At 40.8% G+C, this 59,423-nt stretch overlaps 2 protein-coding genes across 5 annotated transcripts; one reads left to right on the forward strand and one right to left on the reverse strand.

Moving 5' to 3' along the window:
• Nucleotides 1–12,672: 12,672 nt before the first annotated feature.
• EAF1 (ELL associated factor 1) lies at nucleotides 12,673–31,578 on the reverse strand. Its single transcript, XM_027659471.1, has 6 exons — nucleotides 31,400–31,578; nucleotides 28,242–28,336; nucleotides 24,742–24,878; nucleotides 22,052–22,218; nucleotides 15,250–15,480; nucleotides 12,673–13,260 (listed from the first exon to the last, which is right to left on the reverse strand). Exons 1-6 carry the CDS (start codon nucleotides 31,500–31,502, stop codon nucleotides 13,214–13,216), a joined length of 780 nt encoding a protein of 259 aa, XP_027515272.1. The 5' UTR covers nucleotides 31,503–31,578; the 3' UTR covers nucleotides 12,673–13,213.
• Nucleotides 31,579–31,597: 19 nt separating this feature from the next.
• On the forward strand, nucleotides 31,598–40,649 carry METTL6 (methyltransferase like 6). Of its 4 annotated transcripts, none has more exons than XM_027659468.1 (7): nucleotides 31,603–31,629; nucleotides 32,399–32,582; nucleotides 33,253–33,631; nucleotides 34,340–34,474; nucleotides 35,694–35,864; nucleotides 37,317–37,458; nucleotides 40,132–40,649. In XM_027659468.1, the coding sequence occupies exons 3-7, from the start codon at nucleotides 33,350–33,352 to the stop codon at nucleotides 40,278–40,280; spliced, it is 879 nt and encodes a 292-aa protein (XP_027515269.1). In that variant the 5' UTR covers nucleotides 31,603–31,629; nucleotides 32,399–32,582; nucleotides 33,253–33,349; the 3' UTR covers nucleotides 40,281–40,649. The 4 variants fall into 4 exon arrangements, with proteins under 4 accessions (XP_027515271.1, XP_027515269.1, XP_027515270.1 ...); XM_027659469.1 differs by lacking the exon at nucleotides 31,603–31,629 and adding an exon at nucleotides 31,670–31,693; XM_027659470.1 differs by lacking the exon at nucleotides 32,399–32,582 and having other exon boundaries at nucleotides 31,598–31,629.
• Nucleotides 40,650–59,423: the final 18,774 nt, after the last annotated feature.

The following is a 59,423-nucleotide window of genomic DNA, read 5'->3' on the forward strand; positions in this document are numbered from 1 at the left end:
GGCATCTCGGCAGAACCCACTGTGCTAAACTCACTGGTGGGTCCCCCTTGCACTGGATTCGTGGGAGCCACCCAAGTGTGAGCTGTTGGGCTGTCCAAATGTGGACAGATTCCACCCCATGACACTGGAAAGCTTTACGGAGGTTGCTCCCAGCCCCCTATCCTGTCACTGGGGACTGGTGGGTTTGCAGTGAGGTTCACATTACTCTCCCAAGTGATTATGTATATATCCAGCAAGGCACAGGAGGAAAGTGCTGGTCTGCATTTGTAAAGGGCCTTAGATTTGCATCAGTGTCCACTGTACCACAAAGGAAAACAAATCCCCACAGGCCTGGGTGGATTTTCAGCTGGAAGCCTGGGAATTCATAGAGGGGAACAGGAAGCACAGAGCCCATACGTGGCAGTGGGCAGAAAAGTTTGCAAGGACAAAGACAACACTGGCCTCTAACACAGCCCAGAGGCTGTTGCTTGTCTCCTGAATGGTGTTTAACTGTATTTCCACAGCAGGTACCAAATGCCCAGCTAATACAGTCTGTGTCACACATCATACACTCCCATCGTACATATTAGTTGGTACATAAATCATTCGACCACTCCAAAGTAATCAGTGAGGTCACTCAGTGATCTTAGAGGTCTTTTCCAACCTGTATAACCCTGAGATTAGCTCAGTTGGTTAGAGTATGGTGGTAATAATGTTTCTATGATTCCAAGTTGCAGAGGTAATGAGGCCAAGCACAGCAGTGCTGGCAAGGCTGAGGCAAGGATGCAGCCCCACTGCCTCTGGCTGGCCCAGGGCATGCTCTGAGCACCCATGCTGCTGTGCTCAGCCTGTGGTCATTGTCTCCTGCCCCTGGCTTGTCCCAGGTGTGCCCATGGATACAGCAAAACTTGGTACTAATGACACCACAGAGAAAAACCTCCTCTGGCATTGCAGCCTGAGGTATAAGGAAATGCCAACAATATGAGTGCTTGTGCAACTGTAACTCAGTCCCTTTCTGCATGTGGGTTGTGAATGACTGCTGGTTTTCCCACAAAAGGATGTTTTCATCTATTCTTCACAGACAGTCTGGATAATGCCCTCATTCCTGGGTTGCTATTAGAGTGGCAAGTGCTGAGCGCCCTTCATTACACTTGGAGCTGTGCTCTGAATGTGCAAAGCATTGTAAAAATTGCTAATGTTCCAAAGCTCCTGATCTAGGTCCCTCAAATCCCAGAATCCGGGTGTGCCTTTGTAGGTAATTACCCTGGTCCTGCTGCATGTCTCTTCACCAGGGGTTGATGAGGCAACATCAGTCTCCTACCTACGGCACAGACCTGGGGAGATGAGTGTAGTAATACCTGCAAAGCCTTGCTGTGTAGGGCATTTAAAGACCTATGGCTTTGCAGGAAGCCTGGGGCTGGAGCAGTGTGTCCTGAACAGCTGGAAAGGAAATCCTAAACCTCTTGCCATTTCCTGAAGGAGGCAGGGGTCCTGCAGAACCCCAAACATGATTGCAGGTTGTTGGACCTCCAGGGGCTGGCAAGGCTGTGAGTCCTGTGCAGGACTTTGCAACTTCAACACTCTTTCATTGTTGGGTATTTGGTGTTTTCTTTTCCAAGTGTATTTAAGTAATTAGCATGAAAATTGGACATGAAAAAATACAGCCTTTTCTCCTAAAATGTGACAGTGACTGCTTTCCAGCAACCAGTGGGCAGGATGCTACCACCAGGGTAGACATGTCCCGCACCACAGTGCTCAGCCACCAAGGTCAACCTCAATCCCACTGTCTCTTTGTGCTTCCCCAAGGTGGGCAGCCAGGCAGCCATATCCTCCTGCCTGACAGCGCCCTGGCACATAGCAGCAAGGGGAGGTCAGGGCTGCATTGCAAACAAACACAACTTCAAATAAACGAGATCTCAGTGTTAACACCTGTGATTTATATGCATTTTCAAAGCCCCATGTGAACGTGTTTTTAGTCCTTAAAATGTCTCTTTGAAGTATGTGCTGTTCACTATCTCCCTTCTGTGGAGTAGGGAAGTTGACAGGCTTCGAATGAGATTTAAAATATCTTATTGCAGCATGTGCTGCAAAATCCTTTGTCACGTCTGACAGCACAGCCATTCAAATCAGAAAGATGTGATTATTTGTTTATTTACATGTGATGAGTCTCTTTGCCCCAACACCTGTACGCCAAGAGCAAATTATAAAAACAACCTGGTAAAGGCTGGTGATTTTGGCAATGCTAGAAAACAACCCGCGGAAGTGCTGTTTGCAGAGCAAGCCAGGCTCAGTGGCTCTGGCCATCGTGCTGATGTCAGAGGCTGAGGGATGGCAACATGGACGTGAGGCAGATGCAATGTTCATGACACCCTTATGCCTCTCTGCAAGTCAAAATCTGAAGCACCTGCTGCTCGTTTGAGGAGATGAGTAGATGGCCAACAGTGCTGTACAATGCCTCAGCTTTTCTGAAATACCGTATACCGAAACCACACACATGGTTTTTCTTCCTACTTACTCCAAATACCATTCATGCCCCAAAGCATGGGCATATAAGGGGGGAGTAACTGTCTTCCTGGGAGAGGAGAGGGGAGGTCAAGAAGCTGTCTGCTGTGGCAAGGATGGCTTGCAGATGGAAAACTGCACCAGAGGGATGGTAGTTTCTCCTGTCCTGTAGGGATGCATTTCCATTTCCATCTTCTTCTGGGACACAGCAGCTCTGGTTCTTTCCACTGACCTGATCCAGGCCATAGAGAGGGCTGGGAAATGTTGCTAGATCATTTCAGAGGGATGCCACTAGCCAGTAACTATCATCTACTGGAAAACACACTTCAATTCGAAGAACATATGGAGAGTATTAGGAAGAGAGAGTACGTGCCATACCACAGTCATACTAGTTGGAACAAAAATATAAATATCCGCACTTTACAGGTGACTTCTGGTTTTATGCAGGTTCTTGACATTCACAGAAATTAAATAGTCAGGTGAAAAGGGAATGACAGCATGAGGATTGAGTGGATAAACCAATTTTCTGCCATTTGCATGGACTGGAGGAGGTGTGGAGGGGAAGGTTTTTAAAGTACCTGGCTCCCAGGAGTTATCTTTACAAAAGATCTTGCCTCTGCAATGCCTGCTGATGAGCATGGTCTTGAAGGCTGAAAACTCTACAGCCCTGTGCTCAAGTGAAGAAAGGGAGAGCACCTTGCTAGGTGTTCACTATTCCCCTACTCCTCCAGGACACAGCGACACTAAAGGACATGGGGAAAAAGCATGCAGGGGAGGGGGGAGCAAGAAACTGCAGAGGGTGGTGGAGCAGAAGGGTTTTTGAAATGTGTCAGACAAAGGCAACTTGCCCATGGCTGTGGTGCCTCTCTGAAACACTGAACCACTGTTCTACTCTACAGCAGGTTAGAAATCTGAAAAATCTTACCCATGGACTGACCACCTTAAAGACTTTTTTTTTTTTCCCTTATGAAGAGCCCTCATTGGTCTGCTTTTGGTGAACTGCCAAGCAATTCACGCTAATTCGCCTGACCAGCTGTAAGAACCCGATTGCCCTCTTGCAGCCCTCATTATGCACCCTTCCTGCTGATCTAAATACAGAAAGGTCAGGAGGGTGAGCTCCAGTAAATTATTAGAGATACACCCTTAACTGCTGTTCTGTGTCAGCTTATTCTCTAGCATCTCTGTGCTGTCTCCACAGTTTGGTTTCCTACAGAAACCTTGCTCCAGAAGACAAAAGCATCAAGAAATCCTAGGAGGAATTAAATAGGTGAGGGAGATTGATCCCCTCATGGCCAATCCCTCATAAACCTTCTTTACACCATGGACCTTTAAAAAGAAAATATTACTTATTGTCATCAGTACTGGCTCATTCACAACACGCTTTTCACCTGTCCAGAGCCTTGACATTTGTGCTTGCTTGAGAGAGGTGCTGAAACAGTTGTGCCTGCAAAAGCCTGGTCTATTCAGGGCTTCCAATGGTGCTTGCACCCTCACAGCTCTACATGCATTTCCACCGAGCCTGTAACAGCATTAAATGTGTCCTGCTGCAGCAAAGCAGCAGTGGGTTCTTCCAGGGACTCAAGCTGAGTGACTGTTGACCAACAGATCCATTTTTAACTGCCAAGTATCTACCCTGAGGCTACTAAAAGGTAAAAAAATTCCTGGCTGCTATATTTCCAACCTGCCCATCAGCTGCTGCATCCTCCCTGAGCACACAGCCACATCGTCCCCTGAGGCTGGAGTCCAGGAGTCAGCATGCTGGTATCTTGCAAATTGTTCCCCACCTGACTTCCCTGCTTCTGAGCTTTCCAGAGCTTCTAGACAGTCTGTGTTTTTCTTGTCTTTAATGAGGAACACAGCTGTGGCTGTTTGCTTTGCTTTGGGTTGCCTTTCTTTTTTTTTTTCCCCCATTTCTATGGTAAATGGAGTTGAGAAAGGAGCAAGAAAACTGTGAAGAATGATCCAAGCCAAGAAGATGTAGGGGGAAAGTGAATTAGAAATGCACAGTTTCTCAATTCAATTAAAATGTTAGTTAAAAATCTATATAGAATGAAGATCCTGCTGCTCCCTCAAATCCTCCTTTTGAAGTCAGTGGTTGAATATCCTATTGCTTTGGCAGTAAGAAATTAAACACATAAATAGTGATGAAGATCTGGGCTGTGAAAATCCACTTGCTAATTAGAAGCTTTCTCTGGTGGCATTACCTGGTCCAAAATATAAACTTAAATTTTAAGAAGTTATCAAGCAACCCCTGAATAAGTTGTCCTCATAGTCCCTGCTTTTTAGGAATAGGAAGATCATGTGCTTAATATGAAGGAGAATATACTGATGCCTGTCATCTTCCTGGTCCTGCCAGCAGACAGTTTTGAAGTCTGTATTGCTCTTGACACCCAGACCATCAGTATCACACCACATTGCCGGGTCCTGTGCAAGAACAGCACAGTGTTTCCTCTGATTTGATAGTGCTATGCATTTATTAAGGCAATGGCACATTACATTTGTGAGCAGTGTACTGAAATACGATGGAAATATTAGATGACTCAGCAAACTGAGGGTGACATAAGAGGCTGGATTAACTGTGGATTCCTTTATCTGAAACTTTTCTTTCATCTTCCCTTTATTCTCACCCTCAAAGCCCAGTACAAAGCCTTCATCCTACCACGTGCAGATAAAACCAACACCAACTGATTTTGAAAGAAGATGATTTTCCTTGAAGCTTTCTGAAGCAAAGGCTGAGTACACGTTTAATATTCAGTGTTGTTTTGGAAACAGTACGTCTCATCTCAGACACAGACGCAATGGTAGGAATGAAGAGTTGTGAACTTTGTTTAGGGCTGGCCAGCTGAGGGTCAGCAAGTAGCCAGTCAGCATGGCCAGAGATGACACTTAGCGAGTCCAGACTGGATACAGGAATGGAAGAAACTGGGAGGAGAGCACTACACAGCTTCTGCCCTTGCATCTTCTTTGGATACAGAAGTTGGTACAACACAGTTTATGTCTTTTTCACCAGGAAGTATCTGCCAGCACTCTTATTTATCGATGTATCTGTGTAGCCATGAGCAGATTGTGTGGCCAGGCAAGCCAGGTGTAGGGTATGTTATAAATTGACTTATTAAGGGCTGAAAGGTGGTTTCAGCAAAGACCTGAATGTCGTAAGGCACCGTAATCTCATCAGGCAAACAAAGAGGAGTTTTTGTCTATTTGTGATCCTTTATGATATTGAGAGGGCACAGAGCTGCAGACTGTCCCTGATTTTCAGATGAATTGCTCCACTAATATAAAAGATATTCTCATAATGGTCCCAAATTAGTTGATTGCTTGAAGTGCCAGAATCCTTAATGCTCTGCTATTTTAAATATATGAAAATTGATTCAACACTTATCATCTATTTAGAGATGTAAATTTATTGAAAAAGATGCCACTTCTTCCTAAGCTTAAGGCAAGCTCTGATACTTAGCTTTCTGGGAACAAGCAGGTTTTTACTAGGACTTGTGATTTTAACTGCAGTGATTTACTTTCCTTCTAAAAGAGGAGAGAAGCAGAGGAAAATTGACTGTATTGTCTAAAGGAAAGAAAAAAAACCCACACTGGTACCAGCACTAGTGTGAACTGACACAGATAGGGCAATATCTGGCACATCGTACCCTGAGGGTCTTTTCCCAAGCAGGATACTGGCCTTGCCCTAAATTCAGTTGCCATTGCTCTGTAAGTCCACACTGATGTTGGAAGCATCCCGTAACTCTGATACAGTCACTTGCTGTTGGGGAAGAGCTATGAAAGATCAAGCACAGGCAGTGACAGCAATGACATTGGCCAGGTCAACACCCCACGGCAAAGAAAGCTCCCCTCCTTCCCAAGTTTAGCCTAAGCTTCCAAAAGCAAACAGAATTGATCATTGATCTGCAATTAAAAGCTATTCTCTGGAAATCAGACTAGTTCCCAGCTTCAGTCTTTTGGGATACCTTCCTGCATGGGCAAGCACTGTGCTGATGTCAAGGGCATGAGGCTGCTATTAGGATGAGATGAGAAAGTCTGCAGCCTGGTCCTGGCTGTGCTGCTGACAGCCTTCTTTTTTATTTGGCATAGTCACTTAGCACCTTATAAGATGGAGATTTGGATGTATTAGTTAGTAATGCTGTTCGTGCCTTAAAGCTTGTGAAATATGAGTTTCTGCTGAGGAAAATTGTTTTTTTAAAAAAACCAAACGGTTGTCTTAGGTATTTGATCATGTGTTATTATTCAGTATGATTCATGTATTAATTCCACACTGAGAATGTCTCCATAAAGCCTAATATTATGCTTCTGGGATTAAGCAATATTTCTTAATGTGTTTCTTATCCCAGTATTTTTTCAGAGAAGCTGGAATGGAGCCAATTCATGCAAGGTGCCTACAGATTAGTGGTCAGCTTGGGTCAGGAGAGCACTTACAAAGTGAATGCCCAATCATCCCCACTTGCCCTGCTGTGGTTTGCATCATGAAGAGGGCACAAGAGGTGGATTCCTCTCAGATGAAAGGTGGACAATGCGCACACTGCAATCTCAGCACTCTTTTGCGTTATGGATCTGCTCCCGGGCTCCACTACTTGCTAGCATAGACACGGCTGCAGCACATTAATGCACCTTAAAATCTCTGGATGGCATTTAGGAGGTGAGTTCACTGGCTGGATTAATTAACCACCAAGCCTGGTATCTTAACTGGCTAATGGTTAATCAGAGGCTTTATTTTCTTGTTTACACATCTTGTTTATGATATTGAGTCCAGCCTCAGTAGCACGTTAGAAAAATCTGGCTCTATTTGTGAGGTAAAGCACCTTAGTGTCTTGCATAAGCCTGAAAAATTAATTTGGAGTAAGACAACAGAGATGGTTTACAACAGAGATGGTTTTGGAAATTACTTCTAGGGGAGTGGTTCAATCAGTATCTATTCCCAGTGGGAACTACTGATCTCCCTTAAGACCCATTAGCTCCACTTTGAAAAGAGCAAGAAACCATGAGAACTTGCTGCTGAGTGGTCCCTATCCCTAAATTTCCCTTCTGCCCTTGCTCTCCACCATTCCAACCCAGGTGACTCTCTTTCCTAATTACATAATAACTACATACCTAAATATAATATTTCTTACATCATGAATGAGAGAGTGACAACCGCCAGCATCTCTCTGAGCATATGAAGCTGCTCCACCATACTGGTGACCTCTCATGTTGGTTGTGCTGGGCTGCTCTGGGGCTACAGTGTGACCCAGATGACAGGACCTTTTGGCTGGCATCACTGGATAGACACTCACCTTCATATCCCCTCCATCTCAGTCCCATCAATGGCCCTGATGTCATCTCCTCTCACTCAGAAACATCTCTTCCCCTTCAGCTTCCCAGTGCACACAGGGCACAGCCTGTGGCTCTGGCATGACTGAAAATTTTGGTACATGTCCCATATGGTTAAAGAGTTTTTTGCCATCTTTGTTACATGTGATGAGCATGCCGGTCTCATATCACAGGCTGTGTGTTCCAAACAGACTGTCACAGTCCTGAGACTTACCTGAAGCATTGGAGTGAAACGCATGCTGCTCACTGAAGTATTTGATAGCTGTTTTCCTGAGCAGGTGCTTGTTTATTTTTGTTAGTGATTATAACATCTGGCATTCGGAAAATGTTAAGGAGGTGTCAGAGCTATGGAGGAAAAAGGCAACTCCCAAGTTACAAAGGGGTGATGGCAGAATTTATGGGCTGACTGGTGTTGCAAAGAAGTGGACAATTATATCTTACTTGCAATGCGGAGGGAACATTTTCCTTCTTTGTCCCTGGCGCTGTATATGTGTGCCTCAGTTTTCACACAAGATCCTACAACAAAGCTAGCTGGTCTGGGCAGAAACATAGGTCAAAATTTCAAAACCTTCAGGATGGTATTTAGTGCATTTTTACACTCTGCCCTTCAGAAAGCCCTGTTTTTACAAAAGTTTGTGACAATTAAAATTGCTGTCAGAGGTACCAGAACCTACAGATTCAGTGGGATTTCAAGTCAGATTCATATGATTCTTTCCAAGATATCCCATCAGTTGTCTCATTCAGCTTGTCAATGCCATTTTAAAACCACACAGTTCAACTAAATCCAGCAGCACATAGAAAAAACCTGTCAGCTTTGCTCCAGCCTCTGCTTCCATCAGCATCTATCAAAAAAGTTAGGGAAATGTGGGTACCCTCACTACACAGGGCACACAAAAACTCATCAAAACTCTTGCACAAATCCATTTAACAAGATATTTTCAACCTACTTTTTCTCCAACTTCCACCCCTTTCTGCCCAGCCACAGGGCAATGGTAACAATGAATTTTGTGTTCAATTTACAGTGATGCTGTGAGAATTGGACTAGTTCAGACCATGGCTCTGTGAGAGAACACCCCCGACATACACAGAGACATCAATGCAACATGATGACTCAACATCAGCTTGAGGTGTTTCACCCTCTGTCATCTGGCCCTTTCTTTCTCTTGTCCAAAGGAATACTGTTTAGCCCTAAGAAAGGCGAAGACAAGGAGGGGGAGGAAGATGAGTCCATTCACAATGTCTTTGCCATTTACAATTAAGTTTAGAGCAAGGGTGAATACAGCCAATGGATTTGTAACATTTCAACACCCACCCCCTTTCCTGTAAATTCCTGCAGGACTTTGGCAGCAGAAAGCATAACTATGCTGGAAGTAATGGAATTACAAAAGAAAGAAAGGAAGGGAGTGTAAGCAGTGGGAATAGGAAGAAATAGCTCAACAGATACTTTTCAGTTTATATACACACCCTTCTCACATAAACCAGAGGTAGTTATCAGCTAACTATTAGGTCGTTAATCAGCTTATCTTCTGAGAACAGTGTTTGGGCATACAATCAACTACTTCTAGACCACATGTCTGTCCCAAAGACTCTTCAACACTGCAGCTTTTGTTTTTAAGGCAAGCATTAGCAATGCTCTTTTTCCTTTGATAGTACATGTATTTGTGTGGCTATAACAAACTCTAAATAACCAGATAGATTCAAGATGTCATCATTCATCGTCAGTAGCTGAATCCACAGAGTTGCCATCAGAAGCCTTCATCCCAACAAGATGCCCATTGCTGGGCAGCTGTGTTTTCTGTAGGATCTCTGACTCAGCAGCTAGCACACTGAATAATGAAGCATGGGCAATTACTGAAAATAAGTGTTCTCCATCACAGGCTACAGTTCTCTTAGTTTCCAAATTTAAAAAAAAAAAAAAAAAAGACATGCATGGATTGTTGAACTTTTTTTTCTTTTGGATAATTCAAATAAACGGACTTTGAAGGAGAAAAAAAAGACTATAAAGCTTGGCACAGCAAAACATTTCCATACATATCTATAAACAGGCCTATAGCTAGTCTCTAATAAAGGAAACTGTGCAAATCAACTTCGGCACAGTATCTTCAAAATAGATGTACTACCCACAGTCAAACGTGGAGCTATTCCGAGAAATGCTGAAGAAAAACCTTCTCCCATCAGTCTGCCTTCTCCACAAAATCAGTTCAGCCAAGAATTGTGAGAGGAGGAGGACCCTTCAGTGGAAGAAGAAAGGGCAGCGCCTCCCGCTCTTACACAGGTGTGACTCCCATCAGGGGACTGGGACAACTTTTGCTCAGAGGTGACCGTGCCTGTGGTTTAGCTGGAGTGACTCAAACCGTGCCTGCTGGCAGGGCTGGTCAACCCTTGCTGTTGGGATTTCCGCACATGACTAGAATAATTTGAAACATGAGCTTGGGCATTGCTGAAATTATATTTTAGGACGTCCCACATGGACAAGCAGATGACCGAATATTGTAACAATCTACTTGAATTAAATTAAATCATTATTATTGCTCCTAAAGCAATTCTATTTATGGTAAGTTACAAGCAGGCCATGTTTGCTGGTGAAGTTTAGGGAGAGCCAAACCATTGAAATGGATGAAGTCACTGAGCAGAAGAAACCATCAGAAACCAAGGCTGCCTTGACCCGCTCACCCTGCCATGGCCAGCAGGTAGCTCTCTATGAATGCAAAAAAATCCTTAGTTTCAGTTCATTCTGATAATTGCATTCCACAAGCATTGTTAATCTGCATTTAAACTAACTGGCATATAAAATACATTCCTACTTTATGTAGAAAAATTAGTGTAAGATGGTAACAGGTGCTACTGCTAAAATCCTGCAGGATTATAACCTGCCAGGAATATTTTCATTAACAGGTTTAATCAAAACATTTTAGTCAACTTATTTCTCCAGCTGGGGACAGTGGCAGGGAGGGATGGGCTGGTCACACACATGTAGGGACTGCCTGGTTCATGCCCAGGAGCGGGCTGTGTGTCCCTGTGTTACTCACCTGGGTGTGGAGATGGGCAGCTAAACAGCTCACAAACAACACCCTTGATATGATGCATCTGAGTGGGATGCAAAGAATGGCTGAAAGTGGTGTAGTTGTGTGAAAATATGTTAACTGGGTTACCAACAAAGAGGGAGGGGAAAAGTAATCTTTCAGGGAGGGACAGCAGGGAAATGTGACCTAGAGTACAAATACAAACATGGCAGAAATCGATTATCTGAATGAAGCTTTCCCATTTGCTGATCTAAACCATAATTAAACTGCAAATTCAAATCAATATAGCCTGGTGCTATCTTATCCTCTCAAGTTTTGTATATTTTATTTACACATAATTAATAAACTTCCTTTGACATGTCCTGGATTTTGGAGTGCATGAGCAGGCGGTGAATGGTAAGCAATGAAAATGCTGCACTGCTGCTTTTCCATTTGAGCGCAAATAACATCAACAGAACTCAGGAATTCACTCCAGTAATGGGGAAATGGCATCAGAGAAATGTCTCCCTGCTTATTCAGACCTTCAGCTGGGGAAGAATCAGGAGCAGTATCAACGTTAATTAGATCACCAACTGCACCATGCAGATCTCCTGCACCAAAGTGTAAAATCCCAAATTGGTACAAGCGAAGCATTTTTACTGTCCGGGGAGGAACAGGGAAAGAGAAAAGAAAAAAAAAAGGGAGAGCAATTGTGGCTTTCATCAATTATATTTCATAATTGTCCATTAAAATATGTACCCACATCACAAAACACTTTAAAAAAACCAAGTATTTTTAATTGTATGTACAATAATGCAAAAATATGCCTAAATATGTATCTAATGCAAAAAAATAAACCATTTAATAAAATCTCCCTTCAAATGTCCCCTTGCTCTTCAACACATTAAAAAAAAGGACAGAGCTCAGTAAACAAACAGGAGTTAAAACACAAACTAAAAGATGAGAGCAGTGCAAAGCAGACTCTGAGGAATGAGAATGGAGAGGCATCTGATTCAGCTTCCCACTCCCCTGGATTACACCACAACTACGGTGCAGCTTTGTCCTATGCCAGTTGAATTTGGTTTTAAAAAGTCACCCTGGTGTTCAAGCTATAAGAGGCTGCCTATGGCACTCATTTCCCATGTGAGCAAAAAAAGTTAATGATAATCCAACTAAGTGCCCTTTAAACCCCCTTAAACAGAGATGAATTTCACCCTAGGCAAATATTTCAAGTTCTGTGTACTACTGCTAAGCACAAAGAGATCTCGTTCAACCAACAGCATGGACTAAAGTATACCTGGACAACTGTGGTGGGAGAGAGACTTCTGCTGTTTCATGGTGTGGTGGGTTGCCCTTGGCTGGACGCTGGGCTGCTATGGAGAAATGAACTCCATCTCAGCCAGACCCAATACACACGGCTACTTGTTTAGTCGTTGATTCTTTCTGCATTCTCTAGGAAACTGCAAAGAGGGCTCTGGTCTTAGAATTTCAGTAACACAAATATTTTGTATCTGCGACTTTGCAATTTCACTGGTAGTTGGGCTTCTAAATATTTCTGAAGACTAGGTCCGAGTTAAATGAGGTCTGAGTTATATGAGACACTTCAGTTGCAAACAAAAATGCTGATCTGATTCTTACTTAGATGAGTTCAGGTGACTGATGTATATCCTTTATCTTGCTAGAGTTACTGCCCTCAGAGTACAGCAGGCTGCATGTGACACAGCTCTTGTCTGCAAAAGCAATCAGAGGAGGTTCCAGTACTGCTCCCTCAGGAAAGGTGGCAGGAACTGAAGTGCTGTTTAAAAAACCTGCTCATAAGGCACTGGTGCAGCAAGGTTTGGGACAAACATGGTTTTACAATTCCTGTTTCTCAACTGCTTAAAAGTCAGTCCATTAAATCAAGCATAAATAGCAATAAAAAGGCATTAGAAAAGTCCGAAACCAAAGAAATCAACTTAATACTGAACGTTAATTTACGACAGTCTCTCTTCAGTGCATACACAAGATCCTGCATGTTATTTTGAACTCATTGTTGGCTCATGCTCACCCAATATACAAAAATCCCCCGACAAAGTCACGATGCGCTGAACATCTTCTACGAACAAGAAACTTTCAGATGACATAGTTACACATTAAACTTACAGACCGTGGACAGGAACATACATTGGCTCACCCACTGTACATATCTATTCAAAGCTTTAACAGCATAAGAATATACACAATATATACACTGAATTCACACAGTAAAACAGCCCTCAACGTCTGCTATTTTGTAGGGCTATGCATTTCTTCTATTAAAATTCCACACATGGAATTATCTCTGTGCCAGCTCCTCTTCATAAGCAATAGGATCACTTCAAGGTAAATTAGCTCTTCGTGTATATGTAAGAGAAACAGCGAAAGTTCAGCCTCTAGTCATCACTGTCACTCCCAGACTCACTCAACTGCAAGTCATTTCCTATGGAAAACAAAAAACAACAAAACACAACAAGTGAGTAGGTGTTAATTCACATTTCATGGCAATCAAACCAAAAAACGGTCACATTTACACTGGGAGATTTAAATAAGAATAACATATGAAATTAATGCCAACATCATCTGTCATTTAATGGAACTGCTCTCCATGCCCAAGAACATCAAGAACTGCCAATACACAGTTGGATCCAGGCCAAACCAAGCGTCCTTGGCTCCACAGCCACCAAAGTCACTCCCTGGTGGGACAACATGCCCTCTCCATGCTAGCAGCTGTGGAAGGCATTCCACAGCCTCCACGCAGCCAAGCTCCCGTATATGGCTCTGGGACAAGGCATTGGGGAATTCCTTGGCTTCCTCAGCCCTTTTTAAAAAAATTTTTTTTGTTTAAGGCCATTTGGGTAGCCAAGACAAGGCCTCCACATGTCAATAAACCAAAAGGAATGTTAAAGCCATCACAGCTCAAGGCTACTGGCTGAACTAAGCTGACACGTGTTGTGACTGCAAAAGCTCCCCTCCAAAGTGCAAAGAGAGATTGGACTAAAGGCCAGGATATGGATCAAACTTACTGTCTCAGATCCTGTTCTGCAGAGCACTTGTGATTTGGTGAGGTGGAGGGGATAAAAAGGGGCAAGAATCATGCTTGTGTTCTGGTAACTCAACCTAGCTCTTCCAGCATTCTCCCATGGCCCTGCCCCAAAACAGCTGCAGAGCAACTATGCAACAACTATGCCCTGGATTTCTTCATCTCCTCTACCCTTTTACAAGGCAAGAACTTGGGTTAGCTGTGATTCTTCCCATAGCAAAAGGATTTTAAACCAAAAGGCAAAAAACACTGCCTGAGTAGAGGAGCTACCCTACCAGTTCCCAGATTCTCCTGCAGTCAGAAGCTTCTTATCATTCAGTGGCCTGTGCAGTATTGTTTTCATGGCCCAGGAGAAGCAGGAAGGAGGCTGCTCACAACCAGACACAGGGAAATGTACAGAGTCCTAATGACTTTGCTGAACTTTGGATTTCACTTAGACATTCACTACTGGCAGGAAGACTGACAGGGCTCTACAGTTTTCCAGCAGGCCTTTTCGGTATGGTCTGTATATTATACGTGTCTTCTCAAAGCTGGAAACCCTACATACATCTGTATTCAAACTCTACTGGTTCCCTATGTATGAGTGCCAAGAGATGCACACAAACATGCCTCAGGAGGAATTAAGGACAATTTATGATAATTGTAAATGCAATATTTTAACTCCACTGAGTTAGAATATACCTGATCTAGCATAAGGAAAGAGCAACCATAGATGTACAGCATATCCCCAGAGAGATCCTCATGGGACAGAACTATGCTCTAAAAATGTTTCTTACAATTCTTAAAGGGTGAAGTGAGCTTGTACTGATTCAATGCTTGCAAACCCGTAGCTGCAACATTTTAACCAAACACATGGCACTTTAAATATCCCTTCAAAATGTGGTATTTGTGAAAATACAGCTGAGACCAACACAATAAATACTCTGACAAAGCAATAGCGGAGATCACAGAGATTGTGCATTTATAACACAGAACAGCTTTATGCCATTCACAATTCTTTACAGACCTTTAAATGACAGCCCCCCTATTTCCATCTAATCTGTGTTTTCACATTAAAGTAATTCCCATCCTTCAGTGCCCCAGATCCTCCCGCACCAGTGGGTAAGTTCTTTTCTACACACTCATTCCACCTGGAGGCCTGAATCAAGGCTCACCAGAGCCAATGGGGGCCCACTGCCCTGATGGCCCACAGGCTCTCCACACCTTCAGAAAGGTCTCAGCCCTCTGTTCACAAAATCTGCCCATGTATTGAAATTGTGCTGCATGCCAGTGCAACTCCCTGGGACTACTATTTGGCAAAAGGCACTTCATGGAGTTAGCCTAACGTGCTAAGTAAATGAGTGGTCTTAATCAGCTTTCAACAGTGATAAGACACAAGCATTTACTTACGGAGCGTGTTCATGAGCTGATTGCTTCCTTGCGGCCTGCTGGTGCCGTTAGCGACAGCATTCCTGTTGTTATACTGCTGGTGTGGTGGTTGGGAAGGGGAAACATGTGCTGCCTCTTCCCCCTCACTGCTGGAGCTTTCATCTTCACTCCCAGATGAGCTTTCTGAATCCGATGAGCTGCTCCCACTGCTGCTGCTCATCTGCTCAATAATTTCAACCTCTGCTCTCAGCTCTGAAATAAAAAGACATTCATCTGGTTGAAACCATAAACAGGGCCCCATGGAATTTTGGAAAAGAATGTGAAAATGCAATAGTTTTGTCAAGTATCATTTGTCACACTAAAATATCTCACATGAAAGAGAGACACAGGAAGGGAAACAAAAAAAATTCTGAACACTTTTTTACTTATTTCTGTAGCTAAATTTAAAGAGGCAACAGCATAGGTTAGTATCAGAAAACCTTCCCTTCCACTATTATTCTTTATGTACTTTACACTCCTGAAAGCACTTCCACCTTCTTTATTTTCGACAGGCTATATGCTTTACATACAAAGTAAGTATCTTTCCTGATCAAGGAAATCTAAACCTAAATTGTTAGATGCCAGTGACATTTAGGCTTTTGGAAAACACAAAAAATGGGGAGAGGGATGTGTGTGTGGGGAACATGGACACAGGCAAATGATCACAACAGAAAATGCCTCAGCTTCAGCTAATATGTGAAACTGTTCCAGAGCAGTACCAGAGCCCATTTTAAACAAACTTAAGAAGCAGATGGGTGACATCAAATAATCTTGCAGCGGAGCAGATGAGAATAGCTGAGAATTTTCACATGCTGGAGAGTGGTAAAAATACCATAACCTGCTACAGAGCATACAAGTAGCCAGGAAAATATGGAAACTACTCTGAAACTTGAAAGTTATTCAAGTCAGACACTCCCCACTTCAGGGTTTCCAGTGCAAAGAAACACTGGAGTACCATGACAGCACCACAACAGCCTCATCACCAACAGCTAGTGTTGGCTGAATGACTGGTTACTAAAGAGCTATTAAGGTAGGTCACCCCAAATCATATAATTATGACACATTTAACAATATTGTAAGTGGCCTAAACACTACTAGACAACAATTCTTTTGTATCCACTGACAAAGCTGAGTATGTAATGACTCAGTTCACTTAGGCAGGTCTCCATGAGAGCAACATTCACACATATTTTAAGCACAGGATGCAAAACCCTCAAAATTTAGGCTTTTGTTGTGCTAGCAGTTTTATACCCACAAAGTGAGAACTCCATGCTTGCCCTGGAGAAGTCACAGACTAAAGGGACATGAATGAAGGAAGGGAGAGATGAGGTATTATCACCTCTACTTGACAAATGGAGAACTCATGCCAGGAGTAATTCACTTAGGCAACACGTGTGTCAGAGTGAGATGAACCCCAGCTACATAGATCATGACACCTTTCTTGTGTATGGCATAGACAGATCATGTACAATTACTATTTCCTTTATGTAAAAATGGCACAATTTAAATATATCTTATCTTCATCCCTTGCAGAAGTCTGAGCAACTGGAAGTCTTCCCTTCTTTAATAAGATCCTTGGGCTGCCTAACTTTATAGAATAACAGCTAAGTTTTCAGCGTCCACAGTATTTACTGGAGAGAATTCCTCTAGCTCAGCACGTATTAGTTTGGGAAATTATGTTTTCTTTTGCCAGTTTTAAAACCACTATTTTTCAATTTCAAAGTTCTCAATTTCAAGTGCTGTAGTTATACTAGAGCTGGGCATTTAAGGATAGCGGTGTTGTTCCTCCAACTTACTTCCTAAATCTAGATCCCTGCCTAGACCATCTATGCTCTCTGTACTTTATTAGTGTGCCAGGTAAAACCTACTCTCATCCCAAAGACATAGCATACGAGACCATTGAAGAGGGAGGAAGAATACATGATTAGGCCAACAGAAGATACTACTTTGTACTGTAATGTCTTTCTCCCTTATGTCCTCCCAACATGGTCTTGCAGGCTTTAAAAATCCATTTCAGGCCTGGAGTCTGATACAAAGACAAATGAGCACTTTTAAGTCACTGTCCTCAGCCTTTTCATATAGAGGATTTCAAATTGTAAATGTTCCTTGTATTCAAGACTAAGAAATTAATAGGGGAAAGCTATAGGAAAGATAAGCAATAAGGGTTCTTTCCTTATTTCCTTAAGGGTTTAAAATGCTCAGGTTTAAACTTTTTTTCCACAGCTTAATGATGTAAAATTTCCACATACCTCTATTGATAGAGTTGTTAGTTGCAAATTAAAGTGATGATAATAACACATTGTTAAAATATCCTGCATTGCAGCAAGCACAACTCCCTATCACAGTCCGTGTTGCAAAAAGATACAATAAACAAGTCTAACACAAGACAGGTGCCTGAGAATTACACATGTATGCTTACATAGCTAGAGCCTGTGGCTGAAAAGGAGCAGTGTTGGCACACAGGCTAAGAACAACAGAGCCCAGAAAGCAGCATTTAAAATAGTATGAATAAGGTGAAGAGATCTAAGGCACTGGTGGTGAGAGGGAAAAGGTGAAACAAAAATGCAAGCCAGGGAACTAGGAAAAAAAAAAATCTAAGCAAGAAGTTTGAACACTATACAGTAGGCAAAGAGATAACTGAAGGAAGTGATGCTGTCTGACCAATGGGAAAGAAAATTAGCCAGGCCAATTTTAAAGAATTACAGATTAATGTCAGAATGAAAACTGGGGGTTTTCTCCTGGGGAAGCAGAAAACTAAGAGACCATAAAAGAGGTTTGGTTATGAGAAGGGAACAGTAGAATGCCTTGGAAGAAGTGGTAAGGCCCACTACACTGAATACAGGCAAATACAGCAAAACAGCACCAGCATCACAAGCTTCAAGGACTGGGAAGTTATCAGTGACAGTTGTCACTGGTGGAAACTTGGTCAGAGTCCATCTTCTAGTGAATTTTTGCCTCACAGGCTGACAGCTTCCCCTGAGGAATGGGTTGCCTCTTAATTTCTTGAGTCCAGAATTCTAAACATCTCATCTGCACAGATGAGAAAAAAGCAATTGTTTTCACTAATATTATGGTGGCTGATGCACCACTAGAAACCTGTCAGGCAGAACTCCAGCAGGACCACTAAGAAAGTCTGTTCAAAATAGTCTTGTGTCACACCATTAAAGACAGTGGCTAAGCCAGTGATGACACCAAGGCCTTGGAGGAAAAACATACCTACTTTAGAATTGTCCAGTTTTGCATTTTGCCATTTGACTGCTATGCTTAGTGCAGTTATAGGTACTGAAGCCATGGCTACACATTTCCTTGCAGTGCCTCCAATTAAAACAGTTGTGTGTGTATATGTGTACATATATTCTAATCTGAACAACAACAGCGTCTGACCTTTCCTAGATCTTTTTGCGTCATAAGATCAAACACCTCATGTTGATGTGCCTTTAAGTTTTAGAAGATGAGAGGAGTCAGGCTGTGCAGCAGTTACTTTTAAAAAAGCTTTCCATACAGTACAGTTCTGAACACTTGCCTTAATTGAGTCTACATCACCTGAAAAGGCTGATACTGCTGTGGGAACCTTAACTTTTCTACATTTCATGTTACAGCTGTAGGATTTCTTTCAAGAAAACAAAACGGCTTACTGTTTTACACTATGTAGTTTGTAGAGTAAAAAACCCCTCAAGATAAGAAACCACTATCCAAACAGAAGACTCTTTCTCAACAGGGCTGCCTTCTGTATATACTCAGTATCAAATACCTTACTTTCTTTCTATAGTCATGTTTAAATGTTCTCACTTCTTCTCTCAATTCCAGTAGGCTATGCAGGATTTTTAACTGAAGCCCTAACCTTGGGCTCCAAGAATACCAAGGACTTTTAGAAAAAAGTCATTCAGCTTTAGGTAGGGTAAGATTGTTTGCCTATAGCAGAACACCTACTGTTAATAATAGTATGCAAGGTGGAGAGAAATCAATTTGATACTGGAACTTTGAGCATGTGGAGATGGCACATAAAAGAGGCAGTATTTTATACTGAAGTGCAAAAAATTTCATTGAGGTGTTCTTGAAAGACAAACAGTGCTATGGCACAATCCTCAAACACTACAGTTGCATTTTAAGTGAATAAGAGCTCACATTTTTAAGCACTGAGTTTAGAGTCTCCAAACCATAAATATGTTTCTGCAGGTTTTTTATCAAATGTTGCAATTACGTCAATGTTATTGACATATGTCAATATGTTGCATGCTGTAATTATGTCAATGTTCTTGAAAACATTTCTGTTGTGGTCAAATATGTCTGATAAACACCAATTACTTCATGCACATAAATGGCCATATTGTGGTATATGTCTATAAATGTCTGCTGCTTAATGAAACATTATCAGATGTAGCTGAGTACTCAAAAGAACAAGCTCTTACCCCCTCCTATGCTCCCTTCAGGCAGGAGGATAACATAAAAGTTCTCAGGGGAAAAGATTCCTCTGGTGCAAAACCCTACACACAGCCTCCCAAAGGCCTCTCTCTGTGAAGGAAAGGAGTGGTCCAACTCCCATATGCTCTGACTCTGTCCTCAGACAATGTTGCTTGGACAGCGAACTGACCTACCTGAAAGTTCATTTTCCAGCTCATCTGTAAGTGGAGCTGTGGAAATATACAGCTGAGGCTACCAGGGGAAAGCAGAAATCTGCACTGAGGTTACCTTAAAACTACTGTTAAACATCGTGAGGACTGTGTGTCTTACCACACCCTTAAGTAGGGCACACTGGTAGCAAAAGAGTGTTATAGCGCCAGAGATCCTTTCAAGCACCTCCTTTGGGGATTTTAAGTTCTGTGCTGTGTTCATTAAAGAAAAACCACGGAATTTCAGCTTTATGTTTATCTATCTTTTGTACAGAGAAGGCACTTCAACCGAAAGGAGAGCTACTACTTGAATGGAAAGAACACAGTCTCTTCAGAACTTACAAGTCTGTGTTCATAAAAAGACACACTAAGGGACGATAGCAAGACTTAGAGCTTTTACAGGTAAGTTTCATTAACTACTTTCATTGTAGAATGGTGCCATTTTAGTTCTACCTTTCCCAAGTAGATTCTTATCATATAAATGGTTTAGTAATGCTGATGCTCTAGATCCTCAATGCTGGAAAAAGTTCTATACTGTAAGCAAAAAACACCCTTGCCCAGGCATTTGACTCTTTCTGGGCCTTGAACAAGTCTCCCTATAAAACACCAACTTGAACTCCTTTTATTTGTACAAGTCAGGTGCTCTTCTGCTTGATTTTAGAAACAAAGCTCTACAGGTTACTTATTTAGAGGTACTTTCCAACAAAAGATGAACAGGTGGCAAAAAAAAAAATACTAGGACAGTTCTGAAAAATGTGACTTATACTTCAGACCACTAGAAAATGGTCTTGTAGAATAGATTTCACCCCAGATAATTATTTTACTATAACATGACCTTTACAGATTGCTGCATGTATACAGAAGAGTGCCCGAAAGGTTAAGTGACTTATTACACCCTACATGAAAAGACATTTAAAATCCACTACTGATTCAAATAAAAAAATCGTGTTATCTTTCTCCTTACCTATTACAGAAAATAAAAATGACAATGCAGCTAAGGGAACTGTAGCTAACAGAAACTCTCAGACGTTGATTCTGTCTGCTGACCAGCATCCAGGTATTGAAAATACTACTGCTGCAGAAGAGTCAGACCAGTCAGCACCTATGCAAACACACAGATAGCTTAGCAGTAAAAATGTCACCTAGTGATTACCATAAATTGAAAAAATACCCTGAGTAATTAACACCATCTAGGCAATTAACACAGGCTAAGTCTACAGACAAAAATAGCTATGTGGGACAGAATAAAAAAAAGAGAAAGAAAATGAAACCCAGAAAAAAAAACCAGACAGAAAGAACAAGCTTACAGGCTTAAAATAAAATAAATACATCTGGTGCCAGAGAAGAAACACAAGAAAACCAAATAAAAATTTAAATTTAAAGTCTTCCTCATTCAGACTGTATTATCCACAGCAAAAACAGATATCACACCAGTACAAGGAGAAGGGCATGGGCAAGAAAGTGCATCCTGCCCACAGAGAAAACACTGAGACAAAACCTTGCTGGAGCAGAAGAGTGAGTTGAGCCAATCATCCCTTCAAGATACTTTAATATAAGTTTAGCAACTGTATGGCAGACGTGATCAAAGCTGCAAGGGAGTGGTTGTAGGAAAGGGGAAGTTGCAGGGTTGTTCTCTCTCTCTCTCATTCCTCCCCTACTAGCACTGTTTGGCATGGTGCAAGCTTGTGTTGTGCTGGGAACTCAGCCACCTACCGCTTCGATCACACCGACAAATTCCAGTGTTATTCAGTGCCGGAACAACTTTTATCCAAGTGACTTGATTGCCTAACTAGACCTTGGACCATTAACTTTTGTTATTGTTGTTGCCTAAGACACCCACGCAATTTGTATAGCGCTCAGCTATAGGTTTCTGAATTCAGGCCTATTTTTTTTTCTTCTTTTCAGAATGGAGAAATAATTTGGAAGACAGAGAATTATCCAGAAAGAGGAAGTTCTCTCGTGCCAGGAGACTGCAGTATAAATATCTATTCTAGCAAAGGACAATAAATAATTCACTAAGATGCCTTAAAACAAGATATAAAGATGACAAAACAGCTGTCAAGTACCATCTTTTAATTCCTGAATGTTTTTAAAAATTGTGAAGTCATAGTTTTTATTAGTATGAAGAAAAACAGAACCAACCAAAACTCAGGAAACTACAAACCCTTCTTTACCTCTCTTAATGTCATCCAGCTGAGGCTCAGGTGAAGGGTTATCCTTCAAAGGAGAAGTTTTAGGTCCAACTGCTGGCTTGGTTGGGGCTCTGAACTGTGAAGGAGGCTGAGATGCTCGGGCAGACTGTTGTTCTATTCGGGCTTGGATCTTACTGCTGCCCTCTGCTCTGAAAAAACAACCAGAGATATTCAGCGATACTGTGCAACCCTGTTCAGCTTTTTCAATATCCCTGTACTAATGCATCATCTGTGACTTCTTTTTGTACAGAACTCTACTTTGTTATATAATGATAAAAGTGAAGTACAGCTTTCTGGATGCAACACTTGCTTCCAATAACAAAGAAACATATAGAACTACACTGCAACAGCCTTACGAAATCTATTTTCAAATCCAGATGTGGTTTAGTGATGCCAAACAATGAAGGCTTTAATTTAGTAGTTAATATTTGTATTTTTAAAAAAGAAAAATCAATAACAGTAACTTAAAGTAACTACAAATCCTCTCATAACAAAATCCTGCTTAAAACAATCACAGCAAAAGAAACAATTTTCTCACTTGCAATTAAATCATCTCAAACTGAACTCTCTTAGAGGTCAACCTGCCAAGAGTAATCATTCCTACTGCTAAATACAGCATGCAAGCATTTAATTCCTGTTTTTCATTTGTTTGCTGTTAGTCCTTAAAAATAGTTTAAGCTGTTTCCTTAGCGGAAAATAGTCTCCACAATAACAGTATGCCTAACTGTTCAATTCAAACCAGGTATTTCTTCCTTTTACTGAATCAATTATGTGATTGAGACTGTAGGACAGTCAATAACCCTGGCAGAAAAAAACCCCCAAACAACAACTATGAAACCAAAATAGGTTCCTTTACAGTACACCATAATAAGGTTAAAGGGTGCAGGGTATTTATCACCTAACACCAAAGCCCTTGGGGGTATGGCTTTATGTACTGTAGCACAGAAGCAATCTACGTGGACATTAGAGTTCAGTTTCAGTTCTAGGAGGGTCGTTCCTCAGAAGTGTTACACTTAGTGTCTGTAAACTAATCCCACTGAGAGATAAATTAAATTAGCCCATGTCAAACTTCCTGGGACTTCACCTAAACCACTTGTGGTACTTGAGCTAGTACATTCAGCATTTACTTGGGTATCTCTGTACCTCACTGAACTCTACATTCAGCCTCACAGAGAACCACCCCTTCATTTATCAGTGACATGCAGCTACTAGATACCACAGTGATGCAGTTTACACAGCCTATCTGCAACAGAAGTGAGGATTTGGGAATATACGCACTGTATCAAGTGAAACATAAAAGCCAAAGGCTGTTTCTGGTAGTAATTATGCTCTTGGAACTACAGAAGGTTTTATGTAGAGTAAGTTCACCACTTACTCCCCTGTGAATGCCATCAAGGTGTTAAACACTAGTTCCCGCAGTGTCAACAGGTCATTAAAGATCAGAATAGCCATGAAAAAAAACAAGGCACTTCTGATCTAGAAAATTAATGACTTTGCAAAGCACTAGTCTTGGAAACAGGGATCCCCAATTTCTTACTACCCTGCCTCTGCTTGAGAAAAATTGAAATATTTCTCACCACACCAGAGCCAAAACTCAGTGTATCCAAACACCTCCCTAAACTCAGGCTGTCGTGCACTTAATTAATTCCTCTGACTTCACCTGGATAAAGTTCAGCAGAACTTAAATTGGGAATTCAAGTCTCATCTATGATATGCTCATGTCTGCTGGAAAAGATGAATGCCACATGGATGAGTTTTCACATCAGTGATTCAGAGTAGTATTACATAGTCCATTTACCTTGAACTCAAGGTGTTCTTGGCCAACTACTCAGCCAAACACCCAGCCAACTACTGATGAGCTGCAGACCATGTTTCTAGTAGTTTTAGCAGCTGAGAGTTCTACACTGCAGTTATGTGGGTTTTTTTTACATAAACTTGTAAGGAGTTTCTTCTCCACGAGACATTTGAATAACTGCTTTCTCTTTACATCTATAATAACCTGTGGTCCAGTGATGCTGAAAGCACACAATCCAGAGACTTCAGGTATTTGCTGAGCAGTAAGACTGCTAAGAAATGTTCCAACTGCATACTTTGTAGCATTTTGCGGCAAATTAAGAATATTGGGTTGGAAAGGACTTCTGGCTTCAGCAATTTTTCTAGGCAAAAACCTCATAACCATTTTTTCTACAGTTTTCCCCACCCCTCCACCAGCTGGAGGCTTTCGTACTTGCCTTTCACTTTATATATCACTAATCCAATACAGGGATGAGTGCTCCTTGTTCCCTAAGATAATGTTATTAAAACATCATGACTCCCACAGGAACCTGTAAGGAACAAACCTAGAAAGTCCAAAGGTCTAATATCTCCATGGTCTTTTGCAGCTAAATCAGAGATTCCTGAAACACATCCTATCCTTCAGCCAGCTTCTAAAGCCTCGAGTCATCAGAGGTGTTTCACCACAAACTATAATTACGTCATTTCAGCAGTGGAGAATTTACAAATTCTTTACTCTTGGATTCATACTTGGGACATGATAATTGGCCATGTAAAGGCCACAAGGCTTAGTAATTAAACATCACTACAAAATAAAAAGAGTTCTGTTTCAAAAAACAGTCTGAAGAACAAACTTCAGCAAGAATTAATCCTGTCAACAACCCTGTCTCCAGCTTTACCTTGTTTTCTTGACTTGAATGCTGCTACTAAGTTTTTCCAGCACATATTCCCCAGTGTCATGATTGATAATAAGCACACAGTCCTTCTGATATGGCCTTTTATTTCCTTTAAAGACAGTCATTGGTGGAGTTGAACCCTGGTACAAAGAAAGCACACATATTTGTTTGGTTATATTCCCCTACCAAAAAGTTTTTAAACATTAAGAGAAAAGAATATATGCATTGTTCTGAACAAGAGGCTAAGCACTTAATGTTTAGTTCCTAAGAAAACATTCATTAATGAGAAGAGAAAAATGCAAAGAAAATGTGCAGTAGATTAGACATTTCCTCACAGCAATATTATGCCTTTCATCATTTTAAGTGTCTCTGCAGTGACAAAACATCTTCTCCACGGTTGCCATTATTTACAGTTCTCATTTCTAAAATGGCAGCATAACTATATTTGTATAGCTGGCCCTGACAAGTGTTAGAAATCTTCTTATCGTTTCTCTATGGAAATCATGGGTTTGGATAAGAAATAAAATTCTAATTATTTGTGTAGCACAACTATTGCCTAAATAAATATGTGGTCAATTGAAAAATAATTTAAACTGCTTTGTATATTTTACATAGATATATATATATATGGCAGTATTTTCATGGTGGATTACAAGCAACTGTCACAAACTATGCAAGACTAGCTGCCCTCTTCAAAGTTAGATTAGCACATACATGCCTGTGCAATTATACTGAAACATCTTCTCAAAAGCAAACAGTGTATTGTGATGCCTTCCAGAGAGTCCCCAAGTCCTCACAAGGCTGCATAGAGCCATAAAAGTCTAAAGGCTTAGACTGAGAAGCAATAAAGGCAACAAACTCCTGTGGCGGTGTGCACTGGTTGACTGATAATGCCAAGATCATGCTCAGCTGTGCTGCATCCGTGCACAGGCTGGTTCATACACCCGGTTTTGGGGTTACAGCGGGCGGAATTTATGGTCTGTCTGCACATAACAGGATGGATGCACATCTGGCCATGTCACAAAGACCTTAGTGGACATATGTGACATGTTCTCAGCTATGAAACATTCTCAGACTTCTCTGTAACGTATAGCTACTGTAAAAAAGAATTTTTTTAAAAATTATATGTTTATTCATATTCACCTTTGCACATGTTGTAGGAAAGCAACTAAAATCAGGGAGAAAAGGAAAAAACTGCATTCTCCTACATTTTATTCTGAATAGCAAAAATGAACAACCATATTTTAACCATTTGGAAAGCAATTCCTATTCTCCATATTCCCAAGAGGTAGAATATATTTGAATTTAAAATGGGTTCTGAACAATAAAGGTGAAAAATCCAAATTCCCTACAAAGACACAGTAAGAAATACAAACACAATTCAGAAAGGATGTCTCAAGGAAGTCTAGTCTTCAAAGGCATGTTACATTTTTATCATTTCTACATTTAAGAGAGGAAAGCAAAATTTAAGACAATAAAAAGCAAGCTGAAAGTCAAATCCTGCTTATTGCTGACAACTAAGTCAGGAAACGTAGAATGCACAAATTTAATGAAAATTGATCAAAGTTTGTTCGCTACCCAGAAGCTCCTAACTCAGCAAAGACTGTGATCTTGGCTAAAAAAATACGTAGAAATGTAACTGCTTAAGCAAATTAAGAGTCCCACTCATTGACATAAAATTAAATGAATAGGGTTTATGTTAGTGGCTAAATAACATTGGCTTGCAGATTGTGCTGGTTACAGAATAGAAGAAGGAGGAAGGTGAAACAAGTAACATCTAATCGATTTGTTTTCACTCGTGAGGGTTTTTTGCCTGCCAGAGTTCAAGAAGTGTTTGGACAATGCTCCCAGGCACGTGGTGTGATTCTTGGGGTTGTTCTGTGCAGGGCCAGGAGCTGGACTTCAACGATCCCTGTGGGTCCCTTCCAACTCAGGATATTCTATAATCTTCTATAATCTTCTTCTGTACTAATCTAACAAACAGAAATTTTTCACTTCCCCAACCCAGATTGTTTATCAAATATTAAAGTCACTAAATCCACATGTAGAAATAGTACTTCAAGCAGCAAGGGACACCAAAATATCTCTGCTGAACAAATTATCAGAGATATCCTCAGGGAGCAGGAAATTTTAAAAAAACCCAAAACACTCAGAAACTGAATCCTATCCAGTGGTTGGACAACTGGGAAGAAAAATAGGATCCAAGAAATTCAGTAAAACTTGTCAGGACAAAATGATCTCAAAACTTCTCACTCTTTTCCAGCATGCCTAGTGTCTTCCAACTCTCTGTCCATAACAGAGGCAGCACTGCCCTGGAACAACACACACATAGTGGCTTGTCTGCTTCAGCTTCTGAAGAACACTATAAGCTTAAAGCTGTTCATACTTGGGGGAAGAGAATCAAATTAAGCTCATCAGTACAGAGATCTGGAAAGGAACATTACAAGTGATGCTGCCGAACACAAAAGATGAAGGAGCATCAATCCAAGATGAATGCTGCTATTAACTGCATTGTTACCTGCTCTCAAATAGCACTACCATGCTCATCATTTTTATAGACCTGTATGTGACCTCTTGCAGCACTAAAGGTGACCAAAGCCATATAAAAACCAGGAGCAGGGCACAGCAGGCTAAAGCCTCATTGGGTGAGAATTATCACAGTACCAATCAAAGCCACCGAGGCGCTAGAATAAACACTACCAAAAGGATCTGACACACAGCTTCCAAACTGACTGGTGCCCCCCTGCAGCCACCAAACCCATTGATATCTGTGAATTCTGGTTTATTGGCTTGACACATAACATGAAGTTCAGCTAATAAAACAAATCCAGTTCCAGCGTGTGAGCACTTTCTTTTGTTTTGGTAAGGAAATGACTGAATTCTCTGTTACAAAACAGCTGCACCTATAAATGGTTTGATCACTTGTTTTACTGCTGTTTGACCATCATCCTCACACAGTTGATCTTTATGGCATAATTAGAGAAGGAAGTGGATGGCAAACCACTTCATTGCTGCTCACCAGAACCAACCCCCTTGCTCCCACTAATAAATGTAAAGACAGGGAACCCTCTACGTCCTATCTGTACATGTTTTAGTAATGGTAGGAATACGCTTACAGGTCTACCTGTGGCTCCTGAACATCAAACTTTGACTAAAGCCCAAGTTACACTGCCTTGCTTCATTAAGCCATAGCACTAAAAAACAGATGGGAACCAGGCATACAGCTTCAGCTAACAGTATGTGTTATTCTTCCTTGTTATTCAAGGAAGAACAGGAAAGAAGGAACCAAAAATAAAGAACAAACTGTAACCTTACAAATATAACCCTTCACTAAGATCCAATTGTTCAGTCCTTTCCTAAGGTAACACACTATAAGTCTGGCCACTCAAATATTGAACCCACTAATGTTAGCAAAGACAAAAGTGAAAATAGCCTTTACATGAGACTGAAACTACACTGCAAATTTGCTGGAGAGTAAACAAGGACATACATAACAGACTTACTGGAATATGTGGCAAAGTGATTGTAACGTCATCTCCTTTACCCACTTGGAGGTCCCCCTCACAAGATGTATCAATTGATGCTGGCTTAAAATCATCTGAAGAGGAAAACAATTGTGATTACATTTCTTAGAGTCTTCAGAAGCGTCATCTTGCCCTGCAGAGAGCCACCATACACTCAACTGTGATTATAGGGAACGCTATAATACACATTAGTGTTTACAGCGGGGGTGGAATAACACACCACTACACTGTGTCTACATGTAGTGCCCCAGTCATATGATGGTCCCATATTCTGAACTTCCCTTTTAAAATGGAAAAAAGGTTTTAGACCTTGTGTTTGAAGACTAAAAGTAGACTTCTCCAAACCTCAGGCTTTGAGTAGCACTTAGTTTTGCAGGCAAGTGTAAAACAGTACCATGCATCTCAAGAGTATCAACTTCCCAGACCTGGGCTCTGCATGGCTCTTGCCAGTTCCAAACCTGAGGGCTCTCTCTGTGACAAACACTACTTTAGTGACACCAATTCATTTAGCCTCACTGATATTTCCGGCTATTTAACAGCCTCCACAATAGCAGCAAAAGTTCCACAAGGGTGGAGGCGACCTCAGATCTCACTTAAGGGGGGAAAAAAGAGGTGCTGATTTAATTCAGCAGTCTCCATGTTAGTCCAAAGCCACTGTGGATAAAAAGCATGACAAAAGGGAGGCATGACAAAAGGCTTTAAACTAACACTCATTTCAAGTATTTTTGCTCCATCGTATAGAATGCTTTGTCTCCCCATCAAGGGACTTCTGTTTAATATATTCATTTCAACTAAGAACATGTTAAGTTAAAAGTATTTTCCCCTCATTATTCTGTTGTGCTAATGAGCCATAAAAAAAGGAAAAAAACTATCAGAACCTCTAATATTCTGGCAGAGGATTTAGACAAAGTGAAATAATTTCAGACAGATATAGGTTGGTTTGTTTTGTTTGTTTTTAAAAGAATCCTCCATTCAATTATAGCATCCTTGGATATGAAGAGGTGCAATTATATTCATGATCAAGGCTTTTAATTACTGCGTTGGTTACGAAATTATTACCTCAGAACAAATTTAAAATATAATTCCACTATGAAAAACACATTTGCAGAAAAAAACCCCAATCCTGGCTCGTAATAAATTCTCATTAAGAGGATGTTAATGTTTAATTGAGTTTTACTTTGACAGCACAACAAGCAGAATCAGACACACTTGACTTAATCCTCATGCCTTAACTGCCAGATCAAATCACAGCCTTCATTTTCATCTGAGCAATCTGTTTCTAGCTATTGTTTCCCACCTACTTTATGTGCAAGCTTGCTAAATAAAACAAACCAGCTGCACAAGAGCTAGTGTCTTTGCCAAAACCGGACCAAGAATTTCAACAGCACAGTTACTAACTTAAAAGGAATATCGCTATCACACTTCTTTCTTAGGTACAGCAAAACAAAGTTACTTTAAACACTCAACAAATTGTTTTCATTTTGTTAGCTTACTAGGGCCATATCCTTGGTTAACCTTGGTGCAGATTGAATGCACATACTTCCCTCCAAATGTACTCGCAGTCCTTTCTCCAAAAGTCAATTGTTTTTAAGAGGTGTTTTCCAGGGACAATCCAGTTTCTCAGTACAGTATTTCATAAATTTTACAGAAAGGAATGAAGTTTTTTAAGAAGGCCAAAAAAAATTCAGCCTACAAAATCCTCTTCATTATGGTTTGCGTGAAGAGGATTATGGGAACAATACAATGTTTGGATCCCAGATAAATCATTCCAGAACAACAGTTCGGAAAAAAGAATTATAACCAGGCAATAAAGAGATCTCACTTCAAAGTCACAGATGGAAAATAGAGTACATAGAAAGATCCTTTGAAATAAAACTGCATTCTTTCAGTTGCAGTCTGAAGAGCTTTGGCTTTCCAATCCCTTAAGAAATTGATTACTGAAGCACTTTTCATTCCAGAAATCCAGTATATTTCTACTTGGATATGGCCTAGGCTTAATTCACCCAGGATCAGGCACTCGGGTGAGCAATATCACTGAAATTTCTTACTTGCAGTGGATGAATATGGGCCATGAGATTGGGCCTAGGATTATGCATCATAAACCAAAAATCCCACTGCTGTCTGTGTAAATTGCCCACTTTCATAGAAAACACATGAATTATAAGTTCTTAATTCTTTTCATTTACTGTTGATGGTTTACTAGTCATTTTAGTAAAAATTCCTGGTCTCATTTAGCTTCGATTGCTTGCCCACAGAATTCAAGTACAGAGATGCAGTGAGTGCCCTTTCAAAACAATCTTCTAATATGGAATTCACTGCACCTAAGGCAAAATAGAGCAGTTGGAATGACATATGGTATCTTAAAAAAAGATATAAACTATTCTTTCAATTACAACTGCTTGAGACCCTACCTCAGGATTCATCTCGCATTTATTAGGCATTACTGCATGTGTCCGAAGCCTTTCTGCTTGCTTTCCTTGGATAGTGATTTATTACAGGTGGCTGGAGCCGGGACAGCCAGGACAAGGCTGCTGGACTACACACTGCCTCATCACGAAAATACCCAGTTAAAAATCAAACTGCGGGTGCTCCGGCTGCCTCTCCAGGCCGGGGCCTGCGGTGGGACCTGTCCTGCAACTGCCACAAAGAGAATAACATAAATGGAAAAGCCACCCCTCGCGGAGGGAAGGGGAAATCTTTATGTTTCCAAGCGACTAATGAAAAATTTCCTAAAGCTGTTTGTCCGCCCTGGCCTGCCCCGCTCGAACCTCCTCCCCCTTGCCAGCATCCACCCTCCCCTCTTCCCCAGGTTGGACACCTCCCCGGGAAAAACACTCGTAGAGGTGGCGGGAAGATGGGCGCGGAGGGAGCGGGAAAGGGGGGAGACGGGGGGGAAAGGGGCAGGAGGGAAACGGGGGGACGAGGGCGATGAGGGGGCAGGAGGGAAAGGGGAGAAGGCGATGAAGTGGCAGGACGGAAAGCGGGGAGACGGGGGCTGAGGGGGAACAAAGCCCCGGGATGGCGGCGCGAAGGAAGCCATGAGGGGCGGTGGGGTGGGCGCGGCAGAAGGAGAAGCGGCGCCGGGGGACGGGACGCAGAGAGCGGGAGGAAGGGGCGGCCGCGGGGGTGGCGCTCACAGCGGATGGTGTGGAAGGAGGCCTTGGGCCGTCGCTCAAAGCTCTCGCCCAGCTGCAGCGGGTGCTCCTCCTTGTCCAGCAGCGAGTTCGCCGAGCCGTTCATGGCCCCGCTCCCGGCCCGGCCGGTCCCTTCCCTTCCCTTCCCTGCCCTCTCCGTGCGCTACCGCCCGACGTGCTCCCGGAAATTCTTGAGTTTCCCTTCCGGGAAAGCTCTCCGGGGCCGGCGGCGGGTGAGGCGAGGCGGGGGCGCAGGGCCGGGCCGGGGCTGCTCTGCCCTTGGAGGGTCCCGCGGAGGTGGGAGCGCGGTGCTCCCCGCCCCGGGAGGGCAGGGCTGGGCAGGAGGGGCTTCCCTTTGCTCCCCTGCCAGGGTATCGATCCCCCAGCCCCGCTGGCTGAGCAGCTGCTGGCGGGGAGCGGTGTCCGTGTGGCGGGACCGGGGGATTACACGGAGGTGTTACAAGTTTGCGGTTTTAGGGATGGATTAAACACCTCTAAAAGGCTCTTTAGCCCAGGCGTAGGCTGTTGCGGCTGAGTTGATCAGCGCGCTGCCTTCCCACGGCGTTTTTTGAGCGCAGTGGAAAGGCTGACTAGGATTTTTTTTTTTTTCGCCTCCCAGCTCGTTTTACGAAGAAATATGCAGCTTAATCTCCTTGGAGCATGTAGTAGAAATATAGTAGAAATTTTGCTCATTAAGCTTGTTTGTTTGTTTTAAGAATATGCTCTTCTTGAAGAGACTTTCTTTCAAAGGGACTTCTTCTCTATACCCTGTTGTTTTTGGAGGAAAAAGGGGGCATCTGTCTGCTGTGACGCTGGACAAAATTCTGACAGTTTTTTATTTCATTTGCACGCTTCCATATTTTATGTTTGTATCATAACATGTATATATAGTGGCAACATCATATATAACATGTACATATCACAGTACGTGATTTCTATCGTATCACGTAGTTTTGTCGCAAACAAAATACGTAAGTGAAGTACTATTTTTTTTTGCTGTAGGGTGGTTATAGTTCGTTTTTTCTCATTTCCACTTTAGTAAAGTGACACCAATGCCTGGTTCTGGGCACTGACGCACAAATGGCACATTTTTGCTACCTGGGCTTCCCTAGGAGTTACCAGGCCTTGCAGGATTTAATTCACACGTGCCGGCATCCAGGATCTGCATGTTTGTGGCAAGGAAGAGGTGAGAACTAGTTTAACATTAGAGAAAATATTTGGATCCCTTCCCAGCCTACGTAATGCTCTTTTTGTTGCTCTGTTTTTGTTGACTTCTGAAAATAAACCCACCTGTGATTGTTAAAACCAGCATGAATTCTCAGGAGGAGGCAGTAAAAAGAATGCTGACACGGGCCAGCTCTGGGTGTTTTGGCCACAGTACTGGTTTTGTTCTCTTGTTCAGATATGGGGTGTTATAAATGCTGGTGTTTTCACCATTTTTTCTCACAGAGGTGAAAGCAGGAAGGAGAAATGCTGACATGAATATACTCTGTTTCATCAATTTTAATGTGACTTTTAAATGTCATCTGTTTTTCAGTTATTATTTTTTTGAGGTCTTCCAACTGCGATTAACAGGAAACAAAGCCCTTGCTTTCCTTCTAAAGTCTGTTTGAGTGAAAACAAGCTTAGAGCTGTACCATCTTTCTCTTCTTGAGTAGCTTTCTGGGATGCAGGGGGAAGACCAGCAGACTCTGAAGTGTCTTTAATCAGTGTGATGATGTATATGCTTGTTAGTTTGTATGAAGGTTTTCTGAAATTAGGAGAAATCTGGTGGTATGTCAGTCCATCAGGTAGGACAGATCACTGTAAAATTGCTGTAAGTGCATACTGTAATTATTTATCATTTTTTCTTCTAGATACTCACTTATCTTACTTAAGTGATGGAACCATACACTAAAGAAAAAAAATCACCCTTGGGTCTTTGGCAATCATATTTGTGTGAAAGAATCTAGGATGTTCCAAGAAAAGGCATCAGACAATTGCTTAAATGTAGTAACAACATCTTCTGAAGATGGTGCTTTCCAAAAGAAAGGCCATAGTGCAAGAGTCCTTAGCCCAGAGGAAGCTGAGAGACTGGCAAAAGATCAGGTTTTGGTGTCTGAGTTCAAACAACTAAAACTGGAGAAAGAGGCACAGAAGAACTGGGATCTGTTTTACAAAAGAAACAGTACCAACTTCTTCAAAGATAGACATTGGACAACGAGAGAGTTTCAAGAGTTAAAAGCATGTCGTGAGGTGAGATTTATACACTTCTGCTGCAAAAGATGGGATTAAATGTTTCCAATCAGTTGTTTCCAAGTGAGTTAATAATACTTACAACAAAGCTGTTTGGGTAAGAGCTGCCAAGTTTTCAATGCTCTGTGTAGTTTCTCTTAGTATCAGACAACTCCTGAAAATCACAAGCATCAGTTCACTTTCAGTTTATAATTGATTCATGCTGGATGGGGATACTCTTCATAGCATCTGGGATACTAAGAAGAGTATGAAATATTTGTATTGTGTCCCAAATAGACAGCTTGTCTCTCTGTGATGGGATGTTTTCTGATGCAAGTTGGTGCACTTTCAGTACACTCCTTTAAAGAAAAGCATCCAGAATTGCAGGCTAATTGTAGAATGGAGTTAAGGGGCATAGTCAGCTTCATCTGTTGTTCCTCATAGCTGAATGAAAGACAAGACAGAAATGGTACAACAGTCTGTTGATTACTTAAGGGGTAGATGACTAAAGAATATTAATATATTCTAAGAAGATTTCTAATTTTGCAGAAATCAGGTTGTCTGGGCTTTAGTGTCAGATTATCCAGTGGCTGTCTACTTTGGGGGGTTTTTGAATCAGTGGTAGTTAAAATTGATTATAACTTTTAAAGTGGTCATTGAAGAGTGTAGTGCTCATGTAATGGCGAAAACAAAAATGATGTACTTTATCTTGTATTGGTTCTTCTTCAGTTTGCAGATCAGAAGCTGACCGTTCTGGAAGCGGGCTGTGGGGTTGGGAACTGCTTGTTTCCACTCTTAGAAGAAGATCTGAATATTTTTGCATATGCCTGTGATTTCTCTCCTAGAGCTGTTGAGTATGTGAAGGTTGGTGTGATATCTGGAACTTCTTTTAGGGTGTTTTTAGAAGCTTCTGAAATTGCAAATGAATGTAACAGGCATCTCTTGCCTTCCTTTTTTTAAGAAGGGTAGAATATATTTTGCCAAAAAATGGAGACTGATCCATTTCAGTTGAGATCCTATCCAAGAAGTCAAATCATTGCTCAAGACCTCGCTTTTCAGCATCACATTGTAGTATTATGGTATATTACTTGAATAATTTATGAAGACTGTGTTTTTTGGGAGCACTACTATGTCTCTGCTGACTGTGCAGTACAAGCAAAATTTGTTTGCAAAGGAAGCTTACCCTTGATAGAGGGAGCCCAAGGAGAACCTTAAAAACAGGGGTATGAAAGTTATTGTTAAAGAAATTTGTAGCCTGGTTAGGAGTAGGTGTGTTTATACTTATGCATGGGTAGATGGTACTGCAGTCCAAAGTTGAGTTTTCCAGCAAGGCTGGCGGGAGCTTTGGGCTTTAAAAGTCTCCTAGTTTATTAAGTTTGTAGTCACAGGTAAATTTCTATATATCTCTTAATTGAAAGCATTATCTTGTGGGATATTTGTGACCAAAAACCACAAGCAGCATGTCTCATGGGAACGACAGGAAGAAGTACATGTGGCAAACAGGAGAGGACATCTGCTTCCTGGGATGCCATAGCTGCACCCCAAGATGACATTGGGCTGAGTGTGTACCCCAGGGGTTTGGATGACTTGGTGATACCTACCTCCACAGCTCTTGCTGATCTTATTTCTTGCCAAGACCAGGTTCCTTTTACCCAGCAGAACTGTGGGCTAGAACAGCCCAGCTGCAGGTTACGTGACAGGAATCCCAACTGTTTGCAGTCTACTTGTAGCTCAAGAGCTGTACTTCGATCACCCTGTAATATAGAATTTCTTTTAGTAGTATTTATGTGTTTTTTAAAGAGTAGAAGCAGCAGTGAAACAGAAATGGTTAAGCTTTCTGAACTGTCTTCTCAAACATTCCTTCTCAAACTCATGAGAACAGACTATTCTACTAGTTGTAGTTTCACTATTGTAGTACACAGCAAAAATTTTCTGATCGCATTAGTAGCCTATTGGAAGTTGCTGTTCTTTTGCCACCATGTTTCATGTTGCTGTATTGATTAATTTCACAAGTTTTTTACTGTTTTTCAATTGACAAATGCTACTAAGTTTCAATGAAAGCTTACTGGTTTTATTTTCCTAGAAAAATGCCTTATATAGTACCGAAAGATGTAAAGTGTTCCAGTGCGATCTTACCAAAGATGATCTTCTAGACAATATACCAGCAGATTCTGTGGATGTTGTCACACTTATATTTGTCCTTTCTGCCATTCATCCTGACAAAATGAATCTTGTCTTGAAGAACATTTACAAGGTAGCACCAGCAGATTTTTACAGCCTTTAAAGCACTTTCCTTCTTTTCAGCTCGAAAGTACATTTTTTGTTTTCTGAGCAAATAACCCCTCTTGTAATAGTGATCTTTAATATTATATACTGTGGATGTATTTAGTTAGTTCACTTAGTATACAGGACTAAAATATGTTTCATAATGTTTTTTTTTCTCCTGGTATTGTGAGATTGTTTGGATTGAAGCCTAATTCATGCTATCAATATAACAAAAATATATATAAAAGGCAGCCTTCTAGTATCTGAATGGAGCCTACAGGAAAGATGAGAGAGAGTTTTTACAAGAGCATATAGTGAGAGGACAAGGGGGAATGGCTTCAAACCGAGAGTAGGTTTAGATTAAATATTAGGAAGAATTTCTTTACTGTGGGGTTGGTGAGGCACTGGGACAGGTTCCCAGAGAAGTCATGGATGCCCAATCCCTGGAAGTGTTCAAGACCAGGCTGGATGGGGCTCTGAACAACCTGGTCTAACGGAAGGTGTCCCTGCCCATGGCAGTGGGGTTGGAACTAGGTGATCTTTCAGGTCCTTTCCAACCCAGGCCATTCTATGATTTGATGATTTTAAAGCTGTGACTTGGGTTGCATGCTACAAGTAATGTTTATAGATTGCAGAGATGTCTGTGTTGATAAGGTGCGAATGATAGTGAGTCAAAATTGACTTCCAGGGATACAGTGACTTGGAGTTAGGATGTCGTTGTTATTAATAAACACACTTGATCTCTGGTGATTTAAAATTGGAGTGTTCAGAGGTAAACATTAATCTAGAGAGACTCATCTCTGTAGGCTGCCTTTGTTAGTTGATAGATTAGGATAGGCCCATCCCAAGAGTGGTTTAAATAATATGAATAGTGATTGTTCTGATTTTTCTGAGATGTCATATATTGACTGCAGAGGGAAACAGTCAATATATTTTGTACTTATCCATATGTGTATAAGTTTTATGTTATCTGATATTGTTTGTTTTATTATCAGTAGTCTGAAGAGGGAATGTTAGGGTTTTTTGGTATATCACCAGCTGTTTTCCAAAAGCAGGATTGATTCTTAGCTCGTGCTTATGAAAAGGCTAATTATTATTTTCTCTGTGGAGATGCCTGGATCATTTAAGTCACTTGCGGGTTTCTGCACTAATTGGCAAGTGGCAAGTACTCCTTTCCTCCTCTAACAAATACAGCTGGTATTTGATGACAGCATGTCATGTAGGAAAGTTGCATGCATCAAATATCTAAAATCAGCATGGCCAATGATCACGTATTTCTAAGTTTTAAACTCTTTATGGCCTGTTTCCTTTGATGAAGGCCAAATAAAAAAAAAAACCCAGAACAACAAAAATCCACAGTCCATTTTACCGAAATTGTTCCTTATTTATTTCTTAATATATTGCAACCGTTTTCTTAAAGCATGTATGTATTACATGACAGGTATTAAAACCAGGCAAGTGTGTCTTGTTCCGAGACTATGGAATGTATGATCATGCAATGCTCAGGTTTAAATCCGGCAGCAAACTTGGAGAAAACTTTTATGTTAGACAAGATGGGACAAGATCATATTTTTTTACTGAAGGTAAGACATACTGTAGAGTGCTTTCTTTTTTGTGAATTTTCTGTTTAAACTTGCTTCAGGGAACTGCCAACATGCCCCTGGACGTTTTGTTTTATGCAAATGAACTGTTAAATTGTGGTTTGTTTCGTTTACCATCCTTTTTGGAAACAAGAGGGTATTTAGACTGGCAGGACTTTATGGAGCACTTTCTTGTTTACGAGCTTGTTGTATGTGCTATAATGTGCCAAGAGCAGCAGTTTCTCAATTTGCTGAATTTCATTCGGATTTGTTAGCTGAGGGAAAAAGACCAACGTTCAGTCAGACAATTGATAATCTTCATGAAGCAACTAAGCAGTTCTCTTGACATCATTTTTTGTGCAAGGCTATTCCCGGTGTGCAAAAGGAGGCCTACTGAAGAAGCCATTGATTTCTAAAGCAGAACCATGACTACAGTGCTGATAAGCTTGTGCACAAATCCCACTGGGATGGCACTGACTTGCTGTAGTCACTCTGTCTTCTGTTTTTTGGATTTTTTTTCCAGTAAAGATGGTGAAAAAACATTTCTATGTGATAAAGTATATAAAGTTTTTGATACAGTGCTCATAATGGTTTAGGAAGGGAGGTAATTATTGCAGTTTACTGGTGAAGAATGTGAAGCTGAGAGACATGAAGGAATTTGCTTAGAGTTTCAAAATGAGCTGAGATTATAGTTTGGCTGTAGCTTCTAACTCCCAGTTCCTCAGGCTAAACTCGTTACTCCCCCCTATCAGTTGTAGAGCATTGTGTAATAAGAGCTGTGAGTTTATATCTGTGGAGCTCTTTGTTCTTAGTCTAAAGAAAAATATAGACACTGAAGAGACCAGCTTGGAGCCAAGTAAATGTTATTCCTATTTTATGCCATAACATATTACCTAATTGCTTCTGATATATAAAACCCATTAATCTTATCTGAGCTGTCTTTATCCTTCACAGGACAGTGATGAAATCTAAGATAATGCAGGCTGTGCTACAGCTTCATTGAAGCATTTCTAGAACTGATATTTATTAAGTGATTTTTAGCTCTTTTTAAACAATTAGCTCTTGCAAAGAGAATGGATGCTAAAGGGAACAAAGAGGAGACTGACCTAGCTGTGGAATTTTAAATCCAGTTTTTATTGTGTGTTAGAATTGTTTCTGAATGACAAATTCCTCTCCAGTATGCATGTTTCCATTGGTGGAAGAATTGAGGTAGGGAGGAGGAAGAGGAAGGAAAGAGAAAAGAGAATTTATTTTATATTGCTCACGTTAGTAATTGTTTTTCCTTGGGCTGGTCTGTGACTGTCTCACAGATCTCCTTTCTGCTCCCATTTTAAATCATTATGATCTCATTCATCTCACAAATTTTCATATAAATATTGCTTAATGCTTGAGAATTCTTTTGTTACTGGGGACATGACTCCCATCAATTCTGCACAGGTTGCAACCCATGCTATTTGTCATTTGTTTGGCACTACACTGGTACACCAAGTAATTGCTGCATGGGATGATTTGAATGATGCTTATTATAATATGTCTGGTATCAGATAACAACACTGAACTTCTTCCATGGAAAAAAAATAATCCATTCTTTTCTTACTGTTTGAAATAATTATTAAATTTGTGGAGGAATGTGTGGTTGTAATTCTGTGTTATGAAGTATGTGCGGCTTCCTTACTATGAGATTTCAATAGATCCACAATTAAGTGCTGCTTATCTGTATTTCATCAATGTGGGTCCTCCATTTTACATGAACACACTTTGTTTTCAACCAGTGTGTGTGGCTTCTTGGTGGGCTTAGGTTGATACAAGCCCGCAGTACCACCAAAGTGGGTGGTTTCATCTTCCTCAATACACCATCTCTTCTAGTGCTTCCTGTACCTGCAAGATCAGCGTTTCATCGAGCTAATCCCCCTGAGCAATGGAAAATGTCATGTTTTTGTGTTCTGTCAAGGAACACAAGCTTAGAAATGGCTTAAATTTACTGTGAAATTACTACCTGAGTGAGTGAAATAAGGTGCAGGAAAGGAAAAATTGTGATTTTTAATTAACATGACAAGTCAATAGCATAAGCAGCCCTCCCTGCTGCATAGTCCACCCGGTTTGTGAGGTACTTCTGCCTTCCTTAAGGGAGATATGCTTTGAGTAAAATTCTTTTGTTTATGGAAAATACTTTCAGTTGGACTTAGTGGAGGCTTGATATCACCATATTCCCTTTGCCACTTTGTCAGTTTTTCTGTTGAGCAATGGCATGTAATGTAGTGTGATGTTCTTCCCTGAGCAGAGATGCAAGACTGGATTACCTTTGAATTATTTGCAATGTGTTCAGCTAGCAAAGGTCAGCTGCACAAAGTAAAAATGCATTGGCATCAGTCACAATCAGAATGACAAGGCTCAATAAAAATAAGAGATGTGGCAATTTTTGGAAAATCAACTGAGTAACTAGCTTAAGCCCCAGTTTTACAAGCTGTTTTGCTTAGGTTGATGTTTCTAAAGGAGATCTGTATTGATTTTTATTCAGCAGTCTGCCTGCATAGAACAGCTTGAAATCTGAAGGCCTGTGTGATTTTCATGCTGTAACAGAGAAGAACATATGCTTATATAAATGCTGTCTGGTGTTTTAAAAATAGCTTAAACATAATATGTCATCTTTTTTTTTTTTTTTCAATTCTCTTCCAGAGTTCTTATCTCAGCTTTTCAAGTCTGAGGGATTTGAGCAAGTGGTCAATGAATATGTGCAGCGAGAAACTGTGAATAGGAAAGAAGACTTACGTGTTCCAAGAGTTTTTCTTCAAGGCAAATTTCAAAAGCCTTTCAGTAAGACATAAGTTCTTGCTGATTAGCAACAGCATTGCTTGTTTGAAATGGAAACTAGCACATAGCTTCATGTCTGCTCATCTTTCTAGTAAACCAGAAATTACTGCATCCAGTGCCTCCTGTTGGTTTCCATCCTCAGATACAAAATAAGAATGCTATTTCTAATTCACTTTTAAGATGGTTTACTGATGCAGGCAACCTGTTGAGCGTCTGTATTCCTACTTCTAAAGTAAAACCTGTGCAACACTGTTGGAGGATCAGGTAAAGCACACTAAAGATGGTTAATTTTATGCATTAGCTTCCACTAGTTATCATCATAACTGTTATTTTAATTTTTATTAAAAACTATTTTTTAAATAAATATCCTGTGTTTCCTATCACTTGTGTTTTTTAGGCCTTATTAAAGTTACAATATTTCATTTACTTTCAGTACTTGTAGGACTTACAGGAGTGAAACAGACTCAGTGAGCAGTATGAGGGAAGATGCTTTGGTATTTTAATAATGGTATCTTTTTAATATGCTTAGCATTTAGAGATGTAAAAAAATGTTTACATTCTAAATAAGATCCTAATTTTTCTGATTTCATGCTTGAAGAAGCGTGTTAGTGGATCAGGCTGTATGTATCCCTTATTAATTTCAGATGTTCTTCATTTGATAAGCAGAAATAGTTGAGGTTTTGCAAGTCAGTTCCCCATTTGGAGCTGAAATCAGCAAGTCAGGAGTACTTTCTTTCATATGAATTGTTGTCAGCTGCTTCTTTCCTGAGCAGAGGTCTTAATTCTTTTCCATCACTCTAAGGCAAGTTGTGTTGGCCTTTGCTCTTCCTACCACTAAAAGCCACTGTATTGTTGCTATAGCTCATAGCCTGCCACAGACTTAACTGCTTGAAGGAACTTTATCCTTTCTTTTCAGCAGCTGTGGCACTTTGCACTGCAGGACCTTTTCTGTGTTCTTGAATGATATAATTTCGAAAACATGCTTGGATCTTTAACCTGCATTTAACTCTGCAGCAGAGGAAGCCCAGAAGTATCCGGTGACTTGTGCAATGTCCTGTGCTGATCTTGAATAATGTGTACACAAGTTGCAATAAGGGAAAACTCCAATGCAATACTAAGACTTTGTGTGTGTGTGTGTGCGCGTGTGTGTGTGTGTGTAAGGGGAGGTCAAATACTGAGACAGGGCCCAAAGAGGTTGTAATCATTCTTGGAAATACTTGGAAATAGACTGGGCAAGGCCTTGAGCATTCTGTGACTTTGAGGGTGGCCCTATTCTGAGTAGGGATTTTATTTCTTGCAGTACATATGAGTATGTGATTGATTGACTCAGGCTGTCATTCCACTGGATTTGGGTGTTGCTAGATGACCCAGTCATACACATCTGATGTGGTCCAGAGGTTACTATTTGCCTCTGTTTATGACAAAGTAGCCATAAGATATGTTAATGATTTTCTTTTCCAGCACTCTTTAACACTGGCTCTATGTGTATGGAAGGAAAAAAGTAGTAATTTTCCAGCCTAAAGCTTAATGTTTAAAAGTTAACCAGTCAAAATTTTTATAACAAATTGGAGCTGCCAGAGGTCTTATTGAGTTGGTATGCTTACAAATAAATTTGCAAGAGATCATTGCTTTGCATCAGGACACCACAGGTTTTTTTTTTTTTGTGTTTTTTTTTTGTTTTGTTTGACACCATGAGCCCCAAAGCTGAATTTATTGTGTCACAAATCTTTGGTCTCACAGGAAAAAAACACTTAAATCACACAATTCTCCTAATGACTCTTTGAGGAGAGTTATTACATGTCATCTCCTTTTTTTATGGAGAGTATTATACTGGAGATTTATGCATTGCTGACCTCTGCTGCACAATCCATTAGCCCTTTCTGCCATGCTAGTAATAAATATCAAACTAGTAACATTTATAGTAAATGAAAAACTATGTTAAAAAGGAGTATAACAATGATAGCATTATTCTAATCTGAACAATCATAATTTTGTGGCTTCCCTTAGCAAATGTTCATCTTTAGTACAGCAGTTCTCTCAAAGACTACATGTAGTCTGAGATCTTTTGATATTTGGGTTGGTTTGAACCCTGTAACATCAAATGTCTTTCAGGACTGGAATTTTGGTCCTTTTGGAGTATACAGCACATAAATGAGACTGAAGGACGAGCCTTGTGTGGTGCTCGTCAGCGTATGCAAAGGCAGGTGCACTGAACTGTTCATCCCAGAAAGGAAATGAGATGTAGGCAAGTATCAAAAATATTGATCAGGAGACTTGAGTCAACCCAATAGACTTAGCTGCAGACATCCACTGACCATTTTTACACTGAGCTATTGCCAGAACAATAATATACCTTTTTGTGTGTGGCTGTAGCTTTGGTGTTTCTGTGTATTTCTGCTTGAGGAACTACTGACGCTTTTTGTGTAGCAATATGTTAAATGGAGAGCAGTATTTCTAATTTTTTATTATTCCTCATTCTGTCTCATTTCCAGTCAGACCTGGAAAATAAAGTAGCATGCATTAGTGCCCCTGCCAGAAAGGCCTTCAGCTATAGTTCTCATAAAGCAGATGTTATTTTGAGATGAGTGGTCAGAAAGCTTAACTTGGTCTCTATGACTCTGCTTCTGTGAACTCTAAATCATTACAAGTTTTTTGTAACTGTGATAAAGTTTGGAGAAGTTGAGTCAGCTTTAAGCAATCCTTGCCTCATCATGTGAGACACAGTAACTGGTAGGGTGCATGTGGCTATTGTAGTGCTGAGTAAAGTAGATATACTCCCCCCAACTCTTCAGCCTTTCCAAGCTCATGTAAGGTCACCAGTAGCACATGCCAAAGATATGTGTACCTAGTATCCTTCCTTGAAGAAACTAGTGATAACACGAGGACTAACGGGTTCAAACTGAAAAAGGGGGAATTCAGGTTAGATATATGGAAGAAATTCTTTCCTGTGAGGGTGGTGAAACACTGGGACGGGTTGCCTGAAGAAGGTGTGGATGCCCTATCTGTGACAGTGTTCAAGGCCAGGTTGGATGGGACTCTGAGCAACCTGGTCTCGTGGAAGGTGTCTCTGCCCATGGCAGGGTGGTTGGAACTAGATGATCTTTAAGGTCTCTACCAGCCCAAGTCATTCTATGATTCTATGACTCTGTGAAGATCTGTCCTTAGAGAGATGTAGTAATCAGGAAAAATTGTTCAAGTTCAAAGGACTTGAAAAAAGCATACATGTACTGAATCATGCTCACCATGCACAAACAAGCTACTATGCGGTGATTGTAATAGATGTTTTGATTATTCTTTGATTTAAGTTGTCTTTAATCAATGGAGACCGCTGAGACTGACTCAGTTTTCTGTAGAAGACCTGCCTTTTGTTTCCTTTAGACTGAGCTAGATGCTGTATCTGGCAAGCATAAGTAGTGAGTTCCTTTATGCCATCACTCTGATCTGAGCAATACTTAAAATAGATGCAAATAATTACTGGAGTAGTGGGACTAAGAAAACCCCATTTAAAAAAATTTTTCTTGTGATTTGGTGCACTGTGATTAAAAACTCTGATTTTTAATAAAGTAGGTACTTGGGCTAATGCTTTTCCTGCAGTTAGGGAATCCTAAATGCCACTTTTTGGTGGGTATTCTCTGATGTCTCCTACTGGAATTGGACAGTGTGTATTAAGGGGTGATGTTAATGGGCAGTGCCTCAGTGAGGACATGAGTATGGTGTGTCTACTGGCTATTTTCATCAAATTTAGAGAAGTGTGAAATTTTGAGTCATCTGACATTTACTGTTCTGTCAATTTTGTTTGATATCATCCAATGTCTTTGACAACAGGATGAGACCGGACAGAAATCCACACAGGTACTGTGCCTAAACTGTATGCATGGACAATCTTTCTTTCCTTAAAAATATGCACCGCTGAGAATAAAGCATTTGAACTTTAAAGTAACGGTATCAGAGCAGATTTGATGTGGTTCATTCGATAGCTAAAAGGCTATTTCTGTGCATTTTTCAGGTACCTGAAGGTTCCTTGGGTTGCAAAGGCCGAATATTTAAGCAGTTAGTACAACACTATAGCCATGGTTGACTGTGCATCATTTCTATGAAACCAAGTGCTATAAAAGTGGGACCTGAAACGCCAGCACCTATAAACATCAGCAGTCAACTGTAAAACATACAGCCTTGGTCTCGTAGGAGAATACTGGTATATGAAATCTGAAAGGCATTTATATTGTCATTTTTTTTTGCTTCATCTGTTGTATGGTTTATACATCTGAATATATTGAGAGATACAAATTACCAATTAGGAAGTGTTTTATGGAAGAGTCATTTGAAAGATACATATATTTGGAGAAGATATTGGTGTTGAGCATCAGTATGTGAAGGAAAAAAGTTAAGATTATGTTTAAGTTATGGGGGAAAAAGCATTGCCTGAGTTTCACAGGCCAGCGATGATGCACAATTAAATGTATTGTTCATCTGAAAAGTGCAACTTTGGAAATGAAAGCCTGCAACTTCCAAAATTAGACTAATGTTACAGGGAGGCAGAAAGGTGGCCTCAAATTGTGTGTGATATCAGTAATACATTCAAGACTCTGTGCGAAGCAGAATTTTATATTGGAAAGATATTGCTGAGATACGATTAGTGAAAATAGGTAAGTGTTTGTTTATGGATTTTTACCTCCCATAATATAGCTATGAAGAATTTTTCACTGGTTATGTTTGTTATTTGGAATGATTGTGAGCCATTTCAAATGCTTGGGAGCAAACATTTATTAGTTATACATTCTGCAAAAACATCTGACCCTTGGGTGCAGTAGGTTCAGGATATGATTATGTTTGCTCTCTGTGTTTGTAATGTGAGTTCATTTACTAGAACAAAGGCAGATGGGGAGCCTACACTGTGGGGAGGCACACAGAGGCATTGCTTGCAAGAATAAAAGTTATTAGTCAGGTAAGATGTTCCATTAGAGAACCTTTTTCATTTCCACCTCCTGGGCTCATATCCTGGGCACCGTTCATTGTGTTTGCAGCAGGGAGAAAATGCTAGTGCTCTGAAATCAGGGAAGACAAGGGCTCAAGAAAAAGAACGTGATTCTTCCAAACAAATAGTGATTTTGTGTACCTCTACTTAAATGATTCTGTTTAGGAACATTCAGTCTCTTTTCCAGCAAGTCTTAGGCCTCATCCTTGGAAAATTTGATCGCTTTTGAAGGTCTTTGCCAAAGACACAGGTTTAACTTACATGCTTGTAGAATATATAAAGTGCATGCTTGTAGAATATATGAACTGAAATATTAAAAAAGGCAGCTGTGTAACTGAAAATATAAATCCAGGTTTGTTTTTCTCCCTTGCCTTGTGAGAAGCTTTATGCTTCACTGTCACTTCAGTGCTTTTTCAGAGTTCCTGTGCTGTCTTGCCCTTGTTTAAGCTATATACACCATATTGGTTCCAGCTCAGGTTTCTGATACCTGTAGTATCCTGAGAAATTAGAGTGGAAGTAACTGAGGGTAGTTTTAGGGAAAAATCAGAAAGTAGGCAAGGCACAAGAAGACAAGCCTACCTACTGTCTGTGCTCTACTCAGTATTTTTCTACGCTCCATTTCTCTTGGATTTCTGTACTAAATTTTGAACAGCAGAGAAGCTGCTATTCAATGGGATAATGATCTTCATACATATGGGATTGTTGTGCATCTGAAATTCAAGGAATTTTGTGCACTTTGTTTTCTTTTTTCTAATTTTGGCTTTAAGCTTGTGTGTGAAATCTGACATTTAATTGGAATTTTTATCATCTAATAGATGATTAAAATCTTTTTCCTTTAAATGTAACAAACCTGTTGCTGTTTTGGTAAAACCAGAGTATTCAAAAGCAGGATGGAAGAAGATGGGAGGGAAGGAAATGAGACTTTTCTGTACAAATAACATAAATGTTCTGATCTGTTTGTCTTATTAGCAAAACAAATTTCATGGGAACATGAAAATACTTTGAAGAAGCCACTAAACCATTGCCACTAATTTTTTCTAAACTATGTTCAGAAAGATAATTCTACAAGCTTGTACAACTTTTTAGACTTAGCCATGACCAGCTGGCTGAAGTATCTGATCACAGATTTCACCTTCAATATTTGAGGGTGTTCTGTTGTGTCCTTTAGGATTTGGCCTCAGGGAACATCCCACTTGTAACCTCTTGTCCGGATGAAGGTGAGTGAGCCACTTACTGGAAGCTGAATATGCAGATGTTCATGACTTTCCACCCGATAAAGTAGCACCCTCTTTGCTTCACAGTGTAGGCCACTAGAGACTTTTAGTAGTTTTGGAACAGCTTCCAGTAACAGTTTCAGGTTTGGGTTTTGATTTTGAAGGCAGCTAATAAATTAAGGGTCAACAACTGTCTGCATATGCTTAACTTGTACTTGTCTGGGACACAGTGGCCAAGAGAAAGTCTGTTAGAAATAAGAATAAAACTCAGAAGATAGGAGAACCCATCTCAAAGTAAACTGAAATAATCAAACTGATAGATTCAAAATGTGTTTTAGAAATACTGAAAAATCCTCTCCTTACAGACTTTCCTCTACACAAAATACTAACCTGCCCTGTTACTTAAAAGTTCCTTCCAAGCCACTAAATAAAGGCTTTAAAAAAACCCCATAACTGAACCTTAAAGGAAAAGGAAATATTACAGACTGTCCAGTGTTAACAACATACATCTCTTAAAGTAGGGCAGTGGTGTTCTCAAAAGACCACTGAAGAGAGGGTAAGCTTGTCAACTGGTGCTGGTGCAGAGAGCTTTTACTTTGATTCCATAATGCACAGTTTATACTTCATTTGTACAGGTTTCTTTATGGGAACTCTTTGCCTGATTCAGTCACCAATAGTAGATTGGCAAGATAGAATGATTTTGCAGTTAGAACCAATTCTAGGATGTATTAGTACTTCTGTAAAATAAAAGACTTCTTGTGAATGACTGATGAAGGAGCAAGACTGTTTCGTCAATGCTTGCAGCAATGTGGTTTGTTTATGTGCCAGGCTAGCTTATTGTTTGGCAGGAAATTCAATGTCAGGCAGAATTTTTTAGTACTGTAATAAAAATCAAGAAATGAATATCCCTTAAAATAAAATAAACAAAAAACAGCTTTCAAAAATTTAAAGAGAGGAACTTGAATGTGCTTGGCATGCTCAAACAGCATGCAACTAAAACTGTAGCTGCAACACTGGCATTATTCATGTTTAAATACTAAACAAAGCTGTATCATCACATTAACAGACAGTTACAGTACTGCTACCTGTGCTGCAAGACCATTTGAGTGTCCCTGGATCAAAGTCTGGCATGTGTTGAATATTACAGGAGGTGGAAAGAAATACAGATTGCTGAAATGGTAGATTGTATAGGACTACAGGAGACCCTCGAAAACCAGGGTGAATGGAGCCCAAATGCTAAGTTTAACATATGGCATCTTTCAAAGAGATTCTTTTGAACAAACACCTTTAAAAATGTTCACTACATGCTTGTTGTGGTAATCCTTGTCTGGAAATCCTTGAGTGGGACAGCATTTTTCTGGGTGCTGTAGACACAGAGAGTGAGACTATCCCTGTCCTAAAAATTGTAACTGTTCAGTTATGCAAGATGGGTAAGAAGACGAAGGAAGGACATCCCACTTGTGGTAAGACACACAGATTAATATTTCCCTAATTAAAATTTAAATTACTGTGAAAATGGGACTGAAGAAATGATTTACCGGATCTTGGTTCAGTATCTAACTAGCAATCTGTCTTGATGGAGAGTGGATCCTCTATTAATGAGAGATGCTAGCTCCGATGAAGGAAAACATGGTTCCTGAATGTCTCGTCACTGCCATTTGACAAGAGTACTGTTCCCAACCCTGCTGTTGGTTTCCTGGGTGACTTCAAACCTTTACTCTCACTTTCTGTCCCATGGGGAAAAATGAAGGATCTTGGAGTGAAAAACGGAAGAATCATAGAATTTTTTAGGTTGGAAAAAAACCCCTTAAGATCATCTAGTCCAACTGTTTACCCAGCACCAAACCATGTCCTTAAGTTCCATATTTACAGGTCTCCTAAATGCCACTAGCAGGAGTGACTCCACCACTTCCCTAAGCAGCCTGCTCCAGTGCTTAACAACCCTTTTGGTGAAGAAATTTTTCCTCATATCCAATCTAAACCTCTCCTGGCACAATTTGAGGCCAGCTCCTCTAGTCCTGATGCTTTTGTTACTTGAGAGAAGAGGCTGACACCCACTTTGCTACAGCCTCCTTTCAGGTACTTGTAGAGATCGCTGAGGTCTCCCCTGAGCCTTCTCTCCTCCAGGCTAAACAACCCCAGCTCCCTCAGATGCTCCTCACAGGGCTTGTGCTCCAGAGCCTTCACCAGCTTTGTTGCCATTCTCTGGACTTGCTCCAGCATCCTAATGTATTTCTTGTAGCCAGCTGGCTACACAGATGTAGTAGGTCACTGATGATTTCCTCTTGGATTATGGGATCTTCATTCTGTTCCCTGTCCCTGTCTTCCAACTGAGTGGGTACCTGGAGAGCAACTGGTCTTACTATTAAAGACTGAGGCAAAGGCAACATTGAGTACCTCAGCCTTTTCTTTATCCTTTGTCACTGTGTTTCCTCCTGCATCCAGTAAAGGATGGAGATTCTTCTTAGTCCTGTGTTTGTTGCTAATGTACTTACAAAAACATTTTTATTGTCTTTTACAGTAGTAGCCAGATTAAGTTCTAGTTGGGCTTTGACCCTCATAATTTTCTACCTGGATAACCTCAAGACACCCTTGTAGTCTGCTTGAGTGGCCTGACCCTTCTTCCAAAGTTCATAAACTCTCTTTTTTTTTCCTGAGATCCAGCTAAAGCTGTCTGTTCAGCCAGTCTGGTATTCTTCCCCACCAGCTTGTCTTTGGGCATGTGAGGACAGCCTGCACCTGCAGCTTTAGGATTTCCTTCAAGCATGTCTAACCTTCCTGTCTGCTTTGCCCTTCAGGACTGCCTTCCAAGGGACTCTATTAACCAGTCTCCTAAACAGAGCAAAATCTGCCCTTTGAAAATCCCAGGTAGTCATTCTGCTGATCCCCATTCCCCATCCTTACTAGTCTGAGAATCAAAAACTCTATCATTTTGTGATCACTGTACCCAATGCAGCTTCCAACCACCACATCACCTACCTGTTCACAAACAGGTCCAATGGATGCATTCCCTAGTTGGCTCACTCACCAGCTATGTCATAAAGTTATTCTCCACACACTCCATGAACCTCCTAGACTGCTTCCTCTCTGCTATGTTGTATTTCCAGCAGACATCTGGTAAGCTGAAGTGTCCCCCCAAGAAATGGTACATAAGAAACCAGGAGCAATATTTGGTGTGAGTTCTAATTCTTCTTATTTTCCTACTACTATTACCATCGAGTCTTCAAAGTCTAGGAAATGAAGAGTTAACCACAATGGATTCTTGAAAAGGAAAGGATTGGGTACAAAAGCAAAACTGGAAGTACTTTCCCAGATGGCAAAAAGGACATGATAAAAGGCTCCTTCTGTCAAAGTCAAGGGGAGAAGTTAATCTGACTTCCTTGAGAGCTGTTTGCAGATCTAAGATGGCAAAAGGACTCACAGTTTAGAAGGGAAAATCTAATGCACCCCTCTTCTTGATGACCCTTGAAAAGAGGATCCACTGATACAACCAAATCTGATCATAAAAACTGATGAAGTAGGTACTCAAAATCCATGAGTGAGTCAGGGGGAGAGGAGGTGGGCAGGGAGGAGAAAAAGATATAGAAGTGCCTTGATAAGGGACACAAAATAATTTTGGATTGGATTGGATTTTGTATTGGATTTAGTGGAAGAGTTTCAGTTATAATTGCATAGTGTCAGTAGCAGACACTGTAATAAAAATTGTTAGAGAAGTGTCAGTGTTGCTCTCTCCTGATCTCTCCTGTTTTTCCTGTCTGCTCCTGGTTAGAACACTGCAAATCCAACTCTTGTGAGGTCCACAGGGAGGTTGGAGAGTCGGTGACCCCTGTGTTTGGCAGCCTGATGGATTTATAGCATAAACTCCTTTATATTCAATAGTTTTAGTGCAACAGTCTTCTGCTGTTTGATGGTGCAGATGAAACAGAGGTTTTAAAAAGAAACTGACCAAAAAAAGGAAGGAAGCTTGGTCTGTCAGTGTTGGTTAGCAAAGTCTGCAGCTGACATGATGTGCATTTCTTGAGTGAGAGTAACATTTGGTATTGTTTGCAATGCAGTGAAAAGGAATAGCTTCTCCTCCCATGAGCTGTACTGTAAAGTATATATCTTCTTTATAGACTGTCTCTACTTTATCATGCTCTTGTCTGGCCTGGTTGGAGGCTTAGTCTCATGTTTTATTCCTAAATATGGAGCTCTTATCATGAAGTTACTTTTAGTACAAAAATTGGATTTCTTTTTTCTGTACTCTGCTGCATAGGTACAGTTTGGCTAAAAGGGTGAGGGAAGGGTGTTTGGGATTTTGTTCACAAGATGGCACTAGCCACTAAGCAGCACTACGTTCCTTTTTAATCCCAGCACTGAATTAGCTAAATCTTTAAGAGGGTGGTAGGAAGAGCTGGTAATGACTAACTATAGAAAAGACAACTAGAGTCTTTTCTTATATGCATCAAAGTCATCTTTTTGTCTACTTTAATAGGTCTTGGATATCAAAGAAAGAAAATCCGTTTGTTTTTAAATAAAATATAATTGTACCTCAGAGTTAATTGTTATTTAGAAGGAATGTTCTTGGCACAATGTGAAGGAGTGTAAGGTGAAATAATATTTCTGTTGATGGTGGCTGGGATTCTAATTGTCTTTACCCATGAGGCAATAATTTGTTACATTGACCACTTGCTGTTTGTTTAATTTGAGTATCACTAAATTGTTACCTTAGAAACTTAGTGACTTATACAGATTTTAAAATGTGGTGCCTTAATACAATATTTCTTTAGCTCCTCAAAAATATTAGACAAATTTCTGTTTATATTACCTGCTCCCATTTTCTTCCTACTTCATTTGTTGTTTTATAGATGAGCTGCTCTCCAGTTGAACAGCCATTCAAGCAGAGATGCATAAGATGCACATGATCAGAGAGGCTGCATCTCTCTCATTAATTACTGTGTGAAGTCAGCTGTAGTTTACATTGCCATTTTACAGTTTTTTCTGCTTTAGTAATCCCCATTTTGTCTCCAGGACAAGGGAAAGAGGGAGAATAGAATAAAGTTACATTTTAATCTTGCTGGCTTTATGTCTATGTAACACACTATGGTGTGTTCAGTATAATCCATTACTGCTAATAAACTATGTGTAAAATTGCCTCAGCTGCATTTTATGCAACAGTAATTCTTTCAGATATTAAATATTTGAATTAGTGTAAATGATAATTAGCTGCCAGTGCAGAAACTGATTTGTAAGAACATACCTCCTCTCCTTGCTGTTCTTACACTTTCCCTTCTCTTTATTTAGGACTGGCTCATCCTTTCCTTTTGCTTGAGTGGGACCTGCCAACTCCAGAATAAGTGACTTCATGGAAAGGCTTCCATGAATGAAATCTGTAACCAAGCAAAGTGCAGAGGCTGTATGCAAGTCCTTCCTTCTCAGCAACTGGATGATAGGCAGAAATGGAACAGACTGAGAGCTGCTTTTTCCTACTTCCCAAGACAGTGGTGAGTGGGACTAGTGCTCAACCCAGAAGTGTCACAAAGGACTTTCTTTCCATGGGCAGCCTCTTCAGGCACAGTTCTTTCCTGGCCCATCTCCAAGTGGTATGTCTATCTACTAAATCTTCTCATAGGCTTTCCTGCCCAGAGCCACCTTATTTGTTATCAGGGGCCTGATTCTACAAAATGCTGAGTTGTGCCATAAGTTTCTACTGACTTTTATGGAGGGACTGTAGCATCCCACAGTTTTGGGCCTTGAGACGTTTCAAGAAAAGAGGACCTACAATAGGGTTGTATAATAATACGAAAAAATACCAGTGAGTATTAATATTGTGATACTGGCCTCATAGTACATTATATTCTTCCTTCCCATTCCACCAAACTTGTTCCAATTTCCACCATGTAGAAGTAGTGTCTGGCCTACTACTTTCTCTCTAAATAGCAAGGGATAAAAAGAAAATGTGTCATTGTCTTATCAACATTCATTTGTCTGTACAGGCTGAGAGCTCGGCAGACCCAGAGACCGCATCAGCTGAAAGTTTACTGGTGTGGTTAGGCAGGACAAGAAGTCTTCCCTGCTTGGTTAACACAGGCTGCTGGGGTGTCACAGAACTGTGGGACTGGCAAGTTGCCCTATTTAGGTCAGGATTGTATTCAGACTTGGCATCTTTTTCCAGTAGACACTGAAACAGAGGTGGAACAGGGGTGCAGAGTGGTACCCTGGACTGTAGTGTTTCTGTTGGCAGGTTTGTGTGTGTCACTGCCTATGGCTCTGAGGAGCTTTGGCTCATTCATTAGGGAGAAGGGTGAGACTGGATGCTTGCATTCTATAACACTGGCATCAAGGTGTTCAGAGCCAACAGCTGTACAGCCTGCAAGAGGGGTACTAAAACTGACATCTGCCTTTTTTTCAACAGGTTAGATGATCCTCGCACATACTTATTGAGGCTGCATCCAATACAAAACTAGAGAAAACATCATAACCCCAGCCTTCCTGCTCCATGCCCCTCCAGCATTCTTTAGCAACAGCCAAGCCAAGACAGTAGAATCACTCAGATAATTTGTATCCAGGATGTGCAGTGCTTTGCTCAGCTCCCAGTCCTACAGCCTCTTCCTTTCTACCACATTCTCAGCGTGAAACTGGGAACAAAGGGCATCTGTAGGCCTACAGAATGGTTGCTCCCTCCTGTCTTCAGAGAAGTTGAATGGGAGCATGACTGTTCTGTGTTGGAACTAATCGGTGGTCACAGCTGCCTCTGAGACTGAGCTGGAGTGTTGTACCCCTGAGAAACCATGGCACGAGCAGTTGGAATTGGATGCCGTGCTATGTGGTGGCTCACGTTGTGCCAGGCCAAGCAATTAGGGCTCATCCACTGAATAAAGCTGACTGTGACCAGGCTTCTTGGCAGTGTATGACTATTGTACAGCAGATGGTGCATGGAGTATAATGGACTAAGAAAATACTCTAAGTGGGGAAAATGTCACAGCTAAAAATGGCACCACAGCTGACGTTGCTCTGGAAAAGCAGAGGCCAACTGAAAAAGCCTTTTATGCAGACAATGGGTACCAGCAAAAGATGAAGACAGTCACGAGACGTGTTTTTTTCTCCTCCCATTTTGAATCAGTTGATATGTCTCAGACTTTCAAGGCGGAACCAAATTAAGATAAGAGGAGAGAGTGTGGGTTTTTTGTTTTGTTTTTAATATGGGAACACAAATTGAAAATGCAAACTGAAGCACCAGCTTTTTCCATCAAGGGAGTTAACATAGCCTCTGTTGCATTTCTATACACGGAGTGGGATCTGAAACAAAGCTATCAAAGAAAATGATTACTAGATAACACAAAACTAATTATATTAAACAACTGTAATTTGCAAAGCAGAGGAAAACACCCAAGCGGTTTTATAAAATTTAAGAAGGTTGAACAATTGTCCAATACCGTGGAGGTGCTAGAAATGAAATCTACTGGCTACAAGTAATGCAGAAAGGAATGCCAGAGCTCAGAGTGTGTTGATGCGGAGGCTCTGGCAAACCTTGTTAGCCAAGACAATGCAGCATTTGAAAGAAGGATGCAAGAACACCCGTGGGTTGTATTGTTTGCTAGTGGAATGCAGTGAGTATAGGTTGGAGTGGCAGACAGTGAGCTTCAGGAAGGAAGGAAAAGAGGATAGTGCTGCTGCAACTGAAGCAAATCTCTCCTAAACCAAATAGTTGTGTTAGCAATGAGTTAGCCAGTGTGTCACAAACTGATATGAACCTCAAATATGGGAATATCAACATAGAAACAGTGCTGATATGACTGAAGAGAAACAGATAAAGGCTAAGTGATGATGGTAAGAGATGTGAGTTGACTGTCTTGGTAAGCTGTGAGTGGGCACTATTAGTTTGCTGGGGACAGGAGGTAGGAGGATAATAATTGTTATGGGAAACTGGGACCTAGCTAGTTGTTGACCTCCTCAGATGAATATGCCCATTTGAGAGGCAGGAGGAAAAACAAAAAAAAAAAGGCATTTGAGAGTGTGTGTTCATAGATCAGCAGTATCTGTACCAAACAGCACCAAACAGAGATAGTCCAACTGTCCCATACCATTAGTGTAGCTCTCCTTGCCCTGAGGCAAAAGTCTGGGGAGAGACAAGCAAATTGATTACACTATGAATCACAAAATCAATAGGAGAGCTAACAGAACGGATACCCATTTGTTCACTTGCTCACTATTGTGATAGGGCAAAAACCCAGAATCATCCACTTCATATATGAACCCAAAGAAATTTAATTGAGAAAGGGAGCATTCCCCATGGCCTAGAAGAAAAATGCTTGAAGATGTCAAACATTTAAGCATGGTGCACCAGCAAAGTTCTGAAAGCGTAAAAAGGGTGCATTCGTGTATTTACACCTGCATTCCTATGGCACTGCTTTCTCAGATAAACTGTGGAACTTGGACCTGCACTCTGGTCTTGGAGTGAGTGATTGCTGGGATAAGACTTGTTTGTGCATCATTTCCCATCCTCTCTCTTGAAGTCCTGGTTTTCATTAAGAAGGAGAATAGCTGTGCAGACAGGGGGAGAGCCAGAAAGGTCTCCATGGGTACTCCCATGTGGCTGTATTATGGAATATACTTATCCTGGATAGCCATAAGATGCCATTGTTGATTTCTTTGCACTTGAAGGATTTCACTGGAAAATGCAAAGGACAGTAAAGGTTAAGAGTAGTAAATGCTGTACAGGGTGCTTCTTTGGCAGTCTGGGTCACTGCCTGGATCTCCTTTTCTCAGAGACAGTTGTGAGATAGGTGTTTTACTAACTGCTAGAAGCTCTGAGTGATCAGGCCTGTGCAGTGTGTGGATGCTGAGGAGTACTGACTGTGCATGGTTGAGAAGGGAAGCAGTGCTGCAATTTCTGTGAGGGTCCTCTGCGGTGTCTCATATGCATAGGGGTGTGTGGTTGCAGCCTGAAGACTGCACAAGGCAGACCTCTGTGCCTGCTTGGCTCAGGGTGACTTCTGAAGCAGGAAATTGAGCCCATAAGCAAGCAACCTCCTGTCCAGCCCTTCTCCCCATTTTCCATAATGCTCTTCTTTATAATTATCCTTCCCTTAAGTAAATTGACTTGCCTGGCTTCTTTCTCCCTTCGGTGATACCAGCTACCATGTAATAACACGTGCCATCTGTTTGTGATAAACATTTCCTTCTTCCTCTACTTTTATTGCCTTTATACTGCAAATATTTGGGGCCAGTTTGGCTTCTCTTATGTTTATGTGGTACTTAAAACAGCAGAACTCAAATTTGGGCTGAAACTACCAGAATTTACTCACCCCCATTCTTATTAATCATATATAGAAGATAAGTTCTACTGGTAAGTGCTCTGGAAAAAGCACTGCTGCCTCCATTGGTCTTGCTTCCTGATGTGCCTTGTTTGTGAAGAGGATGTGCTGGAGGAAATTGCTCTACACACAACATGGAATTAATTGCTCCTTGTTATACTCTTATTCAACATCTCTCTTTTTTATATGTATATTTAAATTTCTCTTTTTTCTATTGAGCACTAACAAAAATGTATACAGTTCAGATTATTTTTCTTTTGTGAGCAGTAATAGCCTTCTCTGTCTCCTTGTTATGATGACTAGTGAGTTCAAACAGTTTCACATCACTCTTCACATATGGCTTAGCAGAGTATGTCATCTAGCCTCTTCCTTTCAGCCATTTGTTGCCATCTCAGCAAGTTCTTAGGCTAAAAAGGTTCCTAAATTGCCTTAATTGGTCTGTGAGCCTACATATAATGCAGCCTGGATTGTGATGCTGCACAGAAAGAGAGGAAAACTCATTCATTGTAAGTCAATGTTGTTCTAATGTCTTTCAGTCAAGTGCTGCTTGCAGATATTTATGCAAAGAAAGCACCTGTTCTCTGTAGAGCCAGTCCTAGTGGCTATTTCCCGATTTTAGATCATGTTTCCTTCAGAAAATAGGGGTGAGAGAAAGAGCAGCTCAGCTGAAGAGGAGAAGTGAGAGATTTGTGGAGAGGAGAATCATGTCTGAATTACTGTCTTGGGCACGTATAAGAAAACACACAGAAGCTGGTGGGCTTCTGCTTTGGTTCCAAAAACCAAAGGTTCTGGGATCTTGTAATTACCATAGATGCATGGGTAGAGAAAATCATTACCTAGAGAGTTGATGTGGTAGAGGATCCTCACTATAACATGAACACAGAGAAAAGTCAACAGTGGTGCGAAACAACCTGAGTGCTACTGCTAGCTGTGCTCCAAGCAGTTTGCTTTGTTTGCCAGTGGAATTTACACTGGCCAGGTAACTCTTGCCTAACTAACTAAAAACTGGCTAGCATATGCATGGTAGTGTCTTATACAGACAAAATCTGTCTGGAGAAACTTAAAAAGCAGCTCCTGTTTCTTGAGGTAGGGGAGGATTAAGCTGTAGAAAGTGATGGACAGGCTCACTAACATATGTGTATCACTAAGCTTGTACACTGAGACTAGCTAGGCCTAAATGGCTGCTGCCCTGCAAGGGCATGGACAAGGAAGAAAATGCTGGGTTAAGCAGCTCTGGAGGTATTTTGACCACTCTTGTAGTCTGTTTAGAACATGAAAAAATGACTAGAGGGAGGTGGGCTCTGGTTTTCCTTGAGGCTGCTTGCTTTCAACTCTGTGCTCTCAGGCAGAGTGTAGCCTGTGTGTCAGGTTGGGCTGAGAACTTCAGGCAGACAGAGGTGACTCCCCTCTTCTTGTGTTTCCCAAGCATCCCTAGCTGGCTCAAGGCTCTTAGCATAACATACCGTACAGTAGCATGAGGCTCAAACTCTTAGTATAAATAGTGGGGATTGCTCACTTGGCAAGACTTGGCTTTAGCTCTCAAGAAAGCTTTCATTGTCTTGCTCTGAGTTCCTCAAGTCCCTACAAAAAAAAAAGTTGTTCAGATGGCCTCAAAGTAGGGAATACATGCAGTACAGGAAAGGCAAAATCTCAATTTTGCATTTTGAAGAAAAAGTAAGCAAGGAGTGTGGAAATAAGGCAACCTCAACTCCTTCCTCTGTGCTGTCTTCCCAATATGCAGCCTACTTTTATTGTTTTTCTTTTTTTTTCTTTCAGTCCTGGTTTGGGCTGTTGTATTACACTTAGTTTTCATTACAAGAAATACAACATCAGTTCCCAATCCTCTGAATTACAGAGCTTGAAACAATGGCATAAGTAAGATAGTAAGACCCCCAAACTGAGAGTCTACTGTAAATCTATTTTAAGCCATTTTGAGGGGAGAAGGAGGATTTCAGAATCAGCAGAATTCCGTTCCCACACCCACAGTTCTTGTAGAAGAGGTGGGAAATGTACCAGATTACCTGGAGTTGATGAGGGAGACCTACTTAGGATTTCTTGATTTAGAAACTGCTGGACTTTTTGTATTGTCACAGAAAGACTTTACAAAACTCTGCTGTGTTTCATGTGTGTCTCTTCTCAGTAATTTTTAAACATGTCCTAGAATAATGCACATAAAATATATTTTGGATACTGCAGACAAGAATGTGTGCATGTAATGGCTGTTAGTATTTGCAGGATAGGAATCTAACTCAGTAGGTGTGCTAGAAACACGTAGTAGAGAGATCTGCTCATCTGAGAAATCACAGAGAACTGCAGACTGGAAAGCAAACTGTATGGCAGATAAAAGCAACCAGTGCCTTTCGAACTTCTTGATTTTTTATTGCTATGTGTAAAACAGCTATGCATCTTTTGGAAGGAAGGGTAGTTTTAAAACTGAAGTTTTATTTCTTTCTTGCATTTATTTTTCTGTCTCTGTGCCTGTTCATACTGCAATCTTCCATTGCAATGCTTGAGGCAGGGGTGGCAGCAGCAGCCTGGCTGTGGCAAGCACAGGAGGAGGCATCTGGCAGATCATACACTTGTTCTCCACCTCTGTTTTGAAACAGGCAGTGGGATGGCTCTAGCCAACAACCCTTCAGTTAGGCCATGTGGATTTATGAAAATACCATTTAAAGTGCCTGTCTGAAAACCATGATTTAGTAGAAAAGTATGTCAGTGTTCTTACTGAATTATACCAATGTAAAGAATTCTGGCAGTTCTAATAATAACCTTTCTTTACGTATCTTTAAAAAAACCCCTCTACTGTTCTTTTTCTACTTATTTTTCAAGAAGTTCCTCACTGTGAACTATAGAATACAGCTTTCTAGAGAAAGCGTTTCTATTTTTCTACTGCGTAGAAGAATCAATGTTCTTTGTTGTGAAACAAGCCTGTAAATATGTAACTCCTGAAAGCTTAAAGTTTAACTCTTGCATGAGAAAGCAAATTCAGATCACGAGTCCAAATTTCAAAGTTTTCTTCATCTTAAGTTTTAAAGATTAGGATTTTGGAGAAGTAGGAGGATATGAACTGATAACATTTCAGAGGAGACTTCTGAGCTCTGAATTTGGCATTCATCAGCAATGTTGAAGTTCCTGAAGTTTTTCTTATTTTAAGCCATTTATTTACTTTGTCTGTAGTCAAATTATCATAAAATTAGGAAACACATTAACCACACATCTGTTATCACAGTGGTTCTATCAAAGCCTGATTATAGTAATTTTTAGAATCAGAGCCCGTAAGTGAAGTCTGTAGTATCTGTTTTCATGTGGATAAAAAGCCGCACTCTTTTTTGAAGAGAAATTGATCTGACTCTGCACACTTGGATACCAATTAGGAAGAAATTCTCACTGCAAAAGCGCAAGGAAGAGTGGGTGGAAGGTTGTACATCTCTTTAAAAAGGAACTGTAATAATACCCTTTTTACAGTCATCTTAATCTTACCATATGAATCACAAGAGTATCTGAACACAGATATCTGAACAGAGGCTTCTGGGTGTGGGGAAAGTGCACCTGAAAACAGGCCATAACTGATGAAAGGGTGCTGTGCTGTGCTCTGTTCCAGCAGTGAGATACTCTTAAATGTTAATGCAATGCATTTCTTGCAGGTGAAGGTGTGATGTGCAGTTTTCGTAC

The sequence above is a fragment of the Corapipo altera genome, unplaced genomic scaffold (genome assembly GCF_003945725.1).
Source record: "Corapipo altera isolate COAL_440 unplaced genomic scaffold, ASM394572v1 44b, whole genome shotgun sequence".
Lineage (NCBI taxonomy): Eukaryota > Metazoa > Chordata > Aves > Passeriformes > Pipridae > Corapipo > Corapipo altera.

What these genes read in the sequence shown, in the direction of transcription:
- EAF1 (XM_027659471.1), bottom strand. Translation starts at nt 31,502, where the DNA reads ATGAACGGCTCGGCGAACTCGCTGCTGGACAAGGAGGAGCACCCGCTG. An exon ending in GCTGGATGACATTAAGAGAG is followed by an intron (nt 15,481 to 22,051) that starts GTAAAGAAGGGT and finishes TTTTTATTTCAG; the next exon opens with AGCTGAGAGCAGAGGTTGAA. An exon ending in TCAGCTCATGAACACGCTCC is followed by an intron (nt 13,261 to 15,249) that starts GTAAGTAAATGC and finishes TGTTTTCCATAG; the next exon opens with GAAATGACTTGCAGTTGAGT.
- METTL6 (XM_027659470.1), top strand. Translation starts at nt 33,350, where the DNA reads ATGTTCCAAGAAAAGGCATCAGACAATTGCTTAAATGTAGTAACAACA. An exon ending in TCTTGAAGAACATTTACAAG is followed by an intron (nt 35,865 to 37,316) that starts GTAGCACCAGCA and finishes ATTACATGACAG; the next exon opens with GTATTAAAACCAGGCAAGTG. An exon ending in ATCATATTTTTTTACTGAAG is followed by an intron (nt 37,459 to 40,131) that starts GTAAGACATACT and finishes ATTCTCTTCCAG; the next exon opens with AGTTCTTATCTCAGCTTTTC.